The 70,646-nt window shown below is 50.0% G+C and overlaps 1 protein-coding gene and 1 long non-coding RNA gene across 4 annotated transcripts; one reads left to right on the top strand and one right to left on the bottom strand.

The window, feature by feature from the left end:
* Positions 1 to 33,068: 33,068 nt before the first annotated feature.
* On the bottom strand, positions 33,069 to 33,881 carry LOC120885629 (uncharacterized). Its single transcript, XR_005728346.2, has 2 exons — positions 33,520 to 33,881; positions 33,069 to 33,362 (listed from the first exon to the last, which is right to left on the bottom strand). It is a non-coding gene; the product is annotated as an uncharacterized LOC120885629 (long non-coding RNA).
* A 111-nt stretch (positions 33,882 to 33,992) lies between these two features.
* On the top strand, positions 33,993 to 70,038 carry LOC110599108 (ubiquitin-conjugating enzyme E2Q-like protein 1). 3 transcript variants are annotated; one of them, XM_078018498.1, is made up of 3 exons: positions 33,993 to 35,354; positions 51,722 to 51,781; positions 68,781 to 68,876. In XM_078018498.1, the coding sequence occupies exons 1-2, from the start codon at positions 34,569 to 34,571 to the stop codon at positions 51,737 to 51,739; spliced, it is 804 nt and encodes a 267-aa protein (XP_077874624.1). In that variant the 5' UTR covers positions 33,993 to 34,568; the 3' UTR covers positions 51,740 to 51,781; positions 68,781 to 68,876. The 3 variants fall into 3 exon arrangements, with proteins under 3 accessions (XP_077874624.1, XP_077874625.1, XP_077874623.1); XM_078018499.1 differs by lacking the exon at positions 68,781 to 68,876 and adding an exon at positions 52,091 to 52,562; XM_078018497.1 differs by lacking the exon at positions 51,722 to 51,781 and having other exon boundaries at positions 33,997 to 35,354; positions 68,781 to 70,038.
* The last annotated feature ends 608 nt before the right edge of the window (positions 70,039 to 70,646 follow it).

Below are 70,646 nucleotides of genomic sequence, written 5' to 3'. Positions count from 1 at the left end.
ATAGAGCACTTGTCCATCCATGAGGGTAGAGTTGCAGGATTTAAGCACTTCCCCAACAAGTCACACTGGACATTAGGTTCCAGTGTATGACCTCGGGTGGGGACCCAGCTCCACCCCCAGCAGGTCGGTCTTGTCTTGCTGATGGGAGTTGGCGTACTCAGCCACAACTTCCGCAGGATGTGTTTGGAAGGTTAACACCAACACATGGGCATCAGTTCTGGTGTTAGAAATTTGGAGTGTTCAGAGTTCCTACAGATCGTGCAAAATTATCCAAAATATAAGCTTAATGTTCCAGGTGGCCTTTTAAAGGAGAAAGACACCCTAGGCACATTTTCAGAGTCATTCCAACCTCTACCATCTGGACGGCAGGTGGATTGTTTGAAGCGAAAGGCTCTTCAGCTCTCCTCCGGGAGCTTCCAAGACCAACCTAGAAGGCTGGGGAGAAGGCAGAGGCGAAGAGTCCTAGTGGGTAAGAATTCCTAGAGGCCTCAGTGACAATCCACTCCAGAGTTTTCATTTTATAGATAAAGAACAAAAAGCATAAGTAACCTAAGTAAGCTGGAGAGTCCGCGCCGTGGGTGAAGTGAGCGGGGCCAGAACCGCCCTGGGCCTGGGCTTTTTAGCCTGGTGCTTTTCCACTTGTGATTCCAGGAGCCAGCAGCACCCTGTCCCCAAGCCAACCTTGTGGGTTTGAAGTCATGGAAACCCTCCCAACACTGTACATTCCAGACGCACATAGGCCTTAAAAAGGGCAATCATGTGTGGCCACAGTATCTCCCGGGGGTCAGCACGCTTAGGAGAAGTCATGTGATGGGCGCTGTGGCACATGTCTATGATTCCCGTGGCTCAGGAGGCTGAGGCAGGAGGATTGTGAGTTCAAAGCCAGCCTCAGCAACTTAGGGAGACCCTGTCTTTAAGTGAAATATAAAAAGGGTTGGGGATGTGGCTAAGTGGTTAAATACCCCTGGGTTCAACCCCCAGTACTTAAAAAAAATAGAAGAAGAAAAAAAAAGAAGTATTCAATGTCATGATTTTTAAAATGACTCCGGCAGTGAGAAGTTCTTCCAAGTGCTTCCCAGGACCTTAAAGAGGGGAATTTCCCCCCAGTCACTTGCTTTGACAAATTATTTTTATTCCATTTCCTCAGATATTTACCCTGAATTCCAAAGTTTTTATGTACTTGGTACTTAGCAGATATATTTACACTTTATTATTAATTTTCCTCTATTTGGTTTGCACTTAAAGTCTGTGAAGAAACAAAAATGGTGTTTCTGGGCTTTAATTGAATCGGGGGATTACCTATTCCTTGTGGCATTTTAATGGGAACGTATGGCGGACATTTATTGGGGCATTTGTTCCACTAAGTTAAACATTTTGTTAATTTTTAAATGTACGTTTATCCAAAGACTGCCCATGAGAAATGCTTATTTACCAAGCCAGTCGGTGCCCACAAAGTCCTGTTGCCATCCGCCCAGCACCTCCTTGCTCCATGTTCTGAACCGGGTGGTTCCCAGTCAGAACAGTGCTAGCCAAAGGTGGAGGCTGATTTTTTGACGATCCCTCCTGAGGATTTCTGCCCAGAAGTGACTTGATATTGGAAAACTAGGAGCCAGTTGTCAAGATGGAAGAAGAGCTTTGAGAACAATAGGCACTGGAGAGGATTAGGTGAAAAACCACCAGAAGTTGTTCTTAGGCCAGCAAAGGCACACGCCACCCTGAGCACAGGGGACGCGCTCTCATACTCACTGATCTCGTCAGGGGTAGTGAGTCATCTGCCCTCCTCTGGGCTTCTGGTCACTCACTCAGGGAGCGTGACCAAGGAGCCCTAGAGTTAGCCCTCCCTCCAGCATCCCATGTTTCTGCCTCAGATAAAATATATTCTCTATGGAGCATTCAAGCATTTAAAAGTATCTAGACCTTCAGCAGCACCATTTTAAACTAAAACCTTCAGAGTTCTTCACCAATGTGCTGAATGCATTTTAGGTTGCATAAAAGTTGAAACTTGTCCAAATTTGGGAAAGAAGTATGTTTAAAATATTTGAAAAGCAATCGTGTGTATTTCAGTCTTTCTATTCCAGGGTCATATTTTATCTTGAATTGTGATGTTGGCATTGAATTATGAATACTAAATGTGCAAATATGCATATTCAATTATATAATGTAGGTGAATAATGCTGTTCAAATAATTAAGTTCAGGAAGAACATCAAGCATGGACCATGAACATTTACATCAGCACTTTGAAAATGGACAGAATGACAGATTTTTGTGTCAAAGGCACTGGTGAGCAGGGATCTTTGTAATAAGAACAATTCTTCCTCAACAGCATCCAAGTTAATGGCATGGTCCATCTCAGTTGCCCTCAGAGTTGCCCCGTTGTTTCTGTAGACTGCACCCCAGTTCCTGAGTGCCCTTCCCTGAAGGTCACCTAGATGTGCCATCTCCACTTCTCAGCAAGGACTCCCAAAGAGGCACTCTGGTCCCCAGCCTCCTGCCCCCTCACAACTTCAGGACTCCAGCAATGTCCATTCCAAGCCAAAACTTCTCTGGAAAAACACAGGTTAAACCAAATGCAGCTGCTTTTTGGGCAGTGGCCCAATTTAATGTCACAGCAAACAGAGCAAAGTCAGGCAAGGACTTGTGATGAGAGCAAAGACCCCGGAGAGCTGCGAACCTGAGGGGGGCCTCTTCCCCTGCAACTCCCTCTGGGCCTTAATTGCTTTGTGCATCCATAGGGTTCTGTTTTAAAGCAGGAAGGGGACTGTACACAGTCTGCTTTGCCGTCAGCCCAGGGCTCTTCTTAAGAGCAGAGGTTGCGTTTCCAGGTGACGACTCTAATGAAATGCAGGGCACAGCCTGTGTCAGCTGAGCCTGGCCTGACCCGCACCCGCCTGCAGGTCCTGTGCAGGGCTGCTGGCCACGTGGCTGAGGCACTCCTAGAGCACAGTCAGCGGCTCTAGGAGTGTCACAGATGTCCCCAGCCTGGAGAAAGTGGGAAAGGACTGAGAGAAGGTGCCGCTCAGATCCTCACCTCGGTATCAGCAGAGATCATCCATCAAGGTGGTCTCTTGGAGGATTTCCATGGTCAAGTCTAAAATGGATTCATTTTAATATTCCAATTCCAGAGCAGCCTGACAAGAAGAAAATAAAAACTCAGGCTAGATGTGGCACCGATGGAGCAGGCTTGAATTTGGAGCCTCTACATTGGCGTCACACAGTCATCAGCCCTGAGCAGCAGTAAGGCACCAATCCTGCTTCCTGTCATCTCCACATCATAGGCCTGTAGCACAGAGGGACAGAGGTGAGATGACAGCTCAGTCCTGGGCTGACCCTCCAAGGAAGTATGAAACTGGCTACTTTTCTGTGTTCCGAGGCTACACACCAGAGAGGCCATGAGAGCAAGGTGCCTCCCAGTCATGCAGAGGGTCAAGGGTGCATACCATCCCGAGTGCAGCTGCAGCCCGGCTGTAACTCTGTGGTGGAGCACTTGCTGGTACATGCAAGGTCCTGAGTTTGATCTCCAGTACTGGAAAAAAAAATCCTGGGTCACAAGTAAAAGCTACTGAAGTTTAAATCAGAGGAAAAGAATTCTAGGATCCTTAGGCAGAGCTCAGCTAATGACTTCCAGGCTCCCACTATGTTCTCTTCCCATGCAAAACTTGAACAGGGAGCCCGTGCATCTGCAAGCCTGCATTTCCATGAGATTGCTCCCAGCATGGTTGGCTGGAATCACTGGTGAAGGCAGAAAGGAGTTGGCTCTTCTTTGTGCTCTCACCTCCCACTGAAGACCTGGTAGTGCTCTGTTGCACATGTACTCAAGAATAAGCCATCTCTGCAAGCAGGCATTTGAAAGTGACAAGTGAGACCTAAGGGGGAGTTTAACAATGTGTTTGTGACAGATACGTTTGAATATGCAGGATTGGATAGATAACATTTCTCAACTGCTTCTTTAATTATAGCCTTGGAAGAGGAGGTTGTCAGTTCTACCTCCATTCAGGAAACGGTGTGTGATGCCTCCATTAATTATGACTGTCTATGAATTGCCAGAGAGGTCCCCAATTGTCCTACACCAACAATGCCTGGTGGTGGGTCTCAGGCAGGGGCTTCTAGAACACCCTTCTGTGGAGTGGTCAGTGCAGTTCTCCAAAAGAGGACTAAGGTGAACAGACCGGCCCTTCAAATTCATGCAGCCCCACCTCCAACTTTTGACCTGGTGTCCTATCATCATAAGTCCCATTTCTATAGCCCCTGTCACCCTGACACCAAATACCAACATCTGTCTATTATGATTGAAAAAGGGCTGTCTGACTCACTGAACTTTTGTCATCTATTGTTGGCAAAGAAGTAAATTCAGGAAACACTTGAACTCTCCTTTTCAAAAAAGCCAAATAACATGAATACTTCTTCAGCCTGGGGTGAAGACCAACACCCTGCTGAAGAGTGGACAGCACTTCATAACACATTTCCAAATCCCAGACTCTGAGAAGGAAAGTAGTAACTTTCCAATAGAGAGACCTACAGACTCCACCGGGGAGTCAAGCTCATCAGCCCAGTGATATCATGGTGACACCTCCAGTATATGATGCAATCCAAGAGAACCTCACCTCTGGGGTGTTGTTTCCAGGAGATCTCCTGAATCCTTCTGAAACAGGAGGAAAATGTCAGAGAAGGCAAAGTAAGGGACCTAGAACAGAATTCCTGGCCAGCACTCCTCAAAAGCAGAGCCACTCAAACAAGAAACTATCACAGACAAGAGATTGAAGAGACATATCAACAAAACGTCACATGCTACTCTGAGTTGAATCCCAAACCAGGAAAAGAACATTTAAAGAAACACTGGTGACATGTGTGACTGCACACATGGTGTGACACTACATAGCGTACAACCAGAGAAATGAAAAGTGGTGCTGCGAGTGTGTATAATGAGTCAAAATGCCTTCCGCTGTCATACATACCTAGTTAAAATAAATAAATAAATGTTTTAAAAATAGAAACATTAGTGAAATCCAGATGAAGTCTGATGTTTAGTTATAAGTAATGAAGCGGTATGTGTCTCTTAGTTTTGACGACATTCCATGGTCATGGAAGATGCTAACATGAAGGAACTAGAGGACATGGTCAGGGTAGGTAAGCCAGGCACATACGGTGTACATTTAGGGAGGTACTCACTCTTGGGGTCTTGCAAAAGCCAGTCCGGTATGAACCTGTGCTATAGTTTACAAGTGTAGAACTGTTCTATTAAAAAAATATATTACAGGGCTGGGGCTGGGGCTCGGTGGTAGCGTGCTTGCTGAGCAGGCATGCGGCACTGGGTTCGATCCCGGCACCACATAAAAATAAACAAAATAAAGGTATTGTGTCCAAAAAAATTACAAAAAGAAACCTCATCTGAACCTTGCAGTGTTCTCTTTAGGGTATGAAACAGCTGCATTATCAGCAAGAGAAAAGAGAATGTAACACACGAAGTCCAGGAAGTTGCAGCCTACTCCAGACCTGTGGGTGGAGGGGTCACTCTATCATTTCTGTCACCCAGGTGTACACAGGCCTGCCGTGAAATGTCCAGCTCAGAGAGACATGGTGTCACATGGCCCAAGCCACCAAATTTGGGGATTTTGGCACAAATGTCACTAGGAGAGTTTGGTGTACTACACTTAACTGCTCACAGGCAGCATGGATGACGCACTGTGGGTTCTGGTAAGAATTTCCAAGTTACTGAAACCTGTGGAATAAAACAAAAATAGCTCTGAGAAGGACATTTACAGAAACGAACGCCTACCTCACAGATGTGGAAGATATCAAATAAACAACCCAACAATGCACTGAATGAACTAGAAAAACAAGAACAAACCGAACCCAAAATTAGCAGAAGTAAATAAATGAGAAAAATCGGAGCAGAAATAAATGAAATTGAGGTTTGGGGAAAGATAAAATATTTAAGAAAACAGAGAGTAGGATTTTTGAAAAGATAAAACGACAAAATTTTGGCTTGACTAAAAAAAATATAATACCCATATAAATAAAAATCAGAGATGAAACAGACACAAAACTGGCACCACAGAAATACAAAGCAGCATTAGGGACATAGACAACTGTATGCCAAATTGGAAAGACCACACAAATGTATAAATTTCTAGACGCATAAAACCTATCAAGATGGAACGATGGAAAAATAGAGAAGCTAAAGAAGCCAATAACGAGCAAGGACATCGAATCTGTAGTAGAAAGTCTCCCACCAGGGAAAGGCCAGGACAGGTGGCCTCGATGAGGAACTCTTCCTCACCTCCTAGAACTTACAGCCCCTCTCCTCAGGCTGATCCTAGGTGAGTGAAAAATTGGCCAACATCATTCATCATCAGGAAGATGCAAATCGAAACCAGGAAGAGATACCGTCACACCCCAATCCAAATGGCCATTATCAAAAAGACCAAGAGTGAAAAATATGGCAAAGACCCAGAGAAAGAGAGCACCCAAATTAGTCGAGCCATTACAGAAAACAGTACGGAAGTGCCTCCATCAGAACTAGCGATTCCCAGGCTCGATGCAGCACCATCCACGATGACCAAGACATAGAAACAACCTCAGCGTCCACTGAGGGATGAATGAGCACACACCAGGGAGCATTATTCAGCCACGAAAAATCAGAAGACTTATCATTTGCACCAGATGGATGGCACTGGAGGACACTGTGTCAAGTGAAGTAAGTCAGTCACAGAAAGACAAACCCGTTTCCACTTATATGTAGAAGCTTAAAAACTCAATCTCATGGAACTAGAGAGTAGAATGGTGGTTACCTTCTAGCTACAAAGGTGGGGGTGAGAGGAGATGGAGGCAAGATGGTTAACAGGTGCAGAGGTGCAGGTGGACAGGGAACTAGCTCCCCCCATTCTATAGCACAGCAGGGTGACTGTGGTTGACAGCAATTTATTGTATATTGCAACATAGCAAGTGGAGAGGGTTTTAAATGTTTCCAACACAAAGAAATGAGACATGTTTAAGGTGATGAATATGCCCATTACTCTGAGCTAATAATCACATGTTCTATGCATGCATGAAGTATAACATTTATTCCATAAGTATGTACAATTATTATGTATTGTTTTTTTAAAAAAAAATAATGTATTATTAAAAGAATTTCCTTTTTCTGTTCCCTAGAGAACTTCCCCCAAATCAGGATGGACAGCACGAAGCTGAACCCAGAGTTCTGGAACCCCTGTTGGTCTGGCCGCTCACAATCTACCTCTGCACTGGCACCGGGGTGTGACCATTAGAGAGGGGTCTCTTGGCCCTCGCTTGTTGATCACTGTAGTGAGCTACGTGGGGCGGAGGCCTCTCTCCCTCCGGGCCTTCCTGGGTCTGTGTCTCGCTGGGGAATGAACACTGTGCCCTTGATCCACCACAGCCAGGCACGGAGCCTGACAGAGGAAGGAAAGAGATTTAAATTCTTTTAGGGGGAGAGTCACCTCCCACTTGAACTGAGAGCTAAAAAGAGTTCCGCCATGTGTGCAGCGCCACGTAACTTCCGGTGTAATGCCACCAAACACCCACACGTGGAAAACAGAGCAGCCAGCTCTTCGCCCCCACTGTCCAGCTCCGAGCTGCGGGAGCTGCTGCCCATGTGACAGATAGTGACAGGTGGCATTCTTCTCCCTGATGGATGAGGTGAAAGGCAGATTCGGGATTGCAGAATCTCACCTGAGGAGCAGCCTGAATGTCGAGGGGACAAAGAACACCACGTGCACTCCAGCTACGTTTTCAAGAGCCCCCAGAATCCTTCTGCCTGACGATCCCTCTCTCTCTGTTAGAACTGCCAATTTTGAGTTTCTCACTATTTTTATTTTCTTGAGTAATGATCATTTTTATAAATAGCCTTTTTAAATGTCAAACTAACTGGTTGAATAATTTATCTCTACTTCTTATCCTGAGTAGGTTAACCCATGTTTCATTTTCTTGGGCACGTTTGAAGGATTGGGGGAAGGGCTTTCAGAAACAAGCACCAGAGTGAGCAGTTCTGTTAGTGAAGGTGTTGGCTCCCTCTTCTCCCACGGGTGGAACGAGGATCCGTGGGGTTGGAAGGTGGTCATCTTCACCATGCCCTGTTTCTACTGGGGTCTGAATGCTCATGGCTCATCCCCTAGCCAAGGTCAATTAGGTCACATTGGAACCAGCCAAAAGCAACCAACCAGGGGCCAAAGAAGGTCTTCATAGTCAAACCTTGACTTTGATTCCTCAGAGCAGAAGGCTGCTGCCCAGTGCACCTGCCCAGTGCTGGGCATGACGGACACTTGTCCATTTGTCTGGCTCTGGGTTCCTTTGTTGGATCCAGTAGGAACCAGCTCACAGCGGGCTGAAGAGACCAGGAAGTTCCGCTTGACGTAGACCATGGTTCTCAAAATGTGGGCCCAGACCAGCAGCCCCTGGGAACTTGTCAGAAATGAACATTCTCATCCCTCCTCCGGACGGCCGAACCAGAAACACCGGGTGGGGCTTAGTACCCATGAATTGGCACGCCGTCCAGACCTCCCAATGTGCCCTCAGATGCCAGGACTCCTGCTCTAGGACCCTGGTTTCAAACTTGGCTGTACATTAAAGAAAGAAAGAAACAAAGACTGCTGACATTTTGACCCTTAGCGATCATGATTCATTTGACATGGGATGTGGTGTGGACATGAGAATTTCCTGAATTCTCCAGTGAATCGGATGGGCAGCAGGGTTGGAGAACTGCTGGCCTGGAACGATCCAGAAGCCTGAAGCCTAGGTGCACCCTGTGGGAATGCTGCTCTTTCTCCCAGGTCCTGAGTTTCTGTATCTGTCTGAAGGTAGGTCTAAAGCAAGGTTTGCTTCCCTAGCTGCACCTTAGGGTGACCTGGGGTATTTCCAAAGATTCCTAGGAAGTTTTTCTTTCTTCTCCACCAGCGTTATTTCTCAGGTAACCAGTGTGCATCCAGGGTTGAGGATCAAAGACCACCCGGCCTGTCTCCCCCCGGGTAGATGTCTTCCTCCGTTAGCAACATCTGAAGGGGTTTCTGAGATCAGCCGGGGGTGGGAGCCCCTGCCAGTGGGGAGCCTGCTGAGGAGTTGGGGATGTTCCAGGTCCTGGCTGTCCACAGTCCTCCTGATCACACTTCAATGACCCACAGGTTCCTGTACCATCCCTGGGACCTCCAGCTGCAGAGAACAGTTGTTCCATGTGAGAGACGCCTTCCAGGACACTGGCTTCCCGCCCAGGTCTCCAGTCAGAACCCTTTCTCTCACTGCATGCTTACTTTTTGCACAGAAGAACAGAAAAGATGTCTCTTTTCTCCTTCAATGCTCCTTGTTTGCATTCAGGGGCATCCCTAATTAGGGCAATTTTATGAAAATTTTTAAAATAAATAATCCCAAATTGCATTTAGCATAGCCAGTTTCACCATAATTAAAATGCCCTGGTAGATGTAAATGGCCTCGAGAAAAGCAAGGCCTCCATTTAAGTTTCTAAAGCTAGCTTGCAAATTCCTACTTAAAAGCTCCTCTCCGCAGCCTTCCTCCATCCGGGAAGCCCTCCCTCATTTCCCTCAAAGTAGGGGAAGTTCCTGTTCAAGGCTCTCCCATCTTGGAAGGCCTTCCCTCCCCGTCACCTAACAGCACCTGCTGCCTAAGATTCCTGGGGAGTTGAGTCCTCTCTATCCAGCGAGGACAGAAGAGGGCCATGTGGCTTCCTCTTGCACCCCCAGGACTTGCCCTAGGGGCTGGTACGTGGTCAGGGAAACAGAATGGTATTCCTACTATGCTAGTTCCTGTCTTGGCACTTTTCTCTGGCCCTTCCTGGGTGAGAAGGTGGAAGAGGTGAAATCAAGAGGGTCTCTGGGAAATGCAACATCCCGCATGGAAGTTTCAAACCAAGAGCGGAGGAATGCTTCCCTTTCAGGAGGGTGGCACACGGCCTTGGCACTGTTCAGTGTGGGTGTGCTGTGTTTGGGGTCGCTTCTGCTCAAGATGAAGCACAAAACAGGGCCCTGTGGGTGAGTCCGTCAGAGAGGCTGGCTTGCCTCTCTGATACAGCTCACCAGGCTCCCTGCTTCTCCTGAGCAGCCCTCTCCCTGGCTTCACAGAGACCACAGCTTTCTACCCTCTCAAGTCCTGGAAGGGCACGTGGAAGCACGTGTCAGGTTCTTTTGATGAGGCTTCATTGCGAGGTAAGCTGGGATACAGACCCAGCAGAAGCAGGACAGCCTGGGTCCATGCCCGCTCCTGGCTAAGGTGGGGGAACCCTGGTGTCATGCACATCTCCCTCTGTACCTTGCCCAAGGGCAGAGAGGCCAAGAGAGACTTGCAGAAGGTTCTGGAAAGCAATGGTAGAAAGGGTAGGCACGGGTCTCGCCAGCTCCTTGGCATGCCAGCCATCTGCACCACCTTGTCCCACGGGCCAGTGCTTGGGGAGGAGTGCTGTCTGTCACTCCCCTGAGAGGCACATCTCCTGCCTCCCGTCGACCACCTAGTCAGCCACCCAGCACAGTGCCACTGGTCCTCGGCAGCGTATGCGAGTCTGTCATGTCTTTCTCACCCCACCCAAGGCAGCCCACCACATTAAATTTCACACCTGCCCATAAAAACCCAGGGTGGAGCAGTATTCAGTGATTCCCGGAGATGCTGCAAAGAGAAGCTTTAGAGCCAGAAACACTCAGACCCGGATGATACCCTCCACCAGGGCTGGGGCCCTGCAGCAGCCCGACTCCTAGCAAGCTGTGTGCACCTCTGCCCAGAATTCCCCTGAAAGCTTTGTGAGGCTTGCTGCAACCTGGGACCCTCTGCAGCAAGAGGGCAGCTGCCCCTTCCCCTTCTCTAGCCCTTCCTGGGTGAGAAGGACATTTTTCTTCAGAAAACACTCTCAGGACAGGAGACCTGAGTCTGGTGCTCACTTCCATTGTAACCAAGCATGACCTCAGGCGGACAGGACACACACTGAACCTCCTCCTCCTAAGTGAGACAGGCATGGTGACGTGGACAATCTGGTGCTGGACGAACCTCAGTATCCAAGACAGACTTTGCAACTCTGAACAGGACAACCCTTGACAGCACTTGGGAAATGCCTTTGTTTTGTTTGCTGGTTTTAACGATGTTTTCTCCTGTCCTTTCCACTCATTCTTTACCCTTTCTTAGAAGAAGCCCGTTTCTAATTTTAACCACAGGAGCTTTGGCCCTGTGGTTAAGCTCAAGGGTGTGGACAAAACCTGGGGACAGTCATTTCATCATTCCAGGCCTGTCTCCAAGTTTGAAATTGGAGAAATAGTCCACCGGGACCCCTCAGCAAAGGAGGGCATGTGATGCCGGCCACGCTGTGGGGGTGCAGGCCACAGACGGCCACAGGCCAGGTCACAGGCCACACACAGCAGGCACTCTCCTTCATCTACATGCAGAGGAGGGATACTGTCCAAAGGGTTGAGACTCATGCCTCAGAAGAGTGGACAGGGAGTGGGCCTTTGCCTTTTATAGATTTAGTGGTGTGTAAATATATTTAACAAACATCTTGCTTTGGCGATTAAACTAACTTTGGAAAAGCACAAATGAAGTCCTCTGGCTTTGACTTGACGCTGGGGTCTCTCTGGGAGGGAGGAGGGCAGGAAGAAGCTGCTGAGCCAGACCTATTCTGAAGAAGGTGAACCTGAGGGAGGAAGGAGGGTCCTGGGGATTGGGGCCAGAGGCCATGGGCATCCGCCTGCGGGGACCTGTAGCGGGAGGCAGGGCACAGCCAGTGCCCAGAGGCCAGATCCTCTCAGAGACTGCACAGGAAGGAGACTATTCAGGGAGACCAAGCCCCAAAGGAGGACTATTTATAAAAAATCTGACCAGGGAGCCTGGGGTAGGAAGGTCCCCATGGGGACGCAGGAAGAGCATTAGGTGACACAGCATGCAGAGGAGGAGGGTCGCTGGAAGAGAAAGGTGCTCAGGAGGGAAGGGAAGGTGGAGGAGGTCCAGGATGAAAGGCCCATGGGCCAGGGCATCTGGGATAAGGGGCTGAAGACAGAATGTGGAGAGGCCCTGAAAAATGGAGCTGAGTTATCCTTGACCCCACCGCCCATTTTACAAGAAAGTAAAACCAAGGGACAGTGGGCATAAGGGATTTATACAGCCCCACACACACCCCATAATCTCTGATGGCATCTGCCAGGTGAGAGGAAGAGCAGGTGTTGGATGATGTAGCAAATCATGGAGTCCAAGCTGTAGCCTGGGAAGGCCTGGTGAGCCTTAGGCTGGCCCCTACCCAGACCCATGCCCCTCACACCTGGACATCTTCCCACTAATAAGCTGCAAGGAGTTTCCAACATGGCTCACTTCCAAGGCCATGTGGGCTTATTTTAATGAGCAACTAATGGACACATGATGGAGATCAACTTTCCCGATAGACTTGGTACCCTGACCAGAGATTCCCCGAAACCTCCACAAGCCCCACTTAGGAAGTGGGGGGGTGCTGGGGAGAGGAGGCCTGGTTTAGGAGGTTGGGGTCCTCTCTCGCGTCCCTGGACTGACTGCACCTTGGAAACAGGGAGCATCTTCAGCTTCGTTTCCGCCGCGTCACCAAGCGTTTGGGAGAGCCGACAAGGGGGGCAACTCGGCAACTCAGCATGCCTCCGAAGCCCACCTGGCGATATCTGGGGACACTGGTGGTCATGCCGAGAGGGGCTGTGGCCACTGGCATTTAGTGGTCAAGGGGCAAGGGTGCTGCCAGGCATCTGCAATGCACAGGGCCCTTCCCAGGGACCATGACCTGCCCCAACACCAACAGTGGCAAGGGGAGAGGCCTGCTGGAACCCTCCAAGGTCCAGGTTCTAAACTGTTGGGACGTCCTCAAGCTCCAGGTTCATTCATTCAAACTCATCACAGCTACCTTACGTTCTGAGATCATCACAGCTGAGACGCCTGAGGGTCAGGCAGTCCACAGAAGAGAGTGGGAAGACAGGCCTCCAGGGCCACCCAGAGGCTTCCATTCAGGCTGCAGTCAGCCCATCTCATCAGAGGGTAAATAAAGAAGTGGGCCCCAAATGGGACGAGTGCTCCTTCTGCCTCTGACTGGTCACCTTGGCAGCTTCCCTGACATGCCTCACATTAGCAGCCCAGGCAGGAGCCCAGACCACATTAGCCCTGTGCACCCAAGGTCGGCCGAAGGAGAGGCGTGTAATTACACCAGGCGGGAGACAGAGCTGCCCAAATTACATGTTTCCCCAGCTTCCCATTTTACAATTTAATAATATCTCCTATAATCACACACTGCTCCAGCATGTGATGTCACCGACACACTCACGCCCCCCTTCAGGGGGAATTTCAGAGGCTACGCTGCTCTCCAGTGCATCCCCCACGCACTTCAAGATGTTCCCGTCTGCTTATAGGTCTCACTAATAAGAATAGGAAAAGACGCAGCCAGGCAGCCACCAGAAGGGACTCCTTCCCGTGGAGCCTCTGTGCTTTCACTGGTTCTGGGTACACGTCACTTACTGGAGCCAAGGCGAGTCTGGTCCTGAGCCTGGTGAAGACCCTGCGGTGAACTCAGCCCCACCCTGCAGTGTGCCCTGAGTCTGGGCCACTGCCACCCCCTTTAGTGGAGTCCCAGGCCTTGCGTGCTAGTGACAGATGGGGTCCCCACAGAAGGGCGTCCTCACAGCCCTGGAGCCCAGACTCAGGCCAAGGTGTCAGTGGGCCGTGCTCCTCCTGGGGCCCGAGGACAGCCTTCTTCTCCCTGGGTCTCCTCATCTTCTCTGTGCCTGTCTGTCTCTGGGTCCAAGTTTCCCCTTCTGACAAGGACACAGGTCATGGTGATGAGGCCCAGCCTAGGGGCCTCGCTTTATCATCTCTGTAAAGACCTATTTCCAAATAAGGGCACATTCTAAAGTGTGGAGGTTAGGGCTTCAACTTCCCTTTAGGTGGGGGTGGGGTCACAACTCAACTCTTGACCCACTTGTTCCTCTGGCTTGTTCCCGGGTCAACACACAGGAGGGAGACGCAGTTGCAGAGGGCTCCTGAGCACCAGGCTTCTGGCAAAGGCCTTTGTGCACATCTCAGACCTGATCCTGCCACCAACCCCAGGCACTCCCTCTTGTCTTTGTCCCCACAGCTGGAGGCGGCCGAGTCAGCACTGGAGACTGGGCCTGACCAGTCGCAAGGCTCAGGTCCTTCCCAGTCCAACCTGCCCCTTCCTGCTGCTCCTCGTTCCCCTTGTAATTAAAGTCAGCCAGCCTTAATTTAGCTCCTGCAAGGAGCCCACAGCTCCTCCAGAGAAAGCCAGAAACCCCTCGTGGGTTGTAAACGTGTCATTGGGAAACTCGTTTCCACAATTCTATATTTTTAACTTGGGAGTCAAGCATAAGCCTTCGGCTTTGTAGTTCGTCTTCTAAGCAGAGCTATTATGGTATTAGAGATCCTGTCTCCGATTATTTGTTTTCCATTGTTGCTTCACGCAGAATTCCTTGCCTGTGGAGCAGAAGGAAGACAGGCACCACCCCGGGCAGTTGGTTCCCACTGAATCTCAGCCAGGGTGGTGCCCAGGGCCGTGGGCCTCATCCCATGGAGGTCAGAGGTTGGGGCCCAGGAGGCCGGCCGCAGGGTGCTGGGCCCTGACAGGGAAGCACGCGCCCAGGTCAAACTCCAGATGAAGACACGGCTTCCTCTCTGGTTGTTCCCGCTCACCTCCGCCCAGCTCCCCTTGCTGGTCCTGCCAACCCTGGACTTGGAAGCAGACTGAGTTCCTTGCCCCACAAATCGACTTATTTAATTCTGCGCATTTAAATTCTGTCAGTGACATGAGACCACCTTCACCAGGAAGAAACCACTGGAATGGGAATTGGGACAGGCTTCATGGGACAGCAGCCGGGGACCGTGGCCTGGCATTGCCAGCGTCTTGGAGGAGTGGGGCCTCCTGCGCCCTGTGTTGCTTCCCCTGCCTGGGTCCCTGCTTGCCGCTTCCGTAGGAGCACTGCTGTTCTGTGTGCTCCCATTCCCCGTCATGGCGGAATTCTGGCCCCAAGGACTTGTTGCTGTCCTAACCCTGGGAGCTGTGAACCTGACCTTATGTGGAGAGAGGCTCAGGTTAAGACAGGATCCCAATGACTGGAGTCCTTAAGAGATGAGGGGGACGCCATGTGAAGTCAGACGTGCAGGAGGAAGGTGGCATGGTGACGGGGGACCTGGGTGCTGCAGCGGCGGCCTAGGGACACTGAGGACTCATGGAGCCATGAAGCCCAGGCCAAGGCTGAGAGGACTCTACCTGGAGTCTCAAAGGGAGCCGCGTGGCTCTGCCACCAGGTTGACCTTGAACTTCTGGCCCCCAGAACTCACAAGGACACCCGTGTGTTGTTCTGCCTGGTTCATGGCTCTTGGTCATGGCAGCCAGGACCAGCGCGGCTCCCCTCGTCTCCCTCGCCACTTACTCATGGGCGCTGGCCGGAGGCACAACCGCTCAGTGAAAACCAGCCCAAGGACCCACCGGGCTGGTGAAGAGCTGCATTCAGCTCAGGGAGTGGGTTACTCCCTCAGCTGTGAGGGGGCTGCACAATCCTCCGCCACTCCCTGTTTACCACCTCCTTTGTCCTGGAGCCAGGACTGAGGACAAGCCATTCCCGTGCGGTGGCAGGTGGCACCCGCTGTCCCTGTGAGTCACTGTGGCACCCACAGCACAGGGCTCCTTCCTTCAACAGGAGCTGTCCCCAGGGAGCGGGTGAGTGGGCCTCAAAGTGGAGGTGGACTCACTCTGAGAGTCAGAGCGGGACTCAGAGAAAGCCGCCCGAGACCGACACCCTGGAGACGAGCCGTGCCTGTCCACTGGCAGGCATCACGGTCCCCTGGAGCACCTTCAGAGCACTTGGGCCTCTGGGGGGGGGGGGGTTGCTGGAGCGGGAGCAGGCCTGCCCACGTGCCTTAGTAATGGCCACCGAGGCCCAGATGATTCAGTCTTGGGGGAAAGACGGCAGCGGAGGGAGCTCTCATTAGCTCTGCTTGTCCCACAGCCACCCAGGATGTGGTCTCCTCCTCTTGTTTTCCTGGTGCAATCCCCTGTCTCCATCCAGGATTCCTCAGACAAGATGTCAGTTCCTGCACTGTCCCAGGTGGGCATGTCAGTCCTGGAGGAGACCCTCTGTCCCTGTCCAGGACCATGTCTTTCCGACTCACCCACAGAGACGCAGACCAGGAAGTGACCCCAGCTGACCTGGCCAGAGCTCTGGCCATACAGGACTACCATGCCAGGCTGTCCCCCTCCCAGAGCCCAACCCTGTGCCCAGCCAGCTGCCTTGGGGCCTCCAGAGCCAGGGGACAACCCTGAGGAGGGTTCTGGGCCCACACAGGCCCCTCGAGTCAGCCATGCTGACCATTAGGACAGTGTCCCCTGGCTGCAGTGAGTGAGACCTGCCCAATGAGAGGACAGGCTGGAATGCACTGGCAAGGCCTCCCGCTCACCAGAACAGAGCTCCCTCGGTCATGGCGGCTCTCCCGCCCGCCTGCTGTGCAGCCTCTGCAGAGAGCCGCCCTCTCTGAGCTGACTCAGTAGGACCAAGGCTTCCTCCTCCTGTGCCCAGCACCCAGGCTGCCTCGGCTCAGCACATCACATGGAGAGACCTGTTTGCTGCCCCTCCTCTCCAGCTAAGCCAGCAACCCCATGTCTGAGCCTCTCTCAAGAGGGCCAAGTATCTGCAAGACAAGCCCAAACCCCATGCAGGTAAGCCTGGGAGTGCCCAGGGTGAGAGGGCTAAGCCAGAACAGAAGGCCCAGAAGCCCTGGCGATGCTTCGATTCCATTCTTCCTTTGCTTTCTTTCTCTCTTTCATTGTAAAAGCCTAGAAAATCTGTCACATCTGACGGATGTCGATGAGTGAATGAATGAGTGTGACCTTCATGTGCCTTCCTTGGAGTAAAAGGAAGCGTTTATAAGGGACCTGCTTGTTCTGAGTACAGCACTATGAAGGTTGCTCTCCTGTCACATTTTGACTCTCTAGAATTCACATCTGACATGAAAGGCGAATGCTACGTGAAAAGTGAACAATGTATTTTTCACACCTGCAAAACTGATGAACAGCAGGCCTCATTTGACTCGAATAAAACAAAAATGATTTGACTCTGGAATTGGCTTAAATAGAGAGTTGCAGATATGAGCCACGAGTTGTAAAAGCGGGCAGATGAAATCCAGCGTGGAAGGGCTTTCTGTGACAGACGCCAGCGTGGCAGCGACGATGAGCGGGCTGGGGATCAAAGCTGGCAGTGCCAAGGCTTATTAACCTTTCTCATTCTTTGTGCAGGAAAGGCCTGGGTTAAATGATGTCTTCTTTTTCAAGCTTCAAACAAACAACATCTCATTAAATTTCACCAACTGGACTCAAACATTTACACAGTAGAGAAGAAAAATCCCTCCGACAAGCAAGAGATTAAGAAATGATTTTGAAAACAAGTGGGTAATGGAGGAAAGAAGGAATGAATCAGGTGATGTTGGCCAACACAGGAGTCCCTGGTTCTCATGGAAGGGGACCTAGCAAAGACAGCTCATGGAAGTGAGAATTCACTTCTCAAAGGACACAGGGACACACAGGGAAGGACGTTTTCATAAGGGTGGTGACAGTCTCCTGGTTACCAAGCCATCTTTTTCCTTCGTCAGCAAACAAGTGTTGGTCAATGTTCTTTCTGATTACCTATGCTGTCAATGCACATGCCCTGCTCCCTGGATTTAAATGGTCTGAGAACAGGACCTACCTTCCTTCTCCCTGATGCATGCAGGTGCAGGGACCAATGCTGGTTTACTGGGGAACACACCCAGAGTGCCTGATTCTAATTATATCACTGTCATAACACGTGTGTACACATGACACATAGACGACATCACACATGACACACATTATGCCATCTACACTGAAGCATGCATAGACACAGGTGCCCATGTGTGAGCATGTGTCTAACAGTTACCAGCAGATCATATTGGAGAACCTGAGTCTCCCTGCACCTGATTAAGACACAGTTAGTCTTTGTCCTTGGACCTAGATCATCTCTAAAGACCTCTGATAGATGAACAGATGGATGGATGGAAAGGTGGATGGATGAGAGGAGCTACTGACACATGCACATGTACCAGGAGCTAACGACACTTGTAGTATAGGAGCACTGAAATGGGTGTCATGTTTGCTGCAGTTAGTTTATAAAATAATTCCAACATTTCTCTAAAGGCAGAGAGTTTTTTTAAAAAAGGTCAGAGGAATGAAGGGTGCAGCAGATTCTCAGTACCAGTGATCTTCTTTAGAGGTATCACTTCCCCCAAACCACAACCTTATTTATTTATTTATTTATTTATTTATTTATTTATTTATTTATTTATTCATTTATTTGGGGGTATTACTAATTGATCCCAGGGCCCGTAACCACTTAGTCACATCCCCAGCCCTCTTTTATATTTTATTTAGAGACAGGGTCTTGCTAATTTCTTAGCACCCCCCACCCATTGCTGAGGCTAGCTTTGAATCTCCTGGCTCAGTGGAGCCATTGGGATTACAGGTGTGCACTACTGAAGCCCAAACCACAACCTTTTACGTACATTTCTAAGCAGCACTCCAAGGTCACTCTGGGAAGGGCATCTTTAGTGTTCCATTGCCTTTTCCTCTCTTGGCAAAGACAGGTCACAGAGAAATAAGTGAAGGAGCCTCAGTGCAGCACCTAGAGAACCCCTGGCCACCAAGAGCCTGCAGTTCACCACTAACCTGTCGGACAGCTTCCCATCACTGTGATGGAGCATCTGCGCTGGAAGTGTTTATAGTTCTGAGCTTTCAGTCCACGCAGGATGGCCGCATTGTCTTGGAGCTGGTGGCAGAGCAGAACGTCAGGGCAGGGAGCATGTGGTACAGCACACCTGCTCCCCCGTGGCAGCTGGGAAGCAAAGGGAAAGGGTGGAAGAGGTCGAGGTTGCACATCCCAGTCAGGGACAGGCTCCGGTGGCCCGCCGGCCTTCCACTAGCCCCCACTGCCCAAAGGTTCTGCCACCTTCGGATGGTGCACAGGCTGCTGACCAGCTCTTTCCCCTACGGCCTTTGGGGGATGTTTCAGATCCAAACAGTAGCAACCAGAAGCTGGTCCCTGCAGTAAATGCAAGGCTCTTGCCCAGGGCCAACCCACCCCTGGGGAGGCTGAGCACTGTCTGTAGATGTTAATTGTCATGGGTGCTACTGGCATCTATCAAGTGGTAGAGACAGGGATGTCACTAAAGGCCCTGTGATGCACGGGACAGCCTCTAAAACCAAGAATTATTCTGCTCAAAATGTCAACAGCACCAAAGCTGGAAAACCCTGGATTGGATCTCTGAGGATTTAGACATTTGAAAGGAAAATAAAATGGAAGAGGCCCATTGCTGATGTCTTGTAGATCACTTGGGGGTGACCACAAATATTTAATGGATGATTAATACGGCATCTATTTTGGAAATGTTGCAACCATTCTGATTATGTATCACTCTTATTTTATTGCTGAAGACGTGTAAATCTCACAGAAGCTAAATAACTTGCCCCAAAGTAACCCAACAAATGGTTCACCAAAATCTGTACTTAAACAAAAACCCTTCCCTGGAGCCCGAGAGATGTAAGTCCAAGGCCAAGGGGGGGGGTGGTCTCACTGTGGTGAGAAAACTGCCCTTACAGATGCTGGCACAGCTGGGAATCAGTAGAGCCAAGGACAAGCATCAGCTCACCAGGGACAAAGCCAGTGCCATTGTCATGGGACAGTGGGCTGGGCACATTGCAACACTGATATCCAAAGGGACATTCATATCCCTCTAGAAGGTACAGAGAGACCAGGCCTCATCTTTGATCACACAGCAACAATTGTTTGTCCAATGGATGTAAGATTCTTGATGCTCTGGTCAAAGACAATTTCCAGATTTGACAATTTTTACATTTAGATGTTCTTATTTGAGAGGGGAGAGGAAAAAAAATTAATTAAACTGATCCCAGATGAGCCGAGGTCAGGTGATAGGACACTAGCAGTCAACTCCTTAATAAATAAACAGGTCTGACCCAGAATTTCAGGGAAGTCTCCTTAAAACAGTGGAATATTTTCAGGCTTATTTTCAAGATTTCCTTCATTCATGCATTCCTAGTCAATGCTATTCCCAAATCCATAAGTTTCACCTTTTATAAAACCCAGCAAATCGTGGACCTTTAAAAAGCTGGCCTGCCTTAAGGCTTCCTGACCTCACAAGGTGGCATTGCACGAACGTCACAAGATGAATCTCATTTCCTCCTCGCATGCAATCTTGTTCTATGTCGCAGCACAGCTTTTGTGTAGAACTTTTAAAAATAGCCCATTTGGGTTCCAAGCCAGAGCTAGCTCATCCTTGCCTGGCATTGCCTTGGAGAGCTTCCCAGGCTGGAGGCCGTGAGGTGCCGGAGCCCGCGGGATGGAGCCGGGCCCAGAGACCAAGGCTCGGGAAAGCTGTGTGGACCTGACTTGAGGAGCCAAATGGGTCGTGGCCTGGGGAGCCATTCTCTGGAACAGCTCTCGGGACCCTGTCTCTCAAAGCCAGCGGTGGACTAGCTAGGTTTCTGCAGCTCTTCTAGATGGGAGACAGGGAGCAACCACTGGGGCCCCGGAACGGACTGCACAGGCCGCTGGGCAGCTGGCTTGGTGGCTGGGCCATGCCCTCCCTGGCTGGCTGTCTCCTTCCTCCCTCTTTCAGAGACCTGAAAGCCTGACTTTCCACCCTCCTGAGGAGTCAGGGAGGCCAGAGTGGGAAGGTGCTTTCATCCCTCTGGATGCTGTTCTGTGGTCTCTGGGAAGGAGGAGAGGCCAGGATTCCTCCCTTGGCTTCTCCAGCACAGGCTCCATGAGCACAGTCTTGTCGTCCTCATTGAGTACCTACAAGTGCCAGGGACACTACTGGACAGTGAGGGATGCAGAGGAGGCGAGACCACAGGCAGTTCATAACCTACTTGGGGTAAAAAGTAAGCAAGACCAGCTATTAAATGAACGCTGTTAAATAGAGGGATGGAGAAAGGTTTGCCTCCCCTCCTGCCCAGGGGATGCCCCCAGCACAACCAGCAAAGCAGAGGGCAAGTTAGCCTTCTGGGGCTGCGCTGGAGTCTGTCATCTGTCTGTCTGTCTGACCTCAGGTGGCCAGGATGGAATGCCAGGTATTAAGGTTTAAAAGGCCACTGTGTGTGGTCTGGGGACCTAACTCTGATGCATCTGAGTATTTTTAGGACTAAGAGATTTTGTTCTCTAACAGACTTAAAAGTTGAGCCTGGGGAACACAGGCCATCCCAAAGCAGGGCCTGCTGCATTTACACCTTCAGCTGAACCCTCTGGGGAAGAAACTTAAAATCCAAGCTACAGCCATGTAGGGCCAGCAGGGAAACCGTGCCAAGGACACAAAGTGCCACTGGGTTAACAGCCTCCTCATGGGGGGTGGGGTGGTAGGCTCCAGCTGTCTTAGCAAGGGCCACACAGCACATGGCTCAGGCACAGCAGCTTGTTCTCCTGCAGTGCTGAGGCTGGAAGTCCAAGACCAAGGTGTAGGTGGGGCTGGTTCCTTCCCAGGCTTCTCTCCTTGGCATGTAGAAGACATTGTCTCCCTGTGTCCTCACATGTGACTTTTAGGAGCCAGGAGGCTTGCAGTAGGACTCACCTAGGTGACCTTGTATAGTGGACCCTTTAAAGGCCCTATCTCCAAACACTGTCACTTCTCAGTGACACTTCGGGCTCAGGACTTCAACACAGAAATTTTCAATGGTATATAATTCATCCCATAAAGGGGAAAAAAATGTGTGTCTTGGGGAGAAAGGGGTGGATACAACATTTTCCTGACCCCCAATTCATGCTCATTTCAACATGGTTGTGTTGAACTGAAACAAATTTGGCCTAAACCAGCTTCCATTCTTGTGTAATAAATCTGACCCAAAGCAGACTATATATAGTGAACTGTACCCCTTGCAGGCTGGGTAAACAAATTATAAGCTAAGAGTCTACTCTCGTCGCCGAGCAACTGCATCTCAGCCATTCACAGCAGTTGAGCTACAGCCAATCACAGGTTGCCGACTCATCAGACCCGGTCCATATAAAGAAAACTCCCAAGGCAGCCAATCAGGTTGCTTCTGGATATCACTTTCTTTTCTCTGATTAGAAGTAGAATCTGGTCCAGAATGATGCAGAACCTAGAACCTTTCATTCTTATTCAAGTAAACTGTTAAACTGAGCTGGTCTTCATCTTTCTCTTAGCAGTTGAATTATCCAAATAAACAGTCCTTCTAGGTCATTACAGGGGACTGGGGAAGGTGAAATAAGGCTATCCAGGGAAAGTGACTCTGGAGACCAGGAGCAGATCATTTTCAACATGAGCAGGGAAGGGGACAGGTAGAACTGATGCTTGGAAGAGCCTTGCAGGACAAGGGGAACTGACCCCCAGTTCCCATCGTCCTGCAAGGTGTGGAAGTAAGGGCTGATCTGCCCGCCTCTGATTCAGTCAGGACTGGGTCTGGTGCTGGAATAAACAGGCAGTTCAACATGTACACTCGATGTGACCGAAATGGATGACAGTGATCAAAGAGGGCCCATGTCTCATCTTGAGCAGCTCTTCCACCTCTCAAAACCCCTTTAGAAAATATAAATATCTTCTTGAATATTCTGCCTTACAAGAAACCTGCTATATTCTAAATTCCTCCAGTTGAAAACCAAAACGCTGTTTATATAATGGGTTGGAAAATAAAAGGAAAATATTAGAAGGCATTCTTCATGAATTCTGATAAGGATATTATTCTGTGCAGAGGCATCCTAATTATAAAGCTACACAATAACCCTCAATTCCAACAGAGTTATTCTTCTCTATCAGGCAGATGGTAATTGCTTTTAAATATGTGCATGCATGCATGTGCGTGTGCATGTGTGTATACAACTCACGTCTCATCTGTTTTGAGAAAGTAATATCTGTCTTTTAAAATTAGCTATTTTTTTTTACTCTGTAAAGACTAATTCTGAATAAAATATCTTTTCAGAAAATATTGCTGGCCTAAACTGAAAAGAAACACACACACACAAAAGGAAGAAAGTTAAAAAAAATGAGTATTTTCTCAGAGAAGATGAGATTGCAAAGTGACGAGACTCAGAGGGAAGTCTTCTAAGCTTTTGCTCCTAGCTACTTGTGAATGCAGAGAGCAAAAGGAAGTTTTTTTGGATTTTCCTGTGTATGAACACACCCTGTGCAGACTAGCCCACATCCCAGGGTAAAAGAGAATTCTGCACATGTTAGGAATAACTCAGTGCAATTGCTCCCAAGGTCCTACCAGGATAATTCCCCTTCTTTAAAAGATGGCTTCGTGTAGAGTGTTTCAGCTTTAGCCCTGAATAATATTCTCCTACCTATAAAATGCTTCATAAAAACAAATATTTTATGCATGTGTGGGAAGAGGTGACTCTTATTAGTGGGAGATAACATAGGGTAGGATTTTAACACTGCAGATCAAAGCATATTAGGAGGGAGTGAAATCAATTTAGCATCTTCTGAAAAATAAAATAACAGAACTGGCTGGATTAGGAGATGACAAAGAACATGTCAGAGTGCCTTGCACACAGGAGGGGTAGGACTTGTGGCCCTTTCGTTCACCCACCACCCACCCTCCTCCTGACAGGAAGGGTTAATGCTTCCAGAGGCTAAACAAAAGGTGCTGGGAAGACCTGAATAGAGATTCAGATAAGCAAGTGTCACATCCCTGGGAGGAAATTCAATTTGATGGGCTGACCAGGATCACAGGCTAAAACGGCAGTATCTGCTCAGAGACACCAAACAGGCCACCCGGCTTTGCCTATCATCTCATGAGCTGGTTCCTACAATGGGTGATGTAAGTTTGAGGCAAAGAAGAGAGGAGCCTCACTATGTCCATGTCACCTTTGCAAATGTGGAAAGGAGACACTGTGGACAATTTCAGAAAGAAGCCATTGACTTCTAACGAAGGCCTATGGATTTTTCTTGTGATTATGCACATCTGTGTTACAGCCCATTCCCTGTCCTATGCGTCCAAAACACATTTCTTGCTGAAATGTTTATAAATGAAATTCACATTTTAACAAGATAAAGGGCAAAAATGAAACACAAATATGATTTCAGAGGCAACTCAGACTCAGGCAATCCAAAATGTCATTTATTCCTAAAATAAGTATGTGGGGTCTCTAAACACATCAGTCTCTTGCACTCTTGTATGTCCAGATTTTGTTCCGTATGCAAATATTCGTGAGCTTTGGCAAACTATTGGATTCTAAAATGGTGATGGGAACAGCTGCACACTCTAAACATGACCTCTCCCTTCTATTGAAATTGCCATTAAGTTGGCACATTAGCTTTTTTCATCTTTTTTTTCTAGTTAGCAATCTAAATAGAATTTGGTTTACTCTTCTCCCCACCCTTGCCATGTTTGAAAAGATTCCATGCCTGGCTCTTGCACACTGATGTGTCCATCAAAGGGGTTGTATCACACACTGGATAGCACTCTCCCCCGAGCTCTGCAGCAGGCTTCTGGGAAACATGAGCCCAGGGGAGCCACAGCACTGCTGTGGTCTCTGCTGACAAACAGAAGCCGTCCCACTGCATACACGCTGGGGCAGCTCCTCTCCCATGCATTGCCTACTCTCTGTGGGGACACAACCCCTCAAAACAGTGGGGGGCTTTGTAGAAGCAAGCTGTCCAAGCTGAGATGTGTAGAGAATCATATGGAGAATTACTAAAAAGCAAACATGCAGGACAGCATGGGCCGTATGTAACAAACCAACAAAAGCAACACTATGGCTCAGTGACAGAGCACTCGCCTAGCACATGTGAGGCACTGGGTTTGATCCTCAGCACCACATAAAAATCAATAAATAAAATAAAGGTATTATGTTCATCTGCAACTAAATATGTGTATGTATATGTGTGTGTGTGTGTGTGTGTGTGTGTTTAAAGCAACATGGTGAACCAGTGAGACCCAGGTCCTCCCTCTTGAGGCCTGACTGTGCCCAAGGAAAGCTGCAGAAGTACATTTCTCGACAGAGCAAGGCCAGTGGGGACAGACTTTTCTATTTACATATTTATTCTTGGATTAATTCGTTTAGGCATGTATCCAATCATCTAATGAGACTGCATGCAGAAATGCTGTGCACTGAGAGATAACAGTGCACTTTACTCACATCTCTCTTGAAGATATTCCTGGTGTCTATTCAAATCCCCTCTTTCTCGATCCTTCTTGCTTTTAACTGTCTCCTTTGGTGTCAGGCCTTTGGTTAAGGTTTCTTTTTCTCAGCTGTCTCGTGGTCTTTTTTTTTTTTCCTTCTGTGAATGAATGTCTGCGTGTTTGGGGTTCCCTACTCACGGTTGCTAGAGGCTGGTTCTGAGTTCCTCATCTTCCAGGACTAGGGAGGTGGGGCACACTTCTGGAAGGAGGGAACTTGACATGTGCTCAGCAGCTTCCGGTTCTTCCTGGGCTGCCCAGCCACACTCACGCTTCTAAGAGCGGGTACATCTTCAGATTTGCCCCCTGCCAGCACAGCTAGGAGCACCTGGGGGTGACCTCAGGCCTGCCCTGTCCTGTTTGCTATTTCCACTCACCCTAAATAGTCCCAGCCTCAGTGGAGGAAATGTCCTGCTGCAGACCTCTGAGGCTGCATCCTCTGTCTGCCCCGATCTGCACAGTCCTTTGGGGATTCCTCCAAACGCCAGCCCATGGATGCTCTTCTTCCCTGCTTGGCAGCTGTTATGCCAGTGGAAACGAAAAATGCCACAGTTACCCTGGAAAGCAACATGGCAGTTTCTTATAAAATGACTTCCTACCTAGCCTTTGACATAGCCATGCCACTCTTTGGCATTTATCCAAAAGAAGTAAAAATATGTGTCAAAAAAGCTTGGACATGAGCATTCCTAGAAGCTGTGTGTAAAACAGACAAAACCAGAAGCAGCCTAAGTGTCCTTCAACAGGAATACGGGTAAGCAGATGTGGCACACACCCAGAGAACACCACCAACAAACAGGAAGTAAAACTCCTGACACACAGGGCCCAGGGGCCGATCTCACAGAGATGATATACTGACAGATAGAAGCAAGATATAGACAGTATAGACTGTATTATTTCACTCATATTATGCACAGAAAACCAGCAAGCCTGGGGCTGGGGATGTGGCTCAAGCGGTAACGCTCACCTGGCATGCATGGGCGCTGGGTTCGTGATCCTCAGCACCACATAAAAATAAAAATAAAGATGTTGTGTCCACTGAAAAACTGAAAAATAAATATTAAAAAATTCTCTCTCTCTCTTCTCTCTCTTTAAAAAAAAACAGCAGACTAATTTATGGTAATAGAATTCAAAACAGGGTATCTCTGGTGGAAGGAGGGGGTAATCTTGAGGGGAAAGAAACATGGAAGAACTTTCTAGAATGATGGAAATATTCTGTGCTTCGATTGGGGTAAAAATTACAAAGATGCACACATTCATTTTTTTTTTCAAAGCCAACTGAATTGTGCAGTTAAGATCTATTTAAAACCGATTTAAAATTAGATATTATTTTCGAGTGCCAAAGTTGGAGAATTTATTCCTCAATAAATTTTTCAAAGCTGACATGGGAGCAACAAAACATTTACCGTCATACACTGATGGTAAGATAAACAAAAAGATTCAAATGATTTTATTACATTCTAATGCTTTGAAAATGCATAATAGAAATATGATACAAGTTCTTGGTTTTGACTAATGATGATATTGCACTCACCACCCCTTAACAGTGCCAGGAAGCATAATCCACCTCCCCTCCTCAGAGTTCTGCACTGGAACCTATATTTAGACCTAATATTGAAGGTAGCATTGAATAGAGATGCCACCTTGGCACAATATCAGCTGTCATTTCACACTTCCACACAACCAGAAAGAAGCTGTCTTTGCCTCAAGCAAAGATGAAAAGGACAGGGAAGATGAGACTATTATCTCTGGAAGTCTCTTTAGGACCAAGCAGTCTCTTCTTCAGGAAGGAACACGTGATTCGTTTCACCACTCAAGAATTCCTTCAACTGCCAGAGAAAAACCTCTATTCCGCAATTACCAAAGCCAGCTCAGGTCCCTTCTTCTCTCCTCCAACAGCTGAGGATAGCCCAAGAGCAACCGTTCAGAGATGGTCACAGAAATGGTTTTTGTGGGTCCTCCAGGGAGTCCACACCCCATCCACGGGCTCAGTTCTGACCACCAGACTCTGGAGCCATGAATGAAGAGAGGGTGGCGAGGTCCCTGCGGGTTCTGGCAGTGGCCACAGTGACGGTGCAGGTGAAGCCTCTGGGCATCTGTGCCGCCCAAGGTGACAGCGCCTCTCCAGTCCCTAAAGGGCAGCTCCAGGTGAAATGTCAGCAGCTGAAACCTCACATAAGCAACCTCCTTCTTGTTTGCTTCACCACTCCATTCCTTCTTGGGTCCTGGAGGGCTTGAGCACTTTTGTGACTGATTGCCTGGATTCAATCTCTTCTGTTGAAACACTTGCCCTGTGCTCCTGATTGCACCCTGACTCATCCACAGCCCAGTAACAGGAGGGGGCTCAAAGACCAAGAAGACCAGTCAACTTTGACCTTCAGCTGGGTCACGGTGTCAGTGCCAGTGGCCAATTGGAAAATGGTTATTAGCATAAAGCCATAAAGCTGTAGCTTCACCCTGCCGTCATCAGCACAACTGTGGTGGCCTGGGGTGACAAACCCATTGGAAGGAAAGCTTTGGAGAGCACCTTCTGCACTGACCATTGAGGAACCAATGATGACAAAGCAGGGGGCTGCCACTGCTGACAGCAACTTGGAGAATTGTTTTTAAAGAAGAGACACAGAGCTGCAGCTATGACATATGACAGGAGAGAGGGGGCAGTCAGACTAGGGGAATGTCCTGTAGCAACCCTAAAATATCGTCACTCTCAGATCTGCTGGAAAACCCCCCCAAAATGTGATTCCTAGGGCTGGGGCTGGGGCTCAGTGGCAGAGTGCTAGCGTAGCAGGTGTGAGGCCCTGGGTTCCTCAACACCACACAAAAGGTAAGCAAATGAAATAAAGGTATTGTGTCCATTTATAACTAAAAATATAGATTTTTAAAATTTGATTCTTGAGGTTGCAGAATTATAAAGTGCCTTGAATTCACAGCCATATCGAACTTCTCCCATGAGAATTAGCATCGGTTGGAAATAAGTAGGACCCTGAGAATTGAAATGAGTCCATTTGCATAATTAAGAAGACCAGTTATTATGGTTAAATATGAGGTGTCTCTGGAAAGCTCATGTGAGACAATACAAGAACGTTCAGAGATGAAGATTGGGTTATGAGAGTCTTAACCTAATTAGTGCATTAATCCACTCATAGGGACTAACGGGATGGTACCCATAGGAGGGTAGGGTGTGGCTGGAGGAGTGGGTCACTGGGGGTGTGCCTTTGCAGTAGATATTTGTCCCTGGTGAGTGGAGAACTCTGTGCTTCCTGGTAGTCAGGTCCTGAGCTGATTTCCTCCACCATGCCCTTCTACCATGATGTTCTGCCTCACCTCAGGAGCAGAGTAACGGAGTTGGCCATCTACGGATGCAGACCTCTGAAACTGTGAGCCCCAAATAAACTTTTCCTCCTCTAAAATTGTTCTTGTCAGGTCTTTTGGTCAAAGTGACAGAAAAGTTGACTAAAACAGCAATCCTCCCTTGCTTCAGCCCCTGTGCTAAGTGTATCCCAGGAAGACACCTTGCGAAGAATTCTTGCATCCATGAGGGGCTGAACGCCATGTCTGATCTAAAAGGGAGACAGCTCACACACCCAAGGAATGGTGGGGTGGCATTAATGTACTCTATCAGCAGTCTGTGTCCCCGTTGGAAGGGGAAGAGGGGAGAGACAGTGGCCAAGGAAAAGCCTAAAAAAAAGCTCATGCACGAGTGATCTGAAGTCCATTTTATGGGTTCATTCTCTAGAATCAAGCTATTAAAATCCCACTTCGAGGAGGATGAGATCATCAGTTAAGGGCCTCTGCCACACACATCAGGCCAAGGGATGGGGAACTAGCATCCCTAGCAGCAGGTTGACCTTGACTTAACTGCAGTGAGCCTGGAAGAAAGCCATTTGACCAAGCTGTCATATGGGATTTTAAATCTTATATGGTTTCCTAGCAATATTTATGTTTTAGGATAACATGGCTCATATTAGTTAGAGCCCTGGTTAGTTTGCTTTAAGAAAAAGGAATCCAGAGGATCAAATAAGAAGATTATTTCTCTCCTATGTAATAGGACAGGGTGGTTAACACAGAGCCTCCACGGTGACCCAACAATGCCTTTTCCAGATTCTGGAAATAACTGTACTTAAATAGCCTGGAAATTGTATTCTAAGTTTTACTCAGACCTCGGGTCACACTTAGATACAAAGTAGCCCACAGAATGTCATCTGTGGCTGAATAGCACTTGTGGGCTTAAACTCACTTGAAAAAAAACAGGTGCAAGCTGAAGTCTTTACCCGGTGTACTTCCCTCTAAGTCCAGCACCAATCCTTCCCCACACTGCGCTGCTGCCAGCTTTGGCTAACTGACCCAAGCCAGTGAGGCGAGAAAACCCACTTTCCCTGCTGAGTTAGGTAGGGATGGAAAAGAGCAAACAGGTGGTCACTGAAGCAGAGACTTTGAGAAGCAAGGTGAAGCATGAGGACACGTGAGTTGGGGTAGGGGTCAACGACAGCAAATGAAAGGAGCTAGGAGAGCGTGCCGGGCATTATTCCCAACAAGGGCAGTCTAACTTGGCCAGACGTCCTGGGTTAAAGGAAACAAAGTCATTTTGTTGCAACCAAAGGGAATGTACCCTGTCACACGAAGACTCTCTAGGAGGTCAGAAATCTGATTCGAAGGCTGCTACACAGCCTGGAACGTCATCTAGATCACAACACTGAAGCATCCCAACGAAGAAGCCCGCTCCAGCCCGGGTCCAACCTCTAGATGGAACCATGAACCTGAGCTTCAGAGCTGCCTCAGGAAGCTGGGCAGGGCTCCTCCACCCACTCACCCAGAACTAGCCCCCTTCAGGCTTTCCTCTTCCACCTTGAAGTTCTGATAGGCTGAGACAGGTCACCTGCGATGCCTGGCTGCAAGGCCATCTGGGAAAGTGAGTTCCTGCTTTCCTGGAGGCCAGGACCATAAGAGTTGTATCAGTCATCCACCCTTGGATTGCCAACTGTCCCAAAGCATGGTAGCCATGCATTTGCCACATTATCTTGGGCCTGCTTAATTTCTCTGTGCTTTGGTTTACAGAATTATAAGGAAGGGAAAGACACAGGACTTACTTAATAGGATTGTCATGAAGATAAACAGGTCTGTGTGGATGGCGCTTCAGATACGGAATGTGCCTTCCAGTCACAGGCTTTGCTGATGGAGAAATGAGTGGTTTAATGTGTCCTGTGACCTTGTAATGATACAGATCCACACAGACAATGTTTTTCAACATCGACAGTGACTTTAACAATCTACTTCAAGAAAACAAACTATGTGCATGAATTTTGGTCAGATATTTTCTTATACAAAGTGGGCAAATTTATTTATTTACTTGTTTTATTTTTGGTACTGTGGATTGAACCCAGGGGCACTTTACCATTGATCTATATATATATGCTTGACCTTCTTTTTTTTTTTTTTTTTTTTTTTTTGAGACAGGGTCATACAAAGTTGACCCTGGGGTTCGCACTAAGTTGCTAGGCTGGCCTCAAATTGGCAACCCTCTTGCCTCTACTTTCAGAGTTACTGAGATTATTGGTGTGTACCACCCTTCCTAGCTCTGGGACAGATATTTTGAGGTGGAATGGTGTTTTGGTGACCTTATGAGATTGGTGCTCATTGGAAACAGGATGAACCAAAATAATGGGGAGATGTTCCTTTGAGGCAAAGTACATGGAAAAACACTAGTTCTGCCTTTTTATCAAAACTGCAACTGGAGAGAGCTAGTATCTGGGAACACTGATTAAATGCTCTTGGGAGAAGCCTTTGGCAGGTACAACTCAAGGCTCAAGTGACCACCTATTGTAGACACCTCCCTTCTTCCCTTCCTACCTCCCTTCCTTCTTTTCTTGCTTGATTGGTTCAGGCTCTGGCTGCAGATTCCCTAACAATCTTTTTCCCCAACCCCTAGTTGAAACCCATAGTTGTCCTTAGAGATTTTTTTTTTTTATCTAAATGCACTGTATTCAACTACGACAAAGTTGTTAACTTAATCTTTAATGTAACTTTTTTTTTATCACAACTGTAACACATTCCTTTTACGAATGTTTGAAACTCAAGTAAAAAGGAATAATTGTAACAACAAAAGATAATCCATCACACTGTGGGTCCAGGTACATATCTGTTCATTCCTCTGGTGAGACAGAACTTTCTGTGATCTTGAGAAAGGAAAAGAAGAACTTATGGACCACACAGGTCTTCTGCCCACCCTGACTGTCCTGCAGGTGAAGTGACATTTGGATTCATGTGCTGGCAGCTGAGAATAACCCACTATTTTAATGTAACAAGAGTTACCATTCAAAATATTTTCCTTCTAGACTTTTCCTTACTTTTACCATAGTTTTATATAATGGTAGCAACAATCGGGGTACGATCTTGAACTCTGCTTTCTCATTTAAAATTAAGTAGATCATAAATATTTCCATGTTTCATGTAATCTTCATAACTATAATATTGTTGCTGTATAATATACTTTTAAGTGGACTAGGTATAATTTTCTTGACACTTTGACTATTGTTTAAACGTTGGTTGTTTCTCATTTTTAACATTTGGCTTTAGCCTTTTAAAGAGTTGATCCAGGAGTCTATGTTTTAGATAGAAAGATAACCTGTGAGATGCCACCATCCCCCTGGGTCAACCTGTCCTGATTGCACCTCTTATCTCAGCATCAGAATTAATCAGGCTCCTCTCACTTTCAAACAATATTTACAACCAGAAAGAAGTTATACAATCACTGTTATTAGCCTGTTTTCTATTGCTACAATGAAATATCTGAAGCTGGGTAATTGTAAAGAAATGTGGTTTGTTTGGCTCACAGTTTGGGAGGCTGGAAGTACAGATAGCATGGCACCCGCTTTTCTGAGAGCTCCTCAGATGTGGCATATCATAGCAGGTAGCTCCTGGTGGAAGGAAGAGGAGACTGCATGGGAAGACAGAAAGCCAAAGAGCAGGGAGGGCCAGTACTGACCTCCCACTAGGCCCCACCTCTTACAAGTCCTAACCCCAACCCTAACCCTAACCCTGGATGGATCTGAGGTGGAGCAGCTGGTAGGGCAGTTGATCAACAGCAAGTACAGGGTCTGGAGGCAGTGGGTCCCCATGTGCAGGTCCAGCTGAGCCTTCCTTCCCAGCACATGGCTGAGCTGGGCCAGCTGCAAGGCCTCTTTGAAATTCAGTTTCTTCACCATATTGATGAATCTGATAAAACCTGCGAGGCTTCCATGGAAGTTAAATAATAAAACACGGAATGACTGCTTCTCCTTCGATATCAGCTTTCAACCTTGTCTTATGCCCTTTCCTTATGTCAAATGAACTCACAGGACTTTGCAAGTAGACACTGTCATCTTCCCTCTCGCCCTATCTTAAATCACACATACACATTGCATAGGATAAGGTCACAAAATAAAAAGAAAGCCCCCTGAGATCAGGACACACAGACCCTGGGTGTGCTTCAGGTGAGAGTCCACTGCCCCTCAGGTCTGCTTTGTTACCACACTGCCTTCAATCACACCATCTGAACAACAAGGGTTGCACCTGTCTCCTGGTCACTCCTTCTCCTTCACCACAAGTTCAACTCTCTCCTGTTAGACATCCCCAAGAGACAGGACCCCACATTCTCTAGGCCCAAAGCAGTGTTTTTTTTTTACAGTGAATTTTTCTAATGATTTGGAAAAAATGAAAATGTTAAAAGATATCAAATACAAAAAGTCAACACACTTTCCAGAGAAACTGGAAGAGTCTCCCGAAATTAAAAGCCAAACCTCCTAAGGGGTGGGGGTTAGAATTTAAGCCATTTCAGTTTTAGGTTCATGATGGTGTTTCCTGTGTGTCCTAGATTTCACCCTTGCACAGTGAAAGGGCCACGCACCACCGTGAATGTGCCAGAATTCTCAGGACCTTCCAGCTTCTGGGGGTCTGAACTCACTTTTTTTTTTATTTCACCAGATTAAAAATAAGATTTTCAGCGGGTTAATGAAAGAGAGGAAAGGGAGGACCCAGAGGCTCAGGTCGAAGGCAGAACTCCCGCTCCTCCAGCGGTGGTAAGGTCAGCCGCGAGTAGGGCACTCCGGGGCGCAGACCCGGCTGCTCGCGGCTCCGGGGGTCTGATGTGCTTCTCCGCAGCTGAAAACGAGCCACTGGGCACACGGCTTGACGGTCCCTTCCTCCGGAGACCTGCCGCAGAACACTCAACCTCAGGCAGGAGGAGTGGAGCGGGCCAAGGAGGGGGAATGAGCTAGCGAAACGTCCACCTTTACCGGAGTCGTGACTCCAGGGTCCGTTCTTTAGGAGGTTTGCGGCTGGCATCCCGCCCCCCCGCCCCCCCGCTAACCCTGATTCTTTGAAGGATCCTTATGAAAAGTGTCCCGCCGCGGGTTTCTGGCCCCGACCGCCCAAATCGGCTATGCGGGAACACTGGTCTCCATCTGAAGGAATCAATAAACAGGTTGCTCTCGGCCCTTCCCCTCTGGGCTGCTGTAAGGAGGTTAAATGGGGCCTGCGGCTCGGGCTGGGGTCCACAGCCATCCCGGATTAGGCACAGACCGACCCGTGGCCTCGCAGACCCCTTGAGCGCGCGCAGACAGTCCCCTCCCCGCGAGCCCCTCCCTCGCGGCCCCTGCGGGCTTGGGGCTGCGAGCCCACCGCGCCGCTCTCCCGAGCCGGAGTCCGGCGGGCCGGGCGCGCACCGCTGTCTCCCCCCAGCGGCCGAGCGCGTGTCGCCGCGGGAGCCGGGCGGCGGGGGTGGCACGGCGCAGGCAAGCCCGCGGCTCCGCCCCGCGCCCCCCCCCCCCGCGGCCGGCAGTGCCGCCCCCTCGCGCCGCGCTCGCCTCAGACGGAGCAGCCGCCTCTGCAATGTCAGCAGCCGCAGCGGCGGCGGCGGCGGCGACACGAGCGGCAGTGGCCCGGGCCCCGCGGTAGCCGCCAGAGCGGCACAGCCGGGCAGACGCTCACGGTCGGAGCCCACGGCCATCCCGCTGCCTCCGGGGCGCTGCGGGCGACTCTGCGCGCCCCAGCGCGGCGCTGGACTCGGGGCCAGCCGCGCTGCGGCCGCGCACAAAGGACCGTGGACACTGGGAATCCGAGGGCTGCGTCCAGGGACCGGCCCAGAGACGGCTAGCGGCGCCGCGTCTCCTCCACACCTCCTTCGGCGGCCAGAGCCAGAGCCGGAGCGGGCCCCGTCATATGACAGCGGCGACACAGCAGCCTGTGAGCCCCCGTGCCGCCCGCTCCGCTGCACCAAGGCCGCTGGCGCCTGGGGTGACCCGCGCCGCACCCCACTGAGTGGTCGCCGGTAGCCGCCGCCCCGCGACCCCCGCGTCCCGGCTCGCGGGCTCCGGGGGCAGGAGTCCAGGGAAGCCCCCAGCCGGCGCCGAGCCTAAAATGGCCACGCTGCTCCGTAAAATCGGGCTCATCCGCCTGCACAACCGGGACACCGAGGACCCCAAGCACCACCACAACCACCGCGGCGGCGGCGGCGGCCAGCAGAGCGCGTCGCTGCGCGGCAAAGGCGGCGCCAAGAGCGGCGGCCACAAGCAGCAGCAGCAGCAGCAGCAGCACCCCGGGGGCGCGGGCGACTCGAGCCCGGGGCCCGGCAAGGGCAAGGGCAAGCGCGCAGCGGAGCTGGCCCCGCGCGACAAGCCGCCGCAGCCGGCAGCGGGGGCGGCGGGGGCAGCGGGCGCCGGGGGCCCCCGGGAGCGGGCAGCGGGCGCCAGGGCGGGGCCGGGCCCCGCAGTAGCAGCGGCGGCGGCGGGCGGCAGCCTGGTGCCCGCCGCGCGCCAGCAGCACTGCACGCAGGTGCGCAGCCGGCGGCTCATGAAGGAGCTGCAGGACATCGCGCGCCTCAGCGACCGCTTCATCTCCGTGGAGCTGGTGGACGAGAGCCTCTTCGACTGGAACGTGAAGCTGCACCAGGTGGACAAGGACTCGGTGCTGTGGCAGGACATGAAGGAGACCAACACTGAGTTCATCCTGCTCAACCTCACCTTCCCCGACAACTTCCCCTTCTCGCCACCCTTCATGCGGGTGCTCAGCCCGCGCCTGGAGAACGGCTACGTGCTGGACGGCGGCGCCATCTGCATGGAGCTGCTCACGCCGCGCGGCTGGTCCAGCGCCTACACAGTGGAGGCCGTCATGCGCCAGTTCGCCGCCAGCCTGGTCAAGGGCCAGGTAAGGCCCGCGGAGGGGGGCGGGGGGCCTGGGGACACGGGGCGGCGATGCGGCGATCCGACCCCTAGGGCCTGGTACACCCCGCCCGGGATGGGAGACCAGGGATGGGGCCTCTGGCCACCTTGCTCCTGGCCTAGGGCTACTTGTGCGGGTCTGGCTCTTTCTGAATAAACCTCCCAGGGAGTCTTTCTGAATATATCTCCCCCAGGGAGGGATACTCCTGAGCGCCTCTGCCTCTTTTCCCTGATAGATTCTTCCTTTCCCTGTGTCTCCATCCTGTTGCTCCTGTCCCCTGCCTGGCCCTGTTAGTGTCTCTGGTCTCTCTAGCTTGCCCATTCATTCTCATTCTCATTCATTCTCTCTCTCTCTCTCTCTCTCTCTCTCTCTCTCTCTCTCTCTCTCTCTCTCTCTCTCTCTCTCTCTCCCTCTCCCTCTCTCCCTCTCTCTCCCTCCCTCCCTCCCTCCCATGTCCTCTCCCCTTTCTCTTCTATTCCTTCTTGCCCTTAACCTCTCCTGTTCTCCCCCATCTGCCCTCCCTTCCCCTTCTCCACCCTCTAGAGTCGCCCCCTTCTCCTTGCCCTCCCCCTTTTCTCTCCCTCTCCATCCTGTCCACTCAACCCATCTTATGCCCCTGAATCTATGAAGGTGGGAACTTCTTGTGTAGCGTGACCTAGGCATCTGTCCCAGCATATTGCCTCCTCCTGCCCCCCCCCCAACACAGAGGTTTCTCCTCTGGCCTTTCTGAGAGCCAGCTGCCTGCAGGTGACCCCTCTCCACTGCTCTCTCCTTCTTAGCATCCCCTGTAAAGATGTGTTCTTGAGAAATTTCTCTAGAGAGAGGCAAAAGTGTGGTTTGAGCCCTTCCTTAAGTGACTCGGCCAGACCCCATCAAGGCAATGTCTGCAGTCCCTAGCCAGTCTCCCTTCCTGCCTGGTACCTGCTCCCTTCCAGAACCTCTGGGGTAGCCCTCCAAGTCTTGGTCTCTTTTAAACCCTTTTTTCCTTGTCCCCAGGGTGGAGGTTGGGTGTTGACAAGGCTAAAGAATTTAACTAAACTCAGAGAGGAAGGCTAAGCAGGTCACCTGAGCCTTCTCCCCTATTGTACCAGGGGACTGCTTTATGGGAAAGAAGCCCCAGAGTGCAGGAAAGCAGAGAACGGATTTTCTGATGTGGTCCTGCCTGGCTGCAGGCAGGGGCCTCTGGTTTTATCTTCCCAACTATATGTTCAAATTCTGAGGTGTCCTCCTGAAATAATATTAAACATTATTGGATAAAATAATATTTCCGTAGGTGTCTTTTGGAGAATCCTTGTTTTCTTAAAAAAGACCCTGAATGACCTCCTGTGGTCTTTATACAGTCTTCTTATCAGAGAGATCAGTTCTTCCCGTTGCTGCCTCTGACCCCTTCACTGCAGGGGGTTTCACACTAATCAAAAGATGCTTGTTCTGCCAATTTCACTAGAGGTGGAACCCCTGGGATTCCAAACAAATAGCATCCCAACTCCAGCAGAGAAGGTCACTTAATTCTTATCTTTTCTAGGGCCTAGGTTTTACCTATTTCTTGAATTAGGGATAGGATGGCTATAACAGCTCTAGAAAGACAGCTTTAACTGAGCAAGGCTTGATGCTTTAATGTCAAAGCATCTTCCTCATCATATAGTGGAATGTTGGGTCCACTGCAAGGTGCATGTGATTGAATACAAGCCATTGGATCTCAGTTTATTTAGCAAGCACGATTTGTATACAAGTATAGAAAAATATTCTACAGAAATGCCTTGTTGTTCATTTCAGTGTACATAATCAGAATTCTTTGGACCTGTTATTGTCTTTCATTCTTCATAGGAAATATGTCTTTGAAGTCAGAGGCAGAGAATTGTAATTTTTCCCTATAGAATCACAGAGTCGAATCCTAACATTTTAGACTTGGGGCATCTTAAACTGCAGCCTTCATTCTGGAACAGGGAAAAAAGATTTAAACAAGAAATGAAACAGTTGTTTTTAAAAAGAGAAATATCTTAGTAGATTAAATGTTTTTTTTTCTATTTCTACATTGATGCTATGAATGAAAACTGTCTTATTGGCAACCTTAAGCTTCTCTTAAAATAGACGAGTCTTGGTGTGTACATTCACTTTCTTTGTAATCAAAATTGAGAGCCAAGCATTCAGTTTGCAAATCAGAGGCTTCAGTATTGAAAACAATTATCAACATTTTTATGTATTTGATAAAATCTTAACTGGACTCAGCTTCTCCCACCTAGCATGTTGTATTACATTTAAATATTGACATTTGGAATGATGTTTAAAGCTCAGCATTTTTAAAAATATCAGTGCAATTTCTTTGCATTTTCCATGCTGGTTTCAACCAACATACAGTTCTCCAAAAGAGAGTAAGGTGTGGTATTCATGAAATTGCCAAAATGCAAAGAAAGGATTGAAGAACTTGGACCATCATTTATGTTTTAGGGTTTCATGCACAGAAGGACATGGTAGTGTCTCAGGTAACCTCAGTGTCAGGTGCCTTTGAGTCCCTGTGCAATTTCACTACTTGTAGGTTGTTCACTGTGCATAAAGCAATTGCCAGATTATTTCCATAGTTAAAGGTAATGTGCTTTGGGAAAGCAATCAAAATACCTGCTCAGGTGTTGAAAGCGCTGGGATGCTATCAAACCAATAATTACTTTAAAAGAAAGAGTTGTAATATGGAAGTTATGTTCCTCTGTTAGTTGGGATTTCTTTTTTAGGACCCATTCTCTTAAGCTGCAAAGTTAGAAAAGGCATGTTTTCCTCTTTCCTATAGGAAAACACTTACCTTATCTCAACTCTGAATTAAATACACCCTGCTTTTATATCTTTAGAGAAACCTCAAAACAATTTTAAGATTTCATGTGTAATACTGCAAAAATATCTGCTTGGCAGCTTTGTATACAAAAGTTTAGATTTATCACGTAATATGAGAAATTCAGTCATTTCATGAAGATTTTTACCTGACTGAATCTTGGCCCCACATGATCAACATCTCTTTCCTGTTGTGGTATGAATTTTGGCTGTTTTAAATTAAAGGATTGTATAGATTTCTTATGATAATTTCTCTGTAGAAGTAGTGACGCGATCCTCTCATCTGTGACTAAACCTTCTTTCCTAAACAGAGGCGTTTTATTCTGTTTAGTTGAAATGAATAATCCTTGGGCCTGTAAAATGAACTGGGAAAATGTTACAAGTATCCTGTTGGACCATCATTTGTATCTTTTATCATTTACTGAGACAAAAGATTATAATTCATAGTTTTCATGTGGGATTTTTGACATTGAAAAGTGTAAGATTTATGTCTTAAAGCTAAAGGAAACTCAGCAGACAGTGGACCCTACAGAAGTTCCAATCCCAGAGTACCGAGAGCAAACTGTAAACCTGGACAAGCGAGCACAGCCTGGTGGGGTCCTGGCTTCTTCTCCGGGGGTGGGACACAGGATGGCAGCATGAGTGGCCAGCCACCCTGCCCTTGCAGCTGTGTGAGCAGCAGGGACCAAAAAAAACCACTTGACTGTGCACTGACTCACTGTTGTGCTTTCTCACCTGCACACCTCCTGAGTGTCCCCCTTTTAATTAATTAGACATTGCTAGCGGCAAGGAACCAGATGGCAGCTGAGTGACAGTTCCTCACTCCTCCCTGTCCCTCAGAACTAACCCTACCAGCCAGGACACAGTGCTGATTACAATGGTGTCAGCCCGCAGATAGCATTTCCCACCGGCTTGTGCCAAGCTCGGGGCCAGCTGAGCGTGCAGCGTGCTCAGCCTCCCTGGGTGCCCTTCTGTGGATGGTCATTGTACAGAAAGGAAATTGCAGCGCCACAGAGTCAGGCTGACTTCCTACGGCTTGAAGTCCTCCAGCAGGAGCAAAAGCTACCCAGAGGGCACAGTCAAGCCCAGGCCTCCCAGGCACCTTGCTGTTTCCAGGCAGTCCTTTGTTCACTGTGACCTGAATGACAATCACTGTATCCACAGAGAAAAGACACAGGCCAGCCATCAGCAGAAGATTCACAGAATGGCGGGAGTAAAACATCCCCGCGTCTTAGTTTGAATTAAAAATTAGTAAGGATTGCAGGGCAGTCATGTTGACTTAACAGCACTGGTTCCTGGAGTTTTATTAACAAAGAAGAGTGACGGATATCACCATCTGTCTGTGTGTGATGGTGAGCAAAGGGCCGGCAGCTCAGCCTTGTTCAGGGATGTTGTACGCACCAAGGTCGGCTTTAGCACTTTCAGTCTACACTGCAGTGTCACAGAGAACCGTGCACGTGAGCACGCACACACAAGACACAAGGAAAGCCCCTTTCCAGAAGGCCCTCCACGTTCAAGACCTGGAAGCAGCACTTGACCCGGGACTATAAAATTACCACATCTTCTGGTCAAGAGCAGAAGACAATCAGCCCTCTGAACTCCTGAAATCTGTGGGCTTCTAACCTGCTACAACTGACACAGAAGTTCTAAAAGCACTGTGTTAGTTTGCTGGAGCTGCTGTACTAAAGGACTAGAGACTGGCTCTCACAGCTCTGGAGGCTGGAAATCCAAGATCCAGGTGTGAGCGGGGCTGGCTTCCCTGCATGCTCACCTGATTGTCTTTGTCCTCATCTCCTCTTCTTAGTAGGACACCAGTACTGTGAGGTTAGGACCACCCTCATGACCTTGATTTAAGTTGATTTAAAGACCCCATCTTCAAGTAAAGTCCCACTCTGGCTCCTGAGGACTGAGCACCGAGCATATGAATTGGGAGGAAGGAATCAACAGCACCAGCAGAGCATTAGCCAAGACCACATCCTGTTCCTCTAGAGCTGTTGCTGGTTTGAAAACCAAGTCCTCGGTGAAGCCTCATTCAGGTGGGGAGGCACAGGAGGCTCAGCTCACCTGCAGGTGGGAGCAGAGAAACTCAGGTGTTTAGAGGGAACTGGGGACAGCTAGAGTGCAAACAGTGCCACAGGGACAGAGGGGACGTCGCCATCTGATCCACCCAAGGAGACTCGGGTATGTGTTCTTGTGAGTCACTGTCATTTTGTCCTGTGCAGCATGAGGGGACAGATAATTACCACCGACCATGGCCGTGCAGTCTGAGGTATTGATATGCCTGACTATTCGGAGAAAAAAAATAGCTACTTGTTCTTCTATCAAGTAGGGCACAAGGAGGACACAGACAGGACTCTGCATCCTAAAAATAGCCCCACGCCAACTTGGAGAGCTCCCCCAGAGAGCGCCCGCCCCTGGCTCTTAGGACAGTTAATAATAGGATCCGCCTCCTTTACCCTGAGTGGTGACATTTGAGAATCGGAACCTGCAAGAAGAGGGTGCAGATGTGTATTTGTTTGCTTTTCTGGTTTAAGTGCTGGGAAAGGGTGGTTTTTCTTTTGAAGGGACAGCATAGGTTTGTTGTTTCTGTCTATGGGCAGGTGCCCTCTTGGGACAGTAAGTTGAAGCTCGAGTGGGACAATAAGTTGATGGCCTGGATCCAGGTGCAGAAGTAAAAGCAGACTCCCTAGCGCCGTGTTGGCGACAGACAAGGAACCAGTTTAAGTGGGTTTTGTGTTAAAAATAATGATCGTTAAATGTAAACCGACTAGCCCCTCGCAGTGGGTTCTTCAAGCCACATTCCAGATGTCCATGAAGCATTGATGTTGCGGCTCTAAGATAGAGGGGTAAGTGATGACATGGGTTGATCCTGTCCTTTCTGCCAGTGATTCTCAGGGCACTCATTGCCCCCGGGCAGCTCTGACTCAGCCTGTCAAAGCGCAGCACTGTAGAGAAGACCATCCTAAAGCTGAACCGTCCAAAGCCACTACTAACACATTGAGCAGAGGGTAAGCCCTGAGCAAGCAAATGTGCTCCCTGAGTCCTCCAGCAGACCCAGCTGTGGACGGCGGGTGTGCAGACTGAGGAAGGGCCGTTGGTTAGCAGAGCACATGCGCGAGGCCTGCTGTGGACCAGGACTGCCTGGGCAGGAAGGGGAGAGTGCCTGGAGGCAGCTGGCACCGAGAGCCTACTCTCTGAGGAGTAATGTAGCCCCCTTCATCTTTGTCTTCACAGTCACATCTTGGTTCCTATTTGGAGAAGCTCCCATTTGTTGAATATCCACATGGACCTGACAGTTGGCAGTGGCCTGGATGTGCACAGGGGATTTGGGCCAGGTGGGGCCCTGAGGTCATAAGTTTCTTCAATTCTCAGAGAGAACCCTGTACTTGAGGGTGGTCGGGTTGACGTTGACATTGTTGGCCTGTTCTGAGCATTGTTTCATTGGCAGTAAGTGGAGAGATCAGGCATTTCCCAACCCCACCAAGAAGTTGTCCTACTGCCAGAAGTCCTCCCAGTAGCGACTGGGTGCCCCTGCCTAGTGAGCTGGCAAGCTGACATAAGGTCCAGTTGTTCATTTATTTCCTCACGGTTGGCGTCTTTCATTCGGTCTTTTAGCACCCGTTTGCTGAGGGTGTACCGTGATTGGGCACTGTAGCGATGACACTCTTGTCATGCCCTCTCTGTGTATTATCCCTGGTCCTGTGCTGGTCTGCTCCCTGGCCCACTAATCCCGGGAGGCTGGGAGGAAATTAGCTGAGCAGGGAACCAACGACACCTGATTGTAAAAGCAAGGGAAGGAACAGAGTGGAACCGTCAGGGCTGAAGTGCGGCTGCAGAAGTGGGAGACTGCTGCTGAGCTGCCCTACCCAGAGGGATGCTCTGCCTGAATTCCTGCAGAGCCCCCACCATCTTCCTGTCCCTTCATCTTACCTGCTGCCATCTCCCATATGGTTCCTCTAAAATGCAGACCTGATTTCTGAGACCCTTGATTATGACCTTTGCACACTACAGCCCACGTGCCCCAGCAGTGCCCACCATGGCACACTCTTCCATGCTCCATGGCACCCACCAGGATTTCTCCCTCACCATCCCCTTTGTCTGGAAGGTCCTTTAGTCCTGTCCACTGGGCGAGCCCCTGACTGTCCTTCTAAACCCTGCCATGTCTCCCCAGCTCCTCTGCAAAGGGCCCCTTCCTGCTTCTCCAAAGTGCTGACTTCCTCCTCTGAACCCCTCTGGGCTGAGAACTGTTCATTTCTGAGCCTATTTTGCTAGATTGTGTCTATATGTTTGCACTCTTGTTGCCTCTTATCTGCACACAATGTCCAACACATTGTGTGTGCCAAATAGATATGCTTGTTGCAAGATTCCTTTATCGGAGCAGACACCCATGCCCTTCACTTTGCCATTTCCTGAAGAGCAACACAAGAATCGAGAACATGCACAGGTGCTTTCTGTGGGCCAGCTGCTTGCCAGCTGCTGTATGCAGATCATTTCACTAAAGCCTGGCAACGGCCTACAGGGTGGCTGCTGCTGTTACTCCATTTTGCAGAGGAGGAAACTGAGATTTGTGGAGGTTTAATCACAGGCAAGAAGCACAGGAGTAAAAGGAGCAGAGCCGAGCTGCCCCCCGGGGCAGTGTGGAGCCAGAGCCAACCAAGAACGGGATGTAGCTTGGTTGGTCCCCACGGGTGCAGGTGGATATCCAAGTACTGTTGCTTGATGTGCTTCTCAGGAATAATTCATGGAGGACCTGGGGGGTTGATGATGCATCCATCAAATCTGATACACGGTCCTGAATTATCAATTTGGGCAAATATATGCCCAACTTCCCCCTAAGCTTGTTGATTCTGCTGTGTGAAATAGAATAATGCTTTAATTCTTTCAAACTGTAGGAGAAAGATAATTAGTGCTGTTTTATTTCTTCTATATGCAAAAGAAAAAGGCATTTTAAAGATTCTGAAAATAACTTGAGAAAGTGCTTTCTTGAACATAATTATCGCATTGGTGAAAGCACTCAGGTTGAAGAAATTGCTGCTTTAAAAATAATTTTTGTAAAATAAAAACCAATTCTCCATCACAATATTTGGCAAGAATTCCCAATAATTTTTATTGAGTTTTTTGATGGGGGAGATAAGGAAATGCTGTCACATAATGAATCATTACAGGTAAAGTTGAAACTATTCATTTCACTTGGGAATTGAAGGGGAAATTTCTAGAAAAATATTGTAAAGATATTTTCCTATATTGAAACAGACTTTTCTAAAATTCAGAATTTATTATAGCTGTGATACCAAAAAGCAGCTATTGATACTTCAGGAACTTGGATATTTTGTGCACGCTTTTGTTAAAAACAATTATTTTAGCCTTACTGATACTTATGTGTTAGGGTGATATGTGAGTATCAGTGTGGGTGCCCAGTTTGCTTCTTAAAAGGTGTCAGCTAAGCATTGCTTACAATCGAATGGAATAAATATCAGTTGCTGCAGAGATTCATTTGTGCTGGGGTCCTTGGTGGTTAAGGACATATATGCACAACTCTGCTTCCCCATGAAGGAAAAACAGAAATAACATGAAGAAACTTACCAAAATCTGAATCTGTGACAAGCTTACATTAATTGTAACTAGTTGAATATTATGAGCCTTTAAGATGTGACTGGTTAAGAGTCATCAAAATACCCTGTGAATCACAATTTCTTTAACCTTACCTTTTGCAAAGGGGCTGTGGGTCATCCTTCATCAAGCCTTCCCTGGGTTTCATGTTTGCTTGTGTCGAGAACTCAGTCCTGGTGGGGGCCGGAGGGCTGCCCTCCCCCTTGCCCCTCCCCCTGTGCATGTTGGCTGGGGAAAGAAGGCAAGACAGCCAGGGGAAGAGCCCCTAAATCTCTGGAGAATACAGGGAGCTGTGCAGTAGGGGCCCAGCCTTCGGAGCCCTGCTGATGGACTCCCTCTGATCTCTTTCACAGTGTGAAGCATCCTAACCAGAGAGAACTCCTACAAGACAGTTTCTCTAAGGGCCAACCCATAAAGTCACGTAAAGCTTAAAAGACATTATCATAATCAAAATGAAAACTAGTCTAATAAAGAGTGAGCTTGAACTCTACGAATTGAATCAAGATGATGATTTTATTAGTAATTCTGCTTAAAAGGTGATTCTGGCATCTGCCTTTTTAATAATGAAAGAAATGGAGGTCTCTTCTTGGTTATTCTTGAAGAACAGAGAAATAGGAAATCCCAGGAGTCCCTTCTTGCTGCATCTAAATATCAATAGCAACTATAATGTGACTTTGAAACCTGGGGTTTCTATTACAACTGTCAAGGCATTGTAATACTGCTAGGGTCTACCACAGTCAACCAGAATTTTAGAAGTGCTGAATGACTCCTACAAGTGAAAATCCTGACATTTTTCCACCCAAGTTTATACATCCTTAGGAATGCACAGGCTCCAGGTGACTCCAGGTAGTGCCTGGTTCTCCAGGTATCTTGGGAAGACTATTCAGCTTATTCTGCAGCTCATGGCCAGAACCAATAGGTGTCCCGGTTCTGCCATGTTGCTCTCTGGTGGGGTTAGGATAAAACCCTAGTGGATCTGGAGGCAAAGGCAGCACTTAATCCCACTCCTGGCCCTGAGCACATTCACTATTGGGCAGCCAGCTGCTTTCTGAGCATAAGGCACCTCCTTCAAGATAAATAGGAAAATTCAAGATAAATAGGGAAAGCATGAGCCCAGTAGCTCCTGGGAATCATAATATTCAAAGGAAATGATGTTGGCAAGTTCTTCAGAGAGAGGAGGTGACCCACAGATGTCCCTCTTTTAAAGAAGTAGAATATTTATCGAAATACATAAAAAAGAAGAGTGTGTGAAATGATCCATGTTGTTAGTATTTCATAGTCATATTGATGTCGAGTTGGCTCAACTTTTTTATGTTTAACACAATTTTATAAATACTTCCAAGAAACACAGGGGAAGCTCCCTTTTCTCCTCTTAGACGCTGCCTTAGATGGACTGTCCTTACCTTTGCTGGCTCCCCACTCTGCAGCACCAGGAACTGATTTTTGGTAAGGTCATGGTGATGTCTGTGTCCCACTTATTCACCTTTTTGGCTTTGTTCTATTAAGAATACCATTCTGTTACTAGTATCTTTACATTTAACTCAGCTTTTGCTGATGTTAAGTTAGAAAATTACATGGAAGAATATTATTGTTTATAACATTGGATCTAGGATCTCTAGATGCATGCCATATGTTCTCATAATCTCACTAACTATTGTTGAAATTCTGTCTTGATCAGCACCCAAGCACAAAAGACACTACAAAATATGATGTCCACTTGAAAACTCTGCTACCGATTTGTTTTTAAAGTGAAAAACTGGTTGGTAAATCTAATTTAAAATTTTGTACCAAGTTGTGGACTCCAGCAATTATCATAGCTCATGCAAAATGAACATAAATCATTTCAGTGTAATTGAAAGAGATCTTCACTGTGGTCCATTACACATTGCCTTTCCAATGCTCTTGGGGAAAGGCCTTTCCTGAGTGGAATTCAAGATAAACCTAACTGACCTGCAAGAATTGTTGAAAGAGCTCGTCAGAAACACCTGTGGGTGTTACAGGTGATATTCTGGCCATCAGAAGCTCACCAGTAATGCAGTGCCAATGGCTGATTCACATTCTCTTAATTTCTTAGTCAGCTGGGGCTGGGGAGTGGCCCAGGATCTGAGAGGACTTCCTGCCCTGGGGGGAGACTGAGTAGCCATCTCTAAGGTTCTTTCCAAATCCTAAGACTCACATGGGAAGAATCAGCATCCTTACAGGGAGAGAGGCTGGCACACACTTCATTGATACTCTGGGATTCATCTGCTATTTTTATTGTGCTTGTGACCATAGTCCCACATTTCAGCAATAGCGAAACTTCTGCCTCTGCGAACATTATAGGCACAAAGCACTCTCCTATCCCCAGTGGTCTGCAGTCTTCCCTGAATATTATTCTAAGAAGGAATATTATCTTTTACATGGAAACAGAGTTCATGGCGATATCTACATCCGTTTGGGGGCTTAGGCTGTGTTGCCATAACTACCTCTTCATGTTTGTCATGTTTTTTAGCATCATAGTCAGCCAATGGAAACAGTTCTACCCAGTGGCTCAGACTGTATTCTCAAATTTCTCTTTTTCACTCCTGTATAAACACAGCATTTAATTGTTATATAATCTCTTGATTGAGACCATTTTAGTGGCCCTATTCTAAGAAAAATCTGGAAGGTCCTTAGTTCTTACAGTGAGGCTCCCACAAGGTCTCCAGTTCTGAGACCAGTAGGAGGTCTCAGGGCCCTGGGAGGCTTCCAGCTGCACCAGATGTCTTGCAGATCAGCCGCCGGGCCTTCCCTGTGCTCAGCCCTGACAGCTCTGTTGGAAGAAGTGAACCCAGCTCACTCTATGGTAGCTGTCACTCAGAGTTGACATAGTTAGTGGCCCTGCTGGGAGCCCATGGGTTCAACAAGCATAAACAAGAGTGCCTGTATTTACCTTGTCAGGACTGTCAGATGGCCCTGCACCATCTCTGTGGCCAGAAGATGCTCAGGGACCTCAGAACCGGGTCTTGATCAGCACCCAAGCACAAAAGACACTGCAACCCAGGACCCAACCCTGACTGTGGGAGGAAGTATGGGTGGATGCAGTCAAATGATGGCCCCAGTGACACAGGTCTCCATCAAGAAAGATCAAGGATGTGGCAGCCAGTGGCATCCTGTGACTGAGGTGGGCTGCAGAGGGTGAGATAGACCCCCAACCTTCAATGTGCATTCAACTTTAGAGACTACAAGCATGTAGGGCTTCTGCAAGTCCAAGAGTGGGAGGCTGAGAGGGGCTGGCAGTCATGAGGAACAAGCAAGGGCCCTGTTGTCCTGGGCTCCCGAGGGTGTCTGACGGAACAAGGCTCTTCCTTCCCAAGCAGACCCCAGAGCCTGACTCACCTCCTGTCTTCATAGTGAGGGTTCCCAGATGTACCTTCCTCCTTCTGTGTTGTCTCCTGTTGACACGTCACCAAGTCCAAGTTGCAAGTTCCCAAGTTTGAGAGCCCTCTAGTTAGAGGGAAGTTGATCCACCCTACGAGATGGACAGATGTGTTTGTCAGAGGACTCAAGAAGTGATTTAGCTGAACTAGGGCAGAGCAAGCCCACTCAGAATTGCTGTGGGACCATTCCTACAGAGTTTGATGGAAACTTTCCCACTTCATGAAATTAAGTTGCCCGGCAAGTCGAGGGACATGGTAAGGTTTCCATAGCAAGGAAGCAAGTCAGCATCTCTAACTCTGAAACCGGCTGTGAAAGGCTGGTTTGTGGTTTTGTTTGGTCTGTTTAAAAAAAAAAAAATGCAGTGAAGTTAACTGGTCTTCTAAGTCCAGTCCAGTTTGGGGGCCTGATAAAAGCAGGGAGCATGTTTCATCGGTGATCTTCCCTTCAGCCACATGTATTTAAGTCATTCATTTCTTCACTGTTGAATCCTTCCCTTTCCTTTGCATATGATACTTTCTACACTGATCATTAGTAATGTTGTGCCAATCTTAATTTTCTTCACCTCCTTTCAGTCTCTTATGTCACTGTTTCCTGCCAAACTTTTAAATTACTGTGTCCCAATAGTTATAGTTTTCTAAAAAGAAACTATTTCAGAACATTCTAGAATGTTTTACTCCAGGATTGGGCGAGTAAATCCTTTGAAAAGTGACCTTTTGCAAACCATAAAAGCATGCCATATTCTAAGTATATAATACAGCAATTTTCAGGAAAATCTGTGGAAAGGGTATGAGTTTGGGAAACTGCAGTGAAGGGGAGCATGAGGGCCACTTGAACAGATGCAAAGGCAGGTAGAGTGATCTCAGCATGGGGAGGAACAGCGTGGTATGTGACACTGCCATTTGTCCCACTGGTGTGGACTGGGAAGGTGGGGGTTCCTGGCATATGGCCCTCCCAGCCCAATCTGCATGAACCTCCTCGTTTTCTAAGATATCAGAGCCCAGTCAGGTTAATAGCATTTGTGCTGTGATTTTATATGTTTCATTTCAGAGGAATTTAAGGGTTTTTTTTTTTAAAAAAATGAATATATAGAATAGCATAATTAAGCAGAATTGAGAAAAGTGGGCGTCGTGAACAAGTCATTTGTAAACCAAGATTTCAGAGATATTTATGGAGCTGTGACAACATTTAGCACTTTCCTGTTATTCAAAGTAAATCCTCTTCCTGATATGTTAAGTTCTGCAGTACAGACCATCAAGCTATGAAAGCCCTAAGATCAGATGTGAGACAGTTCCAAATTCCAGGTAGCGAGATGCTATCTCAGAAATAGAAGAGAAATGAGAAACAGCTCCCAGTCGGTTCCAGTGGAACCGCTCAGCGCACGAGCTCTGTTTTCTTCCTTTGTTGGTCTGTTGAAGTTTCCACAGGGCTTTATCAGAAGCGGCTGGTTTCCCTGGCATCGCAGAGGGCTCTTGGCCACTGGGGCTGCGTTTCCCAGTTAGAGGAGGCTTGAATGGCGTGCAGAGGTCAGGCAGCGGCCAAGAGGACTGCTCTGCCCTGCTCTCCCCCTAGAGCTCAGAGCTAGGGGCGTCCTGCCAGCAGGCCGGGAGTCTGCACAGTGTGGCTTCACTGGTGCGTACCCCACACGGCACCTCTTGGGGACCGCCCACAGGACCTTAAATGCCTTGATGATGTGTCCACGCAGTTTCATTTTGACGCCGGGCACAGCGCACGCATCTGGGTGTTTTCACCGCCTGCAGTGGCGGGCATTCAGACTCTGAGGGCATCCCTCCTGTCCCTGAGACACAGGCAGAACCGTCCTCCCATGGGGCTCAGAGCCCCGTCACACTTCTAAAATGCCACTGCCATCTTAGGTTTTTTAGACTCTTGGTTGAGAGGTATTCACCTTGAGATTTCAGAGCCAAGTGAAGTGGCAGGCATTGAGAAGATTCTTCAAAAGAATGTTTTAATCTCATAAGAGAAAGCTAGGGGACAAGAAAAAAAAAATGATTGTCACCAAGTCACTTATCTCAGGATGCAATGGTTCTCCACCGTGGCTTCCCTCCTTGGTGCTAGTGTTGCTCTGTGCCATGTGCAGGCTCTGGTGAGGCCTGCAGTGTTATGTCCCCACCCTGTCCTTGCCCTCCCCTGCCTGAGGCTCTGACTGGAACTGGGGAGATGCAGCTCACCATGAGGAAGGAGTGAATGGCTCTTCACCTTCAGTCTCCTCTTCCAGATACCAGAACAAGAGTCTACCTCTAGTCCCCCTCAGGACCCAGTGGCCTGACCTGGGAAGCATTTAACTCAGGACTCGGTGCACATAAGCAGGTCTCAAGCCCCCTTTGAGCAGCCCAGGCCAGGTCTTCCTGTTGCCTCCCACCCATCTGCAGGCCCTTCTGGTGTCAGGTTTTCTGTGAAGCATCAGCCCTTCCCTCTGCCTGGCTTCCTGAGTGCTTTGGGCCTTCTGGAGACTTGTGCTTCCTGGAGCAGCTGGGTGCCCACCTGCCGAGCTGGACGCTCCCAGGGAAGGCAAGCCATGTGGCTTCTGGCCTGCCAGAGTACAGGACCTCAGAACAAGCCCAGACCTGGCTCCTAGTGGGCACTCATCAAAGCTGTAGGATGAAATCGAGTCGGTGCCCTTCAGGCGCAGCAAGATCATGAATCACCAGAGGAAGATTGAGGGTGTTGAGTACTTTGTAATTGCAGTGCCAGGAGAGTGGACGTTTTTAGCAACAAAGCAATGCTCCGTCAAAGGGCGTTTTCTGGTTGACTCTGAGCACAGAATCCTCTCACTCCTGGCACCCTGTGCATCCCATGCCATCGGAATTTTCTGTTTTTCTCTGAACATTGAATGCATGGGTCATGGTGTTTTAGCCAATGAGAATTGGCTTTATGGGTTGTGTTTGTAGCCATGCACCCTTGAAGCATTGTCATATTGCTGGCCAGAAAACACAGCAGGGGGTGGTTGGGCAGAGGCGGGGCCTGGAGCCCAGGCGGGAAGCCACGGGGCGGCTGAGCGCCCTTGGACTGCGGGTCCACCTACACTCGTTCTTGGCATTGATTTCATTGAGAAGTTCAGAGTCGGGTGTCGTTTTAAAAATTCTGTGAACACCTTCTGTTTCACTTCTTTGTGGTCTTTCCTGATTGGAGATGGCTTATGCTGTGTGGGAACTCATCCTCTCCTCTCCCAGTTTCTGTCCTCTCCCCCCTTCCCTTCTTCCATTCAGCTGTGGCCTCTATGGTTGGAGCCTCCGTTAGCCGGTGTTGTTATTGGAGTGCTGCTGAAGACATTAGGGGCTGGAGACATTGGACAACATGCACATGACCATAGCCCAGGTGGCTGAAGAGCTGAAAAGGTTCACTCATGCTCTGGAGGCTGGAGTGTGGCCAGGTGGGTTGGGGGCCCCTCCTGGGCCTCTCTCCTGGCCTCACAGTCACAGGGTCTCACAGGGTCTTCCCTTTGTGCACATCTGTGTCCTGATCTCCTCTTCTTATAGGACACCAGATGGATTGGGTCAGGGCCCCCCAAGAACCTCATCTTCACTTAACCACTTCTGCCATTTCCAAGTGCAGTCACGTCCTGAGGAGCTGGGGGATGTCGAGGACACCTTCAGGCCACAGCAGCGCCTTTTCAGCCTGGGCCGTGGCTGTTCAGTCTCCTCTCGCCTGCTCCTGCCCTGGTCCCTCCCTGCCCCTCATCCTAAGGACCAGCCACCTCCAGGCCCCAGCGTCAGTGACTGGGCCTTCCTCCCAGTGGCCTGTCCCTCAGGGAGACCCTGCTGTAGTTCTGTCTTTCCTGCTGTCCTGTCCACTCTTTCCAATTGCCTCGATTGCCTGCACCTCCTCATGCTGTTTCCTCCCAGCCTAGGATTCCCTCTCGCTCTGTCTGTGTGGTTTCTCTCTCTGCTTTTATGAGTCAGTGAGCAGGAGCCTGTCCGTCTTCCTCTACTCTGTCCTGATGCCCTCCTAATTCCTGCATGATTATTATTTTTTTGTTCCACTTTGCGTTTTCTGGGTCCTTATGAACCTCCTCCTCCCACCCTATTCTCATGTTGTTCCTCCGAATTTGTCCACAGTTCCAAGAGTTCTCTCTATTTTCTTTCCAGCCACTCCTGTCCTAAGAATGTCCTTCCCCTGCTGGGCTAGCCACCCATTCCGACTTCTCCTGGGTTGGGTGCTCTTCCTCTCCTCGCTTGTTCCTCAGGAAAGCTGGCCCTCTTCTGCCTGGAGGCCCTCTGGACAGAGTCAAGGGTCACCCCTGCTTCATGCATTTGTAGAAAGGGGTGGTCTGGCAAAGCCAGAGTGGAAGGGATGGATCGAGCAGGCAGTGTAGACATGCCAGTGGATCAAAAGGAAGCAGAGGATGATGGCTGGATCATTACTTTAAACAAGTTAGGGCTTCCTAACAACTGCTCTGTGGACAGCTGAGGTTGAATTTCTATGGTGAATGTATTTGATGCAATTGGTTTTTATGCTAATCCACCCAAGTTGACGAGCTGTTTTTAATCAAGTTATTTTTATCATTTCAGATGTCCTTGCCAAATTAGATGTAAGATGCTTTCTGAAAGCCCTCAATTCCACTTTTTATGGTAATTCTACTCATTTAATTTATAGTCACATCAGAGAACAATTGGTAATTCTATTTATCAAACTGGTTGGAAACAAGCATTTAACAGGGGTGTGGGAGGTACCGGACCAGCCAGGGCATCCTTGAGGAGAACTTTGCTCAACCATTTGCACTTTGTGTGCATTTTTCCTTTACTCAAAAGTGGGCAAAATCACTAAAATGACCCCAAATATCACCACCAACCCATATGGCACGAAGATCCCAGAACAGGGTAGGAGCCCTCAGCGTGGCTGGCCGAGCCACTCACACTGGAGCCTTGCACCTTCTTCAGGTGACAAGCCGGTTGCCTCTCGCCTTCTTGGAACTTGAGCTCTGCAAGACCAGGAGCAAGGCAGGCTGGGTTTCCTCCACCACGTGGCCAAGGCTGGGAAGCTCAAGCTCCGGCCAAGTCTCCTGGGTCCACGCGCACAGCTGGCGGAGGGACGAGCCCTCGTTTCCACGCTCTGCCTCTGAGGCTGAGCAGTTCCAGATGTTGGTGGAGTGGAGAGATTCTCCGTGAACTCCACGAATATCAGCGTCTATCAACGTGCCCTGAGACGAAGTCCTCATCAGATAGATCTTTTGTAAATTGAAGATAGGTTTGAAGTATTTATATAATTTTTACATACATTTAGATATTTACATTTTAATTTCAGGTGACGCCCCTGACTGTTATAATATCATAATTAAAGTGAACTGCAGGGCTTTTTTTCCCCTATAAATACACTTAAAGTCCATACCCAATTAAAAGTAACATAAATGGAGTTTCTCTCTTGTTGTGACTTTGATCTGTCCTCATGATGGTAGCCATTAATAGAGAATAGATTGCTCCCATTCAGCTCAGGTTCACGGACACTACTGACACCACACCCTCCGGCAATGAGTAAACGCAGGAGACGCCTTATGACATGTCTCAGCATCCCTGTCTCTGTCCACACAAGATAGTCCAAGAGCTCAGCACCAAGGAGCCGGGCCCAGGGCCGAGCTGCAGCCTTGGAGTGTGGCCCAGGCTGAGCGCAGAACAACAGAGACTGTGCAGTTGTTCAGAAAACAGGACATGGCACCGCGTCTTGGACCTCTGAAAGATGGGTCCTCAGAAGACTCGTCTTTCCCTGCAGGTGGTCACTACTGTCCAGGCCTCCACAAGCCAGTTGTACAGTTAAACCACAGCTATCGTTACTATGACTATTTTACAATTCTTGCCACGAATATCATTGCCTTCATGGTTCAGGAAGGACCGAGAAAAGCAGATTGTGTGATAATGCACAAGATCATGTGCATGTTGTCCAATGTCTCCAGCCCCTGAGAGGTAGGAGAAAATATGACCCACTCGCTGTATCAAGTTTATGCAGTACCGGAAGCTCAAGGTAGAGTCTTGGAGTCCCGATTCCAGTAATGGCCTTTCTCTGCACGCAGGCGAGACAAGTCCACACACAACCCAGCAGGCCTACAAGGGTTTCCAGCAGCGGGGACATGCTCTTCGTGGTGGCTGAAGGGGGCACCTATTTTGGTACAGGTACACTGGCCATCTTTCTGGTAACTCAGACTTGGAGCCCCCTGGTGTGGTGTGCCATGGATGACGGAGCCTGTGGACAGTTAGGAGCCTTGGTTCCTCCTGCGGGCAGCAGTCCAGTAGACCACTCTGAACATTAGGTTAGCTCTTGTGCCTTCATACTTCAAGGGGTGCCTCAGAAGCGGGGCACTGCACCAAAGGGGGAGGACACTGCACACACTGATGGGACAGAGTCATCAAACTCTCCATAGGAAAGGTTCTCCTGGTTATCTTGTTGACAGCAAGAGACCAGAACATCCGGCCACCTACCCCAAGATCATGGGACTTCCTAATCTCACTGGCAAAGCATCTCATTTTTTTAAACTTACATATATTTTATTTTTCTCTTTTTATATAAAGAGAGAATTTTTTAATATTTATTTTTTAGTTTTCAGTGGACACAACATCTTTATTTTATTTTTATGTGGTGCTGAGGATTGAACCCAACGCCCCATGCATGCCAGATGAGCGCGCTACCACTTGAGCCACATCCCTGGCCCACATATATTTTATTTTATTAAGGCTTATCTAAATCTTTCATATAGTTGGGATTTTTTTCTTTGAATTTTTTTGGGGGTGGCCACTGAAATTTTATATTTCACCCTCTTTCCATTTTAAATTAGGTTGTTATTTCTTATTAACTTAGAAACTCTTTCTGTTAAATGGATTCCCAGGCCTCTGCATTAGTTACCTATTACCCAAAACTACCCCAAAACCCAGTGGCTCAGAGCAGCACACATCTCCCGTCTCGCAGCTGCCGTGACTGCCTGGCTGGGTGACCGCCTGGCTGGGTGACCGCCTGGCTGGGTGACCGCCTGGCTGGGTGACCGCCTGGCTGGGCGCCTCGGCTCTGGGGTGTCGTGAAGCTGAGCAGAACCGGGGGCGAGCACCGCTGTCACCTTGGAAGGTTTGGCTGAGCCAAGCTTCCGAGAGCCAAGCTTCCGGGACGACTCAGGGGTGGTGGGCAGTGCCTTCCTGGGTGGCTCCCACAGTCCCTGGCAGGTGGGTGTCTTCGTGGTGGTGGAGACATGGTGGTGGCTTTCCCAGAGGGAAGAGTGAGGGGACAAGAGCACCCAGGACAGGGCTGTCGTCTTTCTCTGGCTTCATCTCAGAACCTTCCAGCCTCCCAGCCACCTTGTGCTCCACAGAAGCATATCACAGGTCCTGACCCCTCAGGAAAGGGGACACACAGGGTGTGAACAACAAATCAAGTGTCCTTGAGGACACCTTGGAGGGTCTCCACACAGGCTCACAGAGGTTTCTTGATCTGTGAGACCTTGTTTGCATCATCCTTTCTAACGTGTTATTATTGACAGGAAAAGGATCCCACTTTCATTGTGTGCCATAAGGTTTGGCCTGTGTATTGATTTTAACCTCCCTTTTCTTGTAACTTACTTTTTACTTGGGTACAGAGAGGGGAAGCCCTGCATTCACACAGGGCCCTCCTTGCCCAGGGACCTCAGAGTTTGGGACAGACTTCTCCAGTGCACTGGGGCCCCGTGGAACGTGAAGTGCTGCCCTGTGTGTGCACGTTCAGGGAGCAGGGACCGCGCTGTGTCCTGGGCCTCCCTCTTAGATGTCTCCTGCACATCTTGGTCCTGTGAGCAGCCACCTGGCTGGCGGCTCCTCCTGCCTGCCATGTGACTCCACTGTGTGAAGGCTCAGTCTGCCCCTCCACTGCCCTGGGGAGGAGCCCAGCCCCCTCCATCCTTTGGTCATCAAACAGGTTTTCTTCAGAGCTCGCTTGCCGGCTTCTGGGGACACACGTGCAGCTGGGAGCTCCTGGACCCGTGGGCCTCTGCTGATTTCCTCTAGGTGTGGCCAGAGACCCTCCAGAGCGGTCAGTCCCACACCTCCTTGCCAGCAGCCGGCCAGATCCTCCTCCCCAGGCGCTGCCCTTGGAGGTGCTCAGTGGTGTCCTGTGTGTTTTGTCACTTGGATGTCCCTCTGGGCCCTTGGCAGCCATTTGGACTTGCTCTCATTTGTATATTGAGTTTCCTGGTTTCCCAGCCTTTCCTTCTCGGTTTTCAGGAATTCTTTCTGTTTTCCAGATCTCACTTCCTCGTGTGGGTTTTAGATGCTGCCGATATCTTCTTCCAACATTTTCTCTCTTGTCTTTTAGGAAAAAAAAAAAAACAAAAAGAGAAAAAAAAAAACAACTCCCTAAGGAGTGGAAGTGGTTGCCTCGTCTGTCTTTTCATGGGAAAGGCCGTGTGTGGCCGTTCCTCCCCACTGTCAGCAGATGTGCCCTCTGTGTTCTGCCGCTGGCTTCAGAACTGTGCCTGTGGCCTCTCAGGTCCCTCCTCAGGGGCACTTCTCTGTGCGCTGTTGGTTAAGAGCAGCTCACCCCTCCACCCTGTGTGCAGCCATGCTGACCTGCCCACTGGGCCACTCAGCCCCTCCCGCTGCTGTGAGTGCCTCATTCACCCTTCCTGATCCACGTCATGACTCTCATCTGCTAGTCACCTCTCCTGCTCCTCCGGTCTTAGCATATGCCCCATGGCCAAACACCACACAGACCCAGACCCTCCTCTCGGCACTGGTTTTTCAAAATTGTCTTAGCTTTTTGTCAATCATGGAAAGATTTCAACTGTTATGTTGGGAATTTTACTGAGAGCGGAAACTCAAGTCTCCGTAGGTCCTAGATCACAGGCTCAGCGCAGAGACTGGGCGTTTCAGTGCAGAGTCTGACTTGGGGTATGTCCTTCTGCCTTGTGGAGCCCCCGCTCTGGAGCACAGGGCCTCCAAACTCCCAGCTGCAGGGCTCAGAGCGGGAAGCTCAGTGGACGATACCTGCCTTCACCCACGAGGCTTCTGCTTGCAGTCACTGGCCAGAACTGGCCATGTGGACACAGTCTGATTGCAAGAGCAGCAGAAATGTGAGAAACACATGGCAGGTTGTGGAACACAAATGCTCTCTATCAAGTCAAGGTCCCCAAAATAGCTGAGTCTTTGTGATTTTCTGTGTGGGTAATTCTCTCATCTGAAAATAACAAAGTCAACGTAATGTTGCATCTCAGTGCCTCAGAAAAACACTCAGTAATGTCAGAGGCAGGCAAACATAGCCAGGGCAAAACTGACTGTTTTGCAGTTTTAAATATGAAGACAGAATAAGCTAGATTTTTGACGTCTGTTAATCTTACTGCAAACCCATGTAAATATCAAAATAACAAAATCAAGTTAATTTCTTACGTCCATGGAGAAAAGACACCTGGGATTACTTCTCCCTTCTTTCATAAAGGCGGTTTTGATGAGTTGTTCAACACCTTTTGACATCTCATAAGTGGACATTCTGGGTCCACAATGAGGCTGCCACAAAATTGTTAGCTGCAATCGTAACAACATGTTGTGTCAGTACTTGGAGCCAAATTGAAAGATTTTGCTTCTAAACTCCAGTTGTTTCAACATGTTTACCTTGTTAAAAACATTAGTTGGGTCACTGTTATCGGAAGTGGAATGCTAACTGGAGTTTTGAGACTGTAGGGTTGATGTGACCTTGGCCCATGCACGTGATATTTTACGTACAGTCTGAGGCTGTCACTGCCATTATCTGTGACTTCCTGTTACCTCTTGCGCATGAGTTCATGTTCTCAGGTTGTTACCACAAGTTCATGTTCTCAGGTTGTTACCACAAGTTCGGCACGGTGTGGTATGAGCCAGGTACTCTGTGGTCCGATAAGGTTGGGAAGTCCTGGCGGACAGCTGTTAAAAAATCCCAACCATGTGCTGCTATATCCTGAGACTACTCTGATTCGAGCACCAGGCTTAGGTTGTGGAGGAATTTGGCCACTTACTACCTCTACTACCGGGAAAGTTATTTGCCCTGAATTATCTACTTGATCATCTGCATAATTACCAGTGGGCCAGCATCCGGGTTGAGGACTAGAATTATAACAGAATTCTAGCTGGGGCATAAGGGCCTTCAGATCAAAGGGTGATGATTCTTCAAGATTTATCATCCTCTGCTGGAGCACCCAGTGGTTGCTGGGGGTGTGGTTGTGTGACGTTCACAATGAATCCCTGCCCACCCAAGTAAGGAGTGACAGAGTCTTGAGATTTCCTTGTAACACATGATTAGAAGCCGTTATCATAACCGCTCCAGGGGGGACCGTGGAGCCCAGCACTGTGAATTCAGGTCCCGGCTCCCATAGGCATCAGCTGCATGACCTTGTGTGACCTCAGCCTCTGCTTCTGTCTCCTTGTCACACCTCCTTGGACATGGAAAGTCCTCAGAATGGGGCTGACACTCTTCCACATGTATGGGCCTATGACATACACAGTGCCGGAAGGTTTCCAGGGATGCTTCTAAAAATCAATGATTGGATTCTTTTCTCTACTTGTTATAATTCTTCCTTAACTCAAAAGGCAGAGACTATGTGGCAGTACGCCTTCGTACAAATTAAAGAATTAAAATCAGAACATCTCCCAAAGTAATGACCTAAAAGTAATAATAGCCATCCCAGTTGCCTATAGGAAATCTCTTTCTGATTTTATTAGGTCAAACAGAATCATCCCTTACTTTTCTAAGCGTTTCAGCCAGAGTCTAGAAATGTGAATTTAGAATCAGCTTCCTTGCTTGATTACAATCTTGAAACTATTTTATGGTAATAGAACATGACGTTTTCCACAAAGGTCCCCAACTTGTTTTGGCAACACTGACCAAGCTAATTCCTGCTGTCTCTGCCCAGTTTCCTTGCAAACACAGAAGACCTGGGCCCAGGTACACCAGAACCAAGATGTGCAGAGCAGCAGCCTGTTTTCAAGGGTGAGGTGGCGTCTCGAAGTCTTGAAATGGTTTGAAGGTTTTCCTATTCACACGCTCATGGTTCCGTGCAGTGTGGATCTCGTGCGCACAGAGCTCTGATTTAACCAGAAACGGGTGTGAACAGAGCCGGAGCGTGGGGAAGGGGTGAAGGGAGTGGCAGCCCCAGAGGCGGCCAGGGCAGGAAGAAGGTCTCCCAGTCATGGAAGGAAGGTCCTGGCTGGTGCTGTGGCAGAAACGGAATCTGGCCTGCTGGAGGCTGGGCAGCAGGTGTGGAGAGAGCTGGAGGGCCGCTAGGAGCCAAGGACACTCCCAGCGCAGAGGTGGCCCTGCTTCCAGAGCTGGCCCCTGCTATGGCTGCTGGCTTCACTGTAAACCCTGGAGAAGTAGGATTTAGGAAATGCACTTGTGCTGTAAAGTGGAGAAGGATTGCCACCTGTCACACCCCCCAAACGGCTCAGAGCACTCCAGGGTTCTGGAAATCAGGAAGGTGAGCGCCGGCCTGGTTTCAGGATGAATACCTGGAGTCTCAGGGGTCCTGGCTCCAGACTCCTCTTCCTGCTGGTGGCGTGGAGCCAACCATGTGCTGAGGGAGTCATTATTTTTTACGCTGAGTTGATGCTTCCTTCTGCACCCACAGCCCTGGCACCTCATTAGCACCTCATTAGCAGCCACTGTACAAAACAATCAGAAGGGTGTTCTCAGGGCAAATGCACTGAGCACCGTTCTGGTGTTTAGTGGGTATTGGGTTATTAAAAGTTTTTCAGCATTTAAAGGTTTAATTTTCCCACAGGGTGAAAAACATCCTGCCCTGGACTGAGTTCGGGGTGTGCCCTCACTCAGCTCCCGGGCTTGCTGTGTCCCTGCTGCCTCAGACAGGAGCTGCCAGGGGGCGGTGCTCCTTAGGAACTGTTGATGGACAATGGTCCAGGGGTGCCGGGGCCACATGCAGTGTTCCCCAGCAGACAAAACTCCCAGACTTACCGGGTAACGTTGGTGAAAGTGCTGGAGAGCAGCAGGTGCCTGTGGCAGCACTGGATCCCCGTGGCTGCACCAGATGCCATCAGCCTGTCCATCAGCACTGCCCACTGCTCAGTAATCCATATCTTCAGCAGGAGAAGGTTGTTGGGAGGCATAGAGGTGCACCATCAGTGTTGGCAACTACTGCCATCACAGGGTCTGCCGCTCGCAAGGGCAGGAGCGGCCCCCTCGGTATAGAGAGGTGGAAGTGTCCCTTCTGCTTAAACCAGCAATCCCAACTCCAGGGACTCACGAATTCCCACCTCCACCTCAGCCATCCTGGGGTGGCCTCCACCTGGATTCTGGGACCGGTGGCCAACATTGATGCTGAAGGCCTTGGTCACATGAGGGTTCCCATGCCCTTGGGGGCTAGGCCACTCTAGAGAGACCAGGAGCAGGAGGGTGGACCCTCCAAATGGAGCCACTTACAGTCCTCCCCCCCCCAGAGGAGGGAAGTGATGGCCACAGTGCTACCTCAGACAGATGAGCACCTGTCCACCTCTCCTTACCCACCTCCCCCTGTCCACCTCCACCTGCCCACCTCCCCCTGTCCACCTCCACCTGCTTACCTCCACCTGCCCACCTCCCCCTGTCCACCTTCACCTGCCCACCTCCCCCTGTCCACCTTCACCTGCCCACCTCCCCCTGTCCACCTTCACCTGCCCACCTCCACCTGTCTACCTCTACCTGTCTATCTCCACCTGCCCACTTCCCCCTGTCCACCTCCACCTGTCTACCTCCACCTGTCTACCTCTACCTGCCCACCTCCACCTGTCTACCTCTACCTGTCTACCTCTCCCTGTCCATCTCCACCTGCCCACCTCTCCCTGCCCACCTCCACCTGCCCACCTCCCCCTGTTCACCTTCACCTGCCCACCTCCACCTGTCTATCTCTACCTGTCTACCTTCACCTGCCCACTTCCCCCTGTCCACCTCCACCTGCCCACTTTCACCTGCCCACCTCCCCCTGTCCACCTTCACTTGCCCACCTCCCCCTGTCTACTCTACCTGTCCACCTCCACCTGCCCACTTCCCCCTGTCTACCTCCACCTGCCCACCTCTCCCTGCCCACCTCCACCTGCCCACCTCTCCCTGCCCACCTCCCCTCGTCCACCTTCACCTGCCCACCTCCGCCTGTCTACCTCTACCTGCCTACAACCCCTGTTCACCTGCTCCTTTCCACTCCCCCTGCCCACCCAGCCCACAGGGCCTCACAGACCAAGCCTAGCCCTAGCCATGGCCTCCTCTCTGTGTGATGAAGTTGGGGCCACCATCTTGGACCTACAGTGTTTTCCGTCACAGCAGGTTCTCAGCAAGTGGCTTGAGGCTCAGTCCTTCACGCTGAAGTCAGCCCCTGCAGACTTGCTGCTGCTCTGTGGGCTGAGGTGAGACTGAAGTCCACCCAGTATCCCCCACCAGGACAGCTGTGGGTGGAGTCCCTGCTAACCCTACCCCTCCAAACCCAAGACCCTGGAGCAGCCCCCAGCAGGCTCTTGATGGCATCACAGGCTTTGGAGAAATGGTTGGCTGGAAGCTGGTTTGGCTTTGTTCACAGTAGGAGAGTTAGAAAAGAAGTGTTTGGGGCAGAAAGTGTGTGAGCTGGACTTTAGCTGTGTCCACTGGAGAGGGCAGTGGCTGCCTGGTGCAAGTGTCTGTCAGGGTGAGTAAAACGGTCTTCATGTGAGTGGCGGAGGCTGAAGCTGGGAATGCCCAGTGTTCCAAACATGGTGTGATGGATCAAAGACCAAGCGGACCTCTGACAGTCTCGTGACTGTGCAAACAGCAGCTGTCCTGGGCTATTCTAGGAGGCTTCCTTCACTCCCCACAGCAGGAGTTCCATTGGTACCAGATGTCTGGAGAGAGAAAACCAAACTCAAGTCACCCTGCTCTGTCCCCAGAAGCCCTCCCGTTAGAGCCAGGCAGCCGCTGTGGAGCAAGTCGTGGGAAGAAGTGAAATTTCACATCTTTAAGTCTCTGCTCCTCTTGAAAAAAACAGTAGAGTCGTAAAGTAAGTGAAGTAAATAATCCACACAGAGTCTTGTTGCCGTGTTTTGACAGCAAAACAGACTGTTATGAAAAATAATATGTATTTTATGTAGTTTGTGCCCAATTCATAACATTTTCACTCTTCAGTTTCTCCCAAAAACATATCCAAAACCTCCACGGATTCCAGAATCTCATCAGCTTTATTTGTTTAATGCTGCAGAAGTTCTTTTTGCACGTGTCAACTCCTGTGCTGCAATATGCCACGTGAACTTTCTCTGTCATTACAAGTCCCATCACTTGGGAAATGAAGCCGTGAAATGTCACCCCAAGTGCATAGGAAGACCTGCTCCTTGCAGCCGGGAACCGTGTCCAGAGTGAGTGTTCCATGCATATGTCACCCTGGTTGTCTGCGAAAGGCTTGCGTCTCTCTCCATGGGATTTCTCCAGAAGAACCACATTCGGGTTTTCTTGTCAAATTCACGGAGCTCCAGCTAGCAAGGGTAGAGAGCACGGTATGGCTGCCCTCCGTCTGACAGATTAATTACCCAGCACCCTCTCCTGTCATGTTACCTGGTGCTTTCTTGGCTCCTTCATTGTGGGGGGTGTTTCCCTTCAAAGACATTGTCATAACTCTTACCTGCATTAAGGGAACTGAACAATAGGAGTGGTGAAATAAGGAGGTGTCTGATTGCCTGATGATGGACAGCCATCCAATCAACAGCACACGGCAGAGGAGCTCAGGGCTGCAGGTGGAGTGTGTCCCACACATGGGGAAGAGTGGTCCCTGTCGGCCAAGATGCTCTCTGTCTGGAACGTGGAGAGGGGGTCACTTTCAGAACATCTCGTCTCCCTGACCACCTTCTGCAGGGCTGTGCTTCCCTGTCTCTCGGACGCATGTCCCCCTGGTCGGGAGCAAGGCCTGGCTTCTCCCACAAAGGTTGGCACACCCTGCTACCTTTTGACATGCAGCTCCAGGAAAGCACGGAGTGGGACCCCGGGTCCCATCCCTAAGTCAAGGTGACATGGATAGTTGGAGGTAGCCCTGGTGTCATGGGCTTGCAGCCACAGGCGGCCACAGTTTGGACGGAGCAGAGTCGCACTCTCTGGAACAGGAGGGCACAGTGAGAAGGGAGCACCAAGAACGAGGCAGGGGCAAAAGCGGGTGAGCGCCGTGGGGGAGGCTCCGTGGGGAAGCCTGAGTTTCTTCCCTTTCAAAATCTGATCCAATAGGAAAGAAAAGCCTGGTGCCCAGATTCTGAGCCAAGAGGTCAGGCTAGCCAGGAAAATGCCTTGTTCCTTGCAAAGAGTCAGAGTGTGGGTTTGGGCAGCGCCATCTTGGGTCAGGGTGACACCGGGAGAGTGGGCTTGCAGGCTAATGGTGCTAACGTGTGCAGGAGCACAGCGTTCAAGGAAACGCCGAGGTGCCTGTCTGCGTCCTCCCACAAGTCGCCCATGACAGTGGGGGTGTGCTCAGGGAACATTTCTAGAACCCTCCATGATCAGGTAGCATTGTCTCTGAAGGAGAAAACACAGGAGGAGGGGCAGTTTTGTGCTAAATAGATGTTTCAGCCTTGAAAACGGAACACAGTGTCCTTGGCTGGGCATCTTCCTTTTGCATTCTGTGCCTTGGAAAATGAGAGACACAGATTGCCATTATCTCAGCATGGGGACCTGAGCGGACAGGCCTTCCCGGGAGGGTGCGCCTGCCAGGCCCTGAGGATCAGTCCGGGCGTGTGGAGGTCCAGGCTCCGTGGCGGGGCCCAGAGGCTGGGAGACAAAGGCAGAGTCAATGTCCTGACAGGCTCCAGGTGTACACAAGCTGTGGTAAACCACAGGGTGCACGTGGCAGTCACAAGTTGGAGAGAGGGGACAGAGGGACGGAAGGAATCCCCTGGTGGGGGAGAGGGCTGCACGCAAGGCAGAAGCCCCGCAGCTGCAGGGTGTGGCGCGTCACTGTCTTGTCACCTTCTCTTCCATCAGCGACCCTTCTCCTGCTTCTGAGGGCTGGCCTGACCTTGGGCTCAGATGGCCTCCAAAGCCAGACACTCTGGCGCTGACCCCCTCTCAGCCATTGCTGGCAGTGTGACTTCAGCCATCTTATCCATGTCCGTGTCCCCGTTTCCTCGGCTGTCACCAGGGTTGCCCTGGTGAGCTGGGTGGGGGGGCTCATCCCATCCCGAGAGCCCTGCCTGGCCTGCTGCGCACCTCACTGGCCTTCAGCGGCCCCTGGCTGTCCCTCCACCCACTGAGGTGCCTTCTAAAGAAACCCCCTGGGGTCCAGACGCTTAAGCAAAATTGTAAGAATTGATGGAACCTCCAAAAACAATTTTTTTTAAATAATCATTTGCTGTCATTTATATTTTTAGAAAAAAGTTCCTTTTCCTGCTGGCTTCCTCCAAGAAATGCCATCTGTTTCAAAGCAGATTTGACAATTGCTAGAACTTTCTTTCAGGCGTAGGGGGAGACGCTCATGTTTTGTGAGCATCTGGGAACGGTGCCTTCAGTGCTGCCAGGGCTTGAGGACTTGTTGTCATAGTACTGAGGGGAGTGGCTTTACTTTTTTTTTTTTTTTAATGAGCATTATCAAAATTTAGACAAAACTGGTTTGCTGGCCCAAACTTCGATGCTGGTTTTGTCATCCCGAGATTTTACAAATTTAAGAAACAATACATGGGTTGGCTACTAATGAGGAAAATATTTTAGAGATGATAATGTAGAATCTGTGGTTAAGATCTTAATGAAAAGTTCTAGAATGTTCTCCCAAGGGACTTTTCCTCTTTAGAGGAGCAGCTTTGCATCTGGACACTATTTTCCGACTTTGCCCTGAAGATAAGCAATGTCCTGAAACAGCTGAGTCGTGGTTCTACTGGGCCTCAGTTGGACTCTCCCACCTCTCCCAGGCCCTCAGCCACCTTCTCTGGACCATGACAATAACCTAACTGGACAAGCCACCAAGCCCGTCTGGCATAACACCTCCCAAATGACTCATCCCCAAAGGAACCTGACCTTTCACCCACAGGACGGGGAGCAGAGCTCTCTAGGGAGCCTCCCTCCTGTCGTGGGTAGAGCTGTGTCCTCCAAAAAGATGCAGGTTGAGATCCAAGACGCTTGGGACCAGAAGTGCCTCCAATTCCAGAAATTTCTGAACATTGGAATATTTGCATAGATTTTACAGGTTGAATATTTCAAACTCAAAAATCTGAAATTGAAAAACGCCTTGAAATCTGAAACTTTTGGAGGATTGTGTTGGTGGGGGACATGGACGCCTCAATAGTGAAAGAAACCAGAGTCGTGCTGGGCGGGGGCTTCGTGGGGAGGGGTGAGAGCAGGAAGGCTGGCCTCCCTGGAGGTGGCCCCCAGGCCGGTGCGTGTCCCCCCCCACCCCCGGGCTTCACAGACCCAGCCGTGACTCTCTTTTGGTTCTGACGAGGTCTTGTGGGTGACCCAGGTGGGAACCCCAGCTCTGCCGTAGCCTGTGGTAAGTCACCTAATGGAAGCTCGGATTCCCAGCAAGCCCTGAGGCTGGGCTGGAATTCTGCTGCCCTGGGCCGTGTGCAAAGCTGCCCATGGCAACTCACCCGCCGGAATGCACTCAGCCTGGGTCAGCGACACCCCGCGGAGGCCATGGGCTCTGCGACCTCTGGGAGTTGGACTGTAGACAGAAGCCGGCTGCTCCAGGCAGCCCATGGGCCCCATCCTCGAGACCCTGCTCCTTTCCTCAGGGTGGGCTGCTGCTGGGCACAGTCCTGATGACAGGCACCAAGCCCCCCAGCCTGAAGGTGGAGGCTGCTGCCCTCCACCTGGCACATGCACCCAGGGCTCCCTCTACTCAGCAAGGCCACTGCTGGGCTCGGGTCCCTGGTCAGTGCACTGCAGACACACTTTCTTCCGTCCTTGCTGTCTGAATGTCACCTCTATGTCCACACACATGGGCTTTTACGGACACCCTTAATAGAATCCCAGTGTCTTCCAAAGGGCACCTCCTTGCAGCACCACTGTGCGCTGCCTTCTTCAAGCTCCAGGTTGCTCCCCAGGTCCTGTGGGATGGGGAGTCTGCAATGCGCATGGCCCTTGTGTGGAACGGCACCGGGCAGGCTGCTGGGGGCTGAACTACCACGGCTTCACCACCAGCCGCCGCTCCGCCATCCAGGCTCAGGAACCGCACTCGGGGACCTCAGATCTTTACAAGGAGTCTGTAAGTTTCAACTGTTTCTAGGGAGCCTACCCCTGAAATTCACAGGCAAGTGAAACACAGAAATACCAAGAGGGTATGTTTGCAAGGAAAATAAAAGAAAAATCTAATCAAGTGAGGATATAGGTTTGGATACATGAATATGGACCACTGGAAATGGACATGATTTAAAAGGCTGAGATTAAACACAATAGATTGGATTTGCCTGAAGACATTTTTTGGGACCAAATATATAGAATCACAATATCCACATTAAAAGACAGAAATCTTTTGCTTTTTCAAGAAGGCAGAATAAAAGTAGATTTAATGAAAAGATGCCACCCTCCACGATAGCTTAAAAACTAAAAAGCCTGGCTCATCGGCATCTTTGCCCCGCTCCCTCCTGTGGGAGCATGTGACATGGTTAAGACAAGTTTACTGTCACGGCTCAGGGGTGCCCTGGCATCTGGCCAGCGAGGCCAGGCATGGGTTCCCCTGTGCCCTGCCCAGGACCACCCACCACCAAGTCTCCCAGCCCAGAGGTCAGCCCTAGCGGCTGCAGTACATCCATCCGCCTGTCCCCGCGTGGCCCCCAAGGCAGCCTGGTTTTGCCTCCCGGCACCCGGCACGGCATGGGTGGACCAGCCCGGGACGCAGACTCACGGTTGAAGAGGAATGTCTGCGTACTGAATAAAGCGGCTGACCCCAAAAGGGAGAATGAGAGCTCGGGGTAAAGCTGCCCCAACGGTCCCTCGGACAGGTGCAGCCGGGAGGCCTCTGCACGGGACAGGACTCTGAGGCTGCGGAGGCACAGTCCCATGCTGAGAGGGCTCAGAGAGCACCCTTCCCACTCTAGGTGGTGGCCAGCCGCTGCAGGGCAGGGAGTTCCTGTCAGCATTGAGCACAGCGGGTGGGCGGAGGGCAGGAGCTCCCACAGGGAAGTGTCCTGGGCGGGTCCCTGACCTTAGCTCAGTGACACCCAAGGTGGGAGAGGAGACGACAGCGTGCTGGCCTGCAAGTCCACTCTCCTCCTGGGCACGGTGATGCTGCAGCGGGTTCTGACCACACTTCAATCCCCAAAAGACCAAGTTTCAGGAGGCCATGTGTAAAGCAAGAAGGAGAGTCCCCGCACGCCAGCAGCAGCTCGGGGACTGAGGCCAGGTGTCCTCTTGTGCCCTGGGCATGAGGAACATCTCAACAGGAACAGCTCAGCCACCCTACAGAGTGGGGACATGGTGTGCGATGTTGGAATGGCCCCTCTGGAGAGGTCAGATGGATGTCGGTGAAGAGGGGTCTGTGAACTGGGAGTGCGGGGAGCACTGGGAGCTGGGGGTTCCCCAGGGACGGCTTAGAGGAGGGAGGTGTCCAACCCCTGGCCCAGGGCAGCCGCTGTCTCCCGTGCTGAACTGACCGAGCCCTGGGCTTTCTGTTCGTGATTCCCCGAGAAGAAAAGGCGACCGAGCTGGCCTGTTCCTTTGGGGGTTTCTCTGCTGCTTCTAGTAAGAGCTGGGACTTTCACGAAGGACAGGCCAGGTGGACATTCTTCGAAACGAGATAGGATGCCCCGAGGTCACTCTGCTTTTTAGGGAACACTCCTGCCTCTGGCCACACAGAGCAGCTTGTCCAGGTGCCTTCTGCTCACAACCCCCGAGTCACACCACACACTCAGCGTTGGAGAGAAGAAAGAGGCACTGCAAACACGCGCTTCACCCCAAAACTCCAGCCCTTGCTACCAGCTCTCGCGGGACACGTGAATTGTCACCAGTGTCCCTAGAAAGATGTGCCTCGAGTGTTTAATGAAGCCAGCTGGGGCCCATCTCCGCACGTGGAGGTGACGGTTATGAATGTGGCAGCTCTCAGCAGTCCCCTCTGTCACTGACGATGCAGCAGACAGCAAGGGACAGAGTGGGGAAATCAAAACCAGGAGTCCTACTGCGAGGACGGGGGCCCTTCCAGCAGTCGTAGCCGGTGACTGCCTGTCCTCTGCTCTCCCTGCTCCTTCCTGCACCCTTTCCAAAGGTGTCCCTTCCCGATGGCAGATGGACAGAGTGAGGCAGCACACCTCACCTGGACTTCTGCCCCCCAGCCAGGGATCGTGCTGTGTGCCCACAGACGAAAGGAGCCCCAGCCCTAAGTCAGACGTGCACGCCGGCCTGCTGTCCCCCGGGCCTCAGGTGTGGGCACCATTTGCCAGAGGATTCGGAGGTTCGCCCAGCTTCTCCCACTGTGGACTGTCAGAGAGCTAAGGTTGGGAGACACTCCTGCCTCCAGCCACAGGGACCGGGCGGTGCAGCCCACAGTGGCCGTCCAGGGCGGCAGGCTGCAGTATGGTGTAGGAGGTGGGGGTACTGAGGCCTGGTTCCGCTCAAGGCACCACAGTGAGCCCAGCTGTGCTGCTGCAAACAGCATGACAACTGGGAACACAGTGGGCCTGTTCAGAGAGCCCTGCCTTTAGTAAAGCTCCATAAACAGCAGGAGGTAGTCAGTAATCATTAGAAGGCACTTGTTAGTTGTTGAAATGCAGCCAGATCTTTCGAGATGTTTCTGCCCCATGTGTGAAAGGCTTGCATGAGACACTTGGGAAAGGAGCAGATCCCCAGGAAAGCCTAAGCCTACTCCAGGCTCTGGGGGAGCAGAGGAACCCATGAGGCGGGGGGGGGGGGGGGGGGGCGGGGGGGGCGGCGATTCAGGTGATTCTCCATCAAGAGGCTGTTTCAGGAACAACTAAGGCTGGAATACGAGGGGCCCCAGCAGGTCCGTCTAGGCACTGCACTGGGTGCTGGTTGTCTTGTGTGCTCTTGCCTTTGCTGTGCTCTGTGCCCTGGGGACTCTCCAAGACTCTGTCCCAGCTCCCTCTCTTACAGTCTAGAGCCTTCTTGTGCCACCTTAGGAGGGTCCAGACCCTCACCCGAGGCAGAGCCAGCTTCTCAGTCCTCAGACCAGCACTCACTGGCCACTGCCAGGGAGGTGACCTGTCCCCTGCCCCTCACCCACCTCCCAGCTGTGTAATACACACAGCATGAGTGACAGGAACTCACTGCTTGATTTTAAAAGCCAGAGCTTTCAAATACTTCTGTGAATATGCAAATACACCTGTACACAAGTTGACTACCCCCACCGCTATCAAAGAGGAATCGGAAGTCAGAATTCACAGCCTTCCGCCCATTCGCCTTAGAGGGGGACTGTTGGGTTCCCAGTGGACGCTCGCCCCACATGGCTGATCCTGCCAGCCACCTTGGGGATGAGGGCAGAGGCCGGCTTCCTGCCTCCTGGAGCGAGCACACTCAGGGAGGCCAAGGCTGTGGGCTGGGAAGACAGGTTTGCCAGCCCTGGCTCTGTGTCTGCCCGGCCGAGAGGCCCCACCCGTGCTGATGGCCACGAGGTCACCTTGATTCAGAAAGTCCCACGACCTCCCGCGTTTTAGGCAGAGCTGATGGGAGACAGAAGGACAGCTGAAGTTCTAACCTGCTCTCTCTTCTCATCTCATGCAGGGACGGATCTGCAGAAAAGCCGGCAAGTCAAAAAAGTCCTTCAGTCGCAAGGAGGCCGAAGCCACCTTTAAGAGCTTGGTGAAGACTCACGAAAAATATGGCTGGGTCACCCCACCCGTGTCTGACGGCTGACCGCCCGCCCGTGTCCACTCGCACCGACTCCCTGACCTCTCCTCCCCACGCTGCACACCCTCCACCCTTTTCTACTCCAGCCAGAACTGCACCCTGAATGCCAAGGAGACGTTGAAGTTATTTATGAACAAGTGTATTCACAGAGAGAAGGGGTTAGGTTTCCATGATAAATGAATGATCATCTCTAAGCGCTTTAGAACCCATGTCGAGATGGTGACGTTCCCCAGCCCGCCCATCCCCGCCCTCCCGGCACCTGGCCCTTAGCTTCTTCCCATGCCAGCAGCTCCAGCAGGCAGGCGGGAGCCTCAGTGTTCGCCAGCTCCAGCCCCATGTAAACGGCGCATTCCTGTTTCCTAGGAGCACCTCGCACTGTGGCCGGCCGGCCCCTGTTTGCTGTGCCCTGTGTCTGTGTCTCTCTTCCTGGCAGGTCAACACAACCTGAAGACATGTCTTTCTTTCTGTGGCCTCTGGTCTGCTGTGACATCATTTAGACCTCATCCATGCTCTGACCTTCGGCTCATGAAAACAATTTAACATTGCCAGGTTCTAGTGATTAAAACCGCCCACTTGGTTACTTGTGCTCTCTATGCTGATTGTGTGGTGTGCTGCTGTTCCAGATAAACCAGTGCCATTCCATGAGAGACAGGGACGCTGCAAACGCACGCCAGGTGCACCCCCTGGGGCTCAGAGCAGTGACAGAGACAGCGGTGTTGGCAGAGACGAGGAGACACTCCCACCCGCGGCAGCAGCATGTTCGTGCTCCTGCCACCAGAGCAAAGACAGTCTCCCACTCATGCAGTCATCTGACTCGGTGGACTGCGTGCTAGTGACGGGGAGACCACGGGATCGCACCTGACTTGCATGGCCGGGTCTGTTTCCTCCCCAAGTAGTCACATGTGTGTCCCCCACGGTTGAGACGCGGGCACCTCGTGTGGTGTAAACCTCCTGTTATTTAATCTCCCGCCGTTCCATTTTTCTCTTCTGTTAAGTTACTTAGAACTTTCTAAGAAACTCCATGAAATGAGGAAATACTGTTTATAATAACTTGCGGAAAGAGGTAAAAAAATGTTCATTCCAAGTGGAAAATCTGATTGGACACATTTTAAATAAAATCATGCATACCTGACACACTGACTCAAGAATCCAATCATTGTGAGCTAGGCTTCCATTTAAAATATTTCATCTGCTTTGTCAAATGTGAATATTCCAAAGACTGCAAACACCAAAACTTGTACTTCAGGAGCCACAGCTCACAGCCAGGAAATGCAGTCTTAGGAACCCACAGTCTTTGCAAAAATCTAACAGGTGGAAACAGTCCCAAGGGGCAGCCAGGGAGATGAGGAGAATCTAAACTGAAAGCACCAGGGACGTCTGGGTCAGACCCAAACCTCCCGCAGGGAAGGAAGAGCCCACTTCTGGACGGTTGGGAACGACTCTTCAGGCAGTTTTGACTCTCGGGTCGCTGTTCTCTTTGTTCAAGGGTTTTGGAGACCAGAGAGGCTTCGCCTCAAACCGCAGAGTGACCGGGGATCAACCAAATCTGTCCTTTATTGTTGTTATTTCCTTACCCTTCCTTATTTGCCCCGAATACACAAATGCAGCTGCCAGGCTACAATGACCCACTTGAGAAGGCCTGACCTCCAGCTCACGTTCCCTGAGAGCGGCCGTGGTCAGGAAACTCGATGACAGTGCCTTGCAGCCTGACCTCTCTGATCCCCAACGTGGAATTCTCCA

The sequence above is a fragment of the Ictidomys tridecemlineatus genome, chromosome 1, assembly GCF_052094955.1.
Source record: "Ictidomys tridecemlineatus isolate mIctTri1 chromosome 1, mIctTri1.hap1, whole genome shotgun sequence".
In the NCBI taxonomy this organism is placed as follows: domain Eukaryota; kingdom Metazoa; phylum Chordata; class Mammalia; order Rodentia; family Sciuridae; genus Ictidomys; species Ictidomys tridecemlineatus.
The sequence above is the reverse complement of the archived record's forward strand: the minus strand, read 5'-3'. Positions and strand labels throughout refer to the sequence as shown.

Coding starts and splice junctions, on each gene's coding strand:
- LOC110599108 (XM_078018497.1), top strand. CDS start 34,569: ATGGCCACGCTGCTCCGTAAAATCGGGCTCATCCGCCTGCACAACCGG. Junction 35,355..68,780: donor CCAGCCTGGTCAAGGGCCAG/GTAAGGCCCGCG, acceptor CATCTCATGCAG/GGACGGATCTGCAGAAAAGC.